Genomic DNA, 70,534 nt, shown 5'->3' with positions numbered 1-70,534 from the left:
TACCTGAACCTACTTCCTTGTCCAAGCCCAGAATCTTGCCTGAAGCTTGCATCTCTCCTTCCACCCTAAGATTAAATTTCCTGCCTTGACCTACTTCCCTATTATGCCCTAAGGTCAGATTCCTGCTTGAAGCCCTTGTCCTTGGCCAATGTCAGGTTCCGGCCAGGCAGCAGGCACCCCAATAAGGCTCTCTACATATCAGTGACACTTGGGTTGAACTTCTGGGACTATCTTAAGTTAATTGATGTGGGAAGGCGGGTAACATCCTTCTCTAGGCAGGGAGTCCTGAGCTGTGTAGGCGTGGGGGACAGACTGAGCACCAGCAGGCAAGAGGCACACATGCCCTCTGCTCATGTCTATGGCTGTATACAGGCAGCTACTTAAAGTTCCTGCCTTGACTTACCCCAGTAGCATTCTGTAACTTGGAAATGCAAGGCAAATAACTCCTTCCTCTGGCAAGATGCTTTTTTATCAGGTCATTTTATCACAGCCATAGGTATGAAACTAGGACCAAGAGTAAAACTGAAAGTCCACCACCCTGAAAGCGTGACTTGTTACACCAATCTCCTCAAACTCCATCTTCTGGCTACTGCCTGCAATTATTATTTTATAAGGCACAGTCAAGGATGTTTCCTTTCTAAGTCTGTTTCCTCTTTTATACAAAATTATCTATTCATACATCCTTATCCTGTGTAAATATATTGTTCTCCTAGATTCAGCTATTGAAGGAGACAGACAGACAGCATTCAGACACTTTTCATTCTTCAGGCAAAAACCCTCAGGGTTAAACTATGCTGCTGTGCAATGTGTGATGAGGACTTCCTGAGGGTCCAATTAGATTTACCTGCGTTCTTACCAGCACACAGCCATGGCAGCACAAACACGGGGGTGCAAGGGTGGGGTGGCACTGCAGCACTGCCCTGGCTGGAGGTTTTTTGATATTTCAATTAAGCCATTAATTAGTTTTTGAGTTTTTTGAGGTAAGGTTTCTCTGTTGTAGTCCCTGCTCTCTTGAATCTCATTCTTTAGAGCAAGCTAGCCTTGAACTCTGAGATCCACCCACCTCTGCTTCCAGACTAAAGGTATGCACCACTGCATGTGACTGAGTGTTTTCACCAGGTAGGGTGTTGAAATGCTTGCAGATAAGCACTAAGATTACCAGGAATTTCGAACTCAGAGGGTTGTGTCTTCAAAGGGAGAGATGTATAACCTGTTTTTTGTTTATTTTGTTTGTTTTGTTTTTTTGTCTAGAATTCGGGGAGTGAAGGTAATTGCTAGCCTTGTGATTTTTGTACAATCTGTATGACTGAGACCACATCAGATCCTCCCTCAGACCCTTATGATGTCTGACATAGTCAATCTATAGAACCCATCTTTGTGGAGGAGGTCATATGGATTTTATAAGGAGTTAATGTAAACATGTCCTGAGCTTTATTGTGCTGAGAGACCAGATCTTGGGTTCAGACTCTATCTTACAGAACCTGACCTAAAGCTGAACTCTCTGGCAACCAGTTTCCAGGTTACCCTTCAACAGACCGGAGTCTAGCGCCAGTTACCATGTCACTCCCCAAAAACTTGAGCCTCTAGGTTAGAGGCCTGCCCCTGGCGCTTCACTTCCTAACAACTACCAATCAGGAGGAGAGGAGAAGTTAAGCTTACGTTTGGTCCCAGCACAAGCCAATTATTTTAAAGGGCAACAAAATTCCATAATAGCCCCAGTCAGAGTGTGCCAGGCTAGACACCCCGTCACTTGCTTGCCATTTCCTATAAAACCTGGTCCCACTGAGGGCTCGGGGCTTCACCCTCCATTCTTCTGTCAGAGGTGGTGGTGTGGCCCAAGCTCGAGCTCAAATAAGGAGCCTAGTGAGAGCCTTGGAGCTGGCCTTGAACCTGTCAGAGGGGGCTAAAGTGGCCGCACTGGGAGGCCGCAACCACAGAGGGGCTAGGAGGGGTTCCAGGCTCTGATCAGGAGACCTCGTGTCTGAATCTGGAGCTGGTCTTGGAGAGCTGCGAGCATGATTATTTCTAGTTATTTTCCATTCCCTCCTGAAAGAGTGGGGAGGACAAATTTTTCTTGTGTTTTTGTGTGTGTCTTTTTTTCTTGTGTGTGTGCATGTGTGCGTGTGTGTGTGCATGTGCGTGTGTATGTGTGTGTGTGTGTGTGTGTGTGTGTGTCTTGAGTTTCTCATTAGAGGGAAACTTTGACTCTGATGGATGCTGGCATGGGACAGGTGCCTTCAACTCTGCTAGAATTGTTCTTTAGTCATTTTAAGGATGTTAACACTAAGGGACTGAAATCTCTCTGTCATTATTAGGGAAGATAAACTAACCACATTATGCAAGTTAGAATGGCCCACTTTCAACACTGCCTGACCCCTGAAGGGATCCTTTGACCTGGGATTAGTCCAAGGAATCGAGAAAGTCATTTTCAAACCAAACTTGGCCTTCTGGACCAAATGTCCTATGTAGTGGTCTGGCATGACCTCCCTGGGGACCTGCCCTCTTGGCTTTAACTTTTTCTCCCCAGACAACAGGCCAAAGTTTTTTTACCTTGGCTAACAAAAAACCCAAGGATATGGGAAAAGAGACAGGGGACCAACGTCTCCTTCTGCACCACCCTTTTACCCAGTCCTCTGAGGAGGAACGGAATGTTATCTTTCCACCCCCATCTTATTCAACCCCTCAGGCAGAATGGCCGCTGCCACAGGCAGCCACACCACAGGCAGGGGAAGGGGACCTGCTGCAGGGACACAAAGTCACTAGGGGCTTCCTCCCAAGCTTGAGTCAGTTGTCTTGCACTTGTGTGCTGTGGGGCTGCTCTATGATCAAGGAAACAAACCTCATTACTGTTACCTCCTTGCCACTGTATAACTGGAGAACTCAGAACTCCCCCATTTCAGACAACTCTTGAGATTTAATTAATCTCTTGGAGACAGTCACCTACCAGCACATTTGGAATGACTGCCAACAGTTTTTGCAGGTTCTCTTCACCACAGAAGAGAGGAAGAGAATCTAGACAGAAGCCAGGAAACTGGTTCCTGACCCCACAGGGGAACCCAGTAGCAGCCAAGCAGCTATCAATGCTGGCTTTCTTTTAACCCACCCAGATCGGGACTTTTACATCATTCCTTCAGTGGTACTTGCAGAGGAGAAGCATTCCTCCCAGGCCTGGGTCGGTTGTCTCAGGTAAGGTAGACTCTTGGTCTACCATCAGGCTCTGCTGGCAGGGCTCGAGGAGGCCACATGACAGCCCACTAATCTGTCCAAAGTATGACATTAGTCAGGGAGATAAGGAGAGCCCCATAGCTTTCTTAGAGAGGGTCAGATAAAGGCAGATAAAGTATTTAATGGAAGAGAAAGCTCAGAGGAGAAGCATGTGAAGACAGAGAAATGAATGGAGGAAAGACAGGAGAGCGAGCAGAGGCAACAGACTCGTGACCTGGCAAGATCTTGTTGGCAGTCACAGCTTTGCCAGAAGACCATAGGCGGCGCCTAAAACAGATGGCTTCCAGGGAACAAGGTAAGGGGGACTCTAAGGATTGAGAAATCCCCCACTTGGGGAAGAGCCGATGTGCTTATTGTAGGGAAGAGGGCCACTGGGCCAGGGAGTGCCCCAAGAAAAAGAAGCCTGTTCAAACCATGGCCTTGGAAGAGGGAGATGGGGATGAAGAGAGGCGTGATGGGGTTCAGACTCCCTCCCTGAACCCAGAGTAACCCTAAAAGTGGACGGAAAACCCACCAGTTTGCTTGTTGACAGCAGAGCTGAACATTCTGTCTTGCTGAAACCTGAGGGTAAAGTTTCTTCAAAATATTCCTGGGTCCAAGGGACATAGGAATCAAGCAATGGTTACAGACTACCCAAAGAACAGTGGACTTGGGAGTGGGCAGGTCAACCCAGGCATTTTTTTATTGTATCCAAATGCCCATACCCCCTCTTGGAGAGATATTTGTTGACAAAAATGAGGTCACAACTACACTTCTCCCCAGAAGGAGGCAAACTACTCGATTCAAATGGGAAGCCTATTCATGTCCTGACTACCACTCTAGCTGAAGAATGCCAAGTGTTTGAGTCCCTCCCCGCCTCAGAGGACAAAATTACTACTTGGCTAGATTGTTTACCCAACACTTGGGAAGAGACAGGAAAAGTCAGGATAGTTAAACATTGGACCACAATATGGATTGAGCTCAAGCCAGGAGCGGAACCTGTATGGGTCTAACAATACCCCATGTCCCTGATTGCCAGGGAAGGCCTAAACCCCCATATCAGGAGGCTAATAAATGTGGGGATCTTGAGACCATCCCTTTTGGCCTGAAATGCCCCCCTCTTGCCAGCCAAGAAGCCCAGAACTAATGATTGTAGACTTACAACTTAAGAGAAGTACACAACGTGTTCTGGATATCCACCCAACAGCTCATTATCCCCATACCTTCCTGAGTGCTACCCCTCCCGAGTGCCAATGGTATACAGTGCTGGACTTAAAGGATGCTTTTTTTTTTAGCTTACTCTAGGCACCCAACAGCCAAGACCTCTTTGCCTTTGAATGGCAGATTTAGCAGACAGCTGACTTGGACTCATCTGCCCCAAGGATTTAAAAACTCACCTATCATCTTTGATGAGGCTATCCATGAAGATCTGAGTACAGAACCCAGCACTCTAGCCTGGATTTCTTGCAGTATGTAGATGACCTCCTGGTGGCAGCAGAGACCAAACAAGATCCCTGCCTGTAGGGAAGCCAGGATCTTTTGCAGGCCCTGGAGAATATGGGCTACTGAGCCTCTGCTAAGGAAAGCACAACTCTGCCAACTACAGGCAACCTATCTAGGGTATCCATTAAAGATAGGTCAGAAATGGCTCTCTGAGGCCAAGAAGGACATTGTTCTGTGCCTTCCAACACCTGAGACTCCCTGCCAGGTAAGGGGGTCTCCCTGGTTCTGCAGAATATGAATACCAGGCTTCGCAGAAGTAGCTAAACCACTATATGAGGCCACCAATGAGCCTACTGAGAGGTTTATGTGGACAGAGAAACATCAGAAAGCCTTTGATGCCTTAAAGAAGACCTTAATTTCTGCACCAGCCTTGGTGTTGCCAGATGTGACTAAGCCCTTTGATCTCTTCATGGACGAGAGATCTGGGATAGCAAAAGGGGTATTGACTCAGACCCCTGGTGTCAACCAGTGACCTACCTATGAAAGAAGTTAGATCTGGCAGCCAGAGGCTGGCCCCCTTGCTTACACATCATCTCTGCAATGGCCTTCCTGGTCAAGGATGCTGACAAACTGTCACTGGGTGCTGCTGCCACAGATCCAGCAGTGACCGAACACCATCTCCTTGGACAATGAAGCTGTCTTCCTCCAGACACCTCATCTGACTGAAGACTCCCAAGACACACATTGAGATCCACCGATGACAGCTAAGACCCACAGAGGACAGACTTGGGAACTTCTAGTTACAGATAAACTCTCTTGCCAAAGTCAAATGGCTACTGAACTTGGGAAAATTTACATGATAGTAAGGAAAACACGATGTCTATATAGATTGATCAAATGTTGTTTAAAACCAATGTTAATACCCTCACAAACTGTACAACTCACAAAATAATTAATTGGTTCAATAATCTCTTGTCTTCCTAGCCCCCATGCCCCTGTTGCCCCTCTCACTTATGTTGTGCTACCATTCTGGCCTGTTTTGTGTTTTATTTTGATGCTTCTACCACACCCAAAATGAAAGTCACTTCAGTGACACCTTTTGTATATAGATAGAAAAAGGAGGAACTGTGAGATGTAAAACAACGCCAGGAAGTTTGGTAAGGTCCAGTAGGTTGAGACCCAGAGACTCAGTGGGCACACACCTGAGGCTTAGGCAGCTCCCAGCTCCCTGCCAGATTCCTGACTTGGAACATCTGTCAAGCTGCTCACAAAAAAGAAACATGTCTTGTGGTCACATAGGCTCGAAACAGAGTTCTTCATGCTAATGAGGCATCTAGAGGCCCCAGGACTTAGCCAATAAGCTTCTCTTCCCATTTCTCCCTGCAAAAGGTATTTAATCTCAGGCCCACAGTGAGAGGTTGGATATGGTTTTACATCCCACATGGCCAAAGCCTGACCATCACCTTGCCTGATGCAACTGAAGGGGTACTTAAACAGCATCTACCCCGCCCCCATCAAGGGCTCAACAGGACCAGAGTCACCAGTCTCTACTCTTAAATCCCCCTAGGATAACCTTTTATGTCCCAAGTGCCCTGATCCCAGCTATCCTGCTGCCTGACACAAACCTTGATGGGCTACTAGATGACTGCTCAGACATTTTGGCCCACATCCATGGGACCAGACAAGATCTTCAGGACACCCCTTTGATGGTTGCAGAGGTAACATGGTTTGCCAATGGTAGCAACTTCATTCAGGATGGATAGAGGTATGCTGGGACAACAGTAGTCTCAAACACTGAGATCATATGGGCAAGAATGTCAGCCCAGAAAGCTGAACTGGTAGCTCTGACCAAGGTGATAGAGCTGAGGAAAGACAAGAAGCACAGAGAGAAGGTGTGCTGCCACCACTCACGTCCATGGGGCGTGGGGCCATCTGACAGCAGAAGGAAAGACTATGAAAAGTAAGGAGGAAATCCTCTCCCTACTAAGAGTTCTATGAGGCCTAAAAGTCTGGCCATCACCCACTGTTCAGGACACTGAGCAGAGGGAAGGACCCAGTCTCAGAGGACGACAACAGAGCAGATGAAACAGCCTGACACGCACGCGGCCCTAGGAATCAGACCTCTCTTGCCCCCGATTTCCCTGGATCTGCGGGAACCTACACTCCCTGACCAACCCAAGTATTCAAAAGATGACATAACCTGGGCCGGGAATTTGACCACATCCCAGTGTTATGGAGGATGGTGGAGAAGAGCAGATTGCAAACTCATTGTGCCTGAAGAACCAAGATTACACATACTTCAGAAGATTCACTGCTCTTCCTGCATGGGTGTGTACAGAATGCAGGATTTGATATGGCATTTGATTTCAGGATTGGGGATGCCAACTCAAAGATAGCTGAGATTGTCAAGAACTGTAAAGCCTGTCAGCTAGCTACTGCAGTGGTTAATGGGAAGAACCCTGGTAATAGATTTAGAAGCACAAACCCTGGAGCCTCCTGGGAGCATACTTCACAGAGGTAAAACTAGAAAAATTTGGATATAGATATTTTCTGGCATTTATAAATACTTTTAGAGGATGAACTGAGGCCTTTCCCATCAAACATGAGACCATTCAAACGGTGACAAGGAAACTCTTGGACAATATTTTCCAAGGTATGCTTCCTTCGACTTATAGGGTCAGACCTACTTTTGTGTGCCGGGTTAAGTCAGGGATTAGCAAATATTCTGGGGATTAATTGGAAACTTCATCGTGCATATAGACCCCAGAGCTCAGGACAGGTAGAAAGGATGAACAGGACTCTAAAAAAGACCTTAACTAAACTGACCATGGAGACTGGCGGTGAGTAGATGACTCTCTTTCCTTTGCCCTTTAGAGGGTACAAATCTCCCATATCAGCTGGGACTTACCCCCTTTGAGATCATGTTCGGTTTTCCCCTCCCCTAATCTTCAGACAGAAGTCATTACTGAGTCGGATGACCTCCGACCACTGGGTGTCCTTGAGGGTGTCTAGTGGGTCCACAGCATATTCGGCCTAACCTCCACACCCAGCTCCGGAGCCTCACCTATCCTGGGCTGGAGACTGGGTCCTAATCAAGAGACACCAACAAGAGATACTAGAGTCTCGTTGGAAAGGCCCCTGTGCCATCATTCTGACCACCCCCACCAGGCTGAAGGTTGATGGGATTGCAATGTGGATCCACTATACTCATGCCCGAATTGCGGACTTGTTTGCAGTTGAAGACCATCCAGACCAGCAGGAGAAAAGGAAGGCTACCTAACAAGCACCCTTCCAATCCTCTCAAGCTCAAGTTAGAGCGATCCTGATGAGCCTCTTTACTGTATGTACTGACAAACCCAACCCCCATCAGCCCCATAATCTTACTTGGGCCATCATCAATACCGCCATGAAGAATATTATCAACTCCACTTCCTGGGTTGCACCCCTGGGTACCTAGTTTCCCCATCTCAATGCTGACATGACCTCTTTGATCTGACAATGGGACTCCCCTCTGCCTCTAAAACATTTTGGGTACAGCCCCTGCTGAATTATGGCTGCATTGCACAAATTGTGTGATGGCAGACTGGGCACGGAGCTTTTTATGTCTGCCTGGGACATTCCTAGAGCTGTGGCCAATGCAATTAATGTGGAGGTCCTGAGACCTTCTTCTGTGTGGCATGGGTATGCCGAATCCCTGGATAGATAAACTGGAAGTAAGGACTTCATCATTGTGACTTGATTCAATACCATGCTGTGGGGAGAAATGCAGTCCTCTTGTTATCAGATTCACAGATGGTGAAGGAAGGCTGACTGGACAGCCAGCTGGTGAGACATGGGGACTGAGACTTTATGCTTTTGGTAAAGACCCTGGAGTCCTGTTCACTATCCAATTCTCTATGTTTAGACATCCCCCCCATTGCTCTTGGCCCTAACATCCTATTGGCTAAACCCCCACCTACACCACCTCTGTGGGCTTGGAACAAGGCCCCAATCTAAGCCACAAGGACAATGAAAAGCCTGAGTATTGATAGCCCTACCCGCTCTGGAACATGATGCTCCAGCCTTTTCAGGTCGCCAGTGCATCCAGGCCTGAGTTAATTGAGTCACGCTGACTATGTTGTGAGGTAAGATCACCCTACTTAGAAGGCATATCCCTGACTGGAAACTTTACGGAAACTGAGAACCTCAATGAGTGCATCCTGCAATAGGTGAGGCTGGGCTGACCTTACAGTACATAGACAGTCAGGGCACCTGTATAGAAGCAGACCCTGAGGACTACAGCCACCCCTGTAAGCAGACCTACAGGATGAATCTAGACAATGATCAATACCTAGTACCACACACCTGGGCACGGACTGCAGGGCTTACTCCATGTGCCCATAGGACTATACTATACCAGAACAAACTCCAAGTGCCCATAGGACTATACTATACCAGAACAAACTCCATGTGCCCATAGGACTATACTATACCAGAACAAACTACTATACCAGAACAAACTCCATGTGCCCATAGGACTATACTATACCAGAACAAACTCCAAGTGCCCATAGGACTATACTATACCAAAACAAGGAACTCTGTGTACTTGTTCAGTTAGGCCCAGGATCACCTATCACACAGACAACTGAATCCTAGATTTCCTAGGTGGAACCTTACGTTTAGTCCCCACAAGAACCAAGCGAGAACCAGTCTTAGTTGTTCTCATAGGATTGGGCATGGCTGGCACCGGAACTGGGGTAGCTTCCTTGATGTTGCAAAACAAACATCATGACAGTCTAAGAGAGGCCATAGACGCAGATACAGAGACATTAGAGAAAGGGGTCTTTCTCCTCTAAGATTCTCTGGGCTCCCTGGAAGAGGTAGCACTCCAAAATAGGAGGGGCTGGATCTCCTGCTTGTGCGACAAGGAGGGCTATGTGCATCCCTTGAAGAATGCTGACCACTCTAGAATAGTCAAAGCGTCGAAGGCCAACGTTAGAGACGGCCTGGCCAAGAGGAAAAGAGAAAGAGAACAGGCACAAAGCTGGCTCGAATCATGGCTCAACAGCGCCCCACGGCTGACCACCTTGATGTCCACCCTACTGGCCCTGCTCATTTTGCTTTTCTGCCCCTCACCTTTGGGCCCTACATGCTAAACATTGGTCCAGTTCACGAAAGAAAGACTGGGACCACTCAGCTTCGGGTCAGGAGGAGTCACTATCACTCCCTCCAAAATCTGAGTTCCAGAAAGCCCCGTGGCAGGGCCTTCTGGTTACCAGAGAATGGGAAGAGTGAGAGACCAGATCTTGGGCTCAGACTCCATCTTAGAGAACCTGATCTAACTCTGTAGCACCAGTTTCCAGGTTACTCCCCAACAAACCTGAGCCTCTGGGTTAGAAGCCTGCCCCTGGCGCTTCACTTCTTCTTCTTTAATTTGATATATTCTTTATTTACATCTCAAATGATTTCCCCTTTCCTGGATCCCCACTCCCTGAAAGTCCCATAAGCCCTCTTCCCTTCCCCTGTTCCCCAATCCACCCCTTCCCGCTTCCCTATCCTGGTATTCCCCTACACTGCTGCACTGAGCCTTTCCAGGACCAGGGGCCTCTCCTTCCTTCTCCTTTGGTCATCATTTGATATGTGAATTGTGTCTTGGATATTCCAAGCTTCTGACTTATCAGTGAGTACATACCATGTGTGTTCTTTTGTGATTGGGTCACCTCACTCAGGATGACATTCTCCAATTCCACCCACTTGCCTAAGAATTTCATGAATTCATTGTTTTTAATAGCCGAATAGTATTCCATTGTGTAGATATACCACATTTTCTGTATCCATTCCTCTGCTGAGGGACATCTGGGTTCTTTCCAGCTTCTGGCTATTATAAATAGGGCTGCTATGAACATAGTGGAGCATGTGTCCTTATTACATGCTGGGGAATCCTCTGGGTATATGCCCAGGAGTGGTATAGCGGGGTTCTCCGGTAGTATCATGCCCAGTTTTCTGAGACTCATTTCCAGAGTGGTTGTACCAGCTTGCAGCCCCACCAGCAGTGGAAGAATGTTCCTCTTTCTCCACATTCTCGCCAGCACCTGTTTTCTCCTGAGTTTTTGATCTTAGCCATTCTGACTGGTGTGAGGTGAAATCTCAGGGTTGTTTTGATTTGTGTTTCCCTGATGACTAAGGATGTTGAACATTTCTTTAGGTGCTTCTCAGTCATTTGATATTCCTCAGGTGAAAATTCTTTGTTTAGCTCTGTTCCCCAGTTTTTAATAGGGTTATTTGGCTCTCTGGAGTCTACCTTCTTGAGTTCTTTGTATATTTTTGGATATTAGCACGTTGTCGGATGTAGGGTTGGTAAAGATCTTTTCCCAATTTGTTGGTTGCGTTTTGCCCCTTTGACAGTGTCCTTTGCCTTACAGAAACGTTGTGATTTTATGAGGTCTTATTTTTCAATTCTTGATCTTAGAGCATAAGCTGGCGCTTCACTTCCTAACAGCTACCAATCAGGAGGAGAGGAGAAGTTATGTTTACATTTTGGCTCCTAGCACAAGCCAATTATTTTAAAGGACCATAAAATTCCATAATAGCCCCCAGTCAGATGTGTGCCAGGCTAGACACCCCCTCACTTGTTTGACATTTCCTATAAAACATGGTCCCACTGAGAGCTGGGGGCTTCACTCTCCATTCTGCTGCATCTCAAGTTTGAATAAAAAGACCCTAGTGCAATTGCACCTGAGTCAGCTCCTTGGTGGTCTTTTGGGGCACGAGGCACAACAGTACACACAGGATTGTTAACTATCACTGGAAAACTATTTTTCCAAATTGTTCTGTGCTTAAATATGCCAAGGACCAGCTTGGCTTGGAGTGGCTCTGGGAGAAGGCATGTCTGGGAGCTGTGGAACAAATGACTTGAAATCAAATCATGGGTCCAAGCAGGTGGCTTATGCTCTGCTCTAGTCTGTTTCTAGACTGTTCTATGCTCTGCTTTTTCTAGATATCTCCAGACAGCTCTCTATTTCCTCGTCAAAACAGTTCTCCAAGCAGTTCTCCTTTGCTATTCTAAACATACTCTGGATAGCTCATATCTTGCAGATCGTGAGTCCAGTCTTTTATTTTATACATTAATCCAGTCATTTACTCCAGATTTCCTTTTGTTTGTTTGTTTGGTTTTGTTTGTTTGTTTGTTTTTTTGAGACAGGGTTTCTCTGTGTAGCCCTGGCTGTTCTGGAACTCACTCTGTAGACCAGGCTGGCCTCAAACTCAGAAATACTGCCTCCCAAATGCTGGGATTAAAGGTATGTGCCACCACTGCCCAGCTGTTTTTAGAATTCTTTAGTCCCAGAATTTACCATTTTACTGAGACATTAGCCATATCTCCCCCCAGATTCTTGCTGTATCTGATTATCATAGAGTCATTAATGTTAGCAGGGAGGACATTCCTTGAAGGAGGAAGATGAAATATGTACATTATTATACAAGCTTTATGCCCACAGCAGCCACCAACATTCGTGGAGGCTGATGCCTGTTGGCCCTGTCCTAAGGGCAGGAACCATGTCATTGTGTCCCCACCAAGGCCATGCTGGACTCTGTATAAATATGCCTAAAATAAATTGCCTGGTGTCGGATTCTCTAAGTTTGAACTAATACCAGCTAAATCAACACTCTGCTGTCTGTGATGTTTGCAGAGATACCCACACACACCCACACCCCCCCCACACACACACAGTATGGTGAGAAGGAGATACAAACAGTCCACACATACCCCGGTCTCACATCCAAATATGAGCAAGAGGGCTAGGCACTGGGCTGTGGTCCTTTGCAAGAGCAGCACACACTCTGAACTACTGGGCCATCTCTCCATCCTTTTAGTCAGATTAGTATTCTATGAGCAGCAGCATCTTCCCATATCAGCCCAGATAAAAGGATGCCAAAAGATTTTTTAAAAGGAAAGAGAAAAGAAAAAGGAGCAGAAAAAGTAGTTGTCATCATTGTCGTCATATTGCTTTTGCCTGCTTACTTTCACTCTTGCTGGCAAATTCTTCTACCTTATCAGCTCCTCTGCTTCTGTGGCATTTCTTCATTGACATCAGAACCTAGTTTATTTGGCTTCCAGCATGGGCTGAAAAACAGCAGTTTCCTAGGGAACCTCTAAGCCCTCAATGCCATGTTGAGACTGCTGAGGTACCTGACCTATGGACTGAGCAGTAATTGGATTTTCATCCTCCCCAGTGTGAGAAGTCTGCGATTAGACTACCCAGACAATATCATGGGAGACTATCTGAACCTTTCAGTAGATCTTCTTTGTGTTTAGAGTACCTCGAAAACACTCTGTAAATAGGGAAAGGATCTAAACAGACATTTCTTTGAAGACAACAATGAGAAAGACACCAACAAAAAGATGTCAATGTCTGTAGCCAGTAAGGAAAAGCACCCCAAAACTCAGTGTAGTGCCACTGCCTGCTCATGAGGGTGATTGAAATAAGAAAGGAAAAAAAAAATGGGGGCTGGAGAGATGGCTCAGTGGTTAAGAGCACTGGCTGCTCTTCCAAAGGTCCTGAGTTCAATTCCCAGCAACCACATGGTGTCTCACAACCATCTGTAACAGGATCTGATGTCCTCTTCTGGTGTGTCTGAAGACAGCTACAGCATACTCATAGACACGAAATAAATTTTTTAAAAAAGGAAACATATTAGTGAAAATGTGGACAAGCAGGACGCATCCTTCTTACTCATCTGAATAAAACGGGAAGTTGCCGTGGACATTGGTTGGCAGTTCAAGAGATTAATGTGGGGCTGGGGAGATGGATCAGTTGGTAAGTTGTGAAGTCAAGAGGACCTGAGTTCAAATCCCCAGCATCCATACAAAAGCCCGGCAAGGCCATGCTTGCCTGTAACCTAAGCATGTGGATGGAGGTGAAGACTGGTGGATGCCAGGAGTTGAATAACTAGATAGCTAAGTCTAAATGGAGGCCTCACATCCTGTCAGATTCTGTGTAATGGTTCGTGTTACTTTCCAGTGTCACAGAACCTGGAATCACCTGGAGGTAGGCTTCGTGTAAGACTACTCTGCTTGTGTTAGCTGAGGTGGCACCATTGTGGCTGGGATCCTGGGGGACATAAATGGGGAGGAGCTTAGCATTCATTGTTCTCTTTTCCATGCACACACTGTGTCCAGTTCCTTCATGCTCCTGGTGCCTTGTTTTTGCTACTGTGGAAGTCTAAACACTGAAATCCAGAATAAACCCTTTCCTGCTTATCTCAGATTTTTTTTTGGTGTGTTTTGGTTTTGGTTTATCATAATAGGACAAGTAACTAAGGCTCTCCTGTAGGCACAATGTTATTGTAGGCTGTGTAAAAATTATCCTTGTATTATTTAAATGCTGGTTTCTATGCCCCCATATCTGGTTACAAAAAATTTCTCCCCAGTTATTCCCTGATTGGTCAATAAAGAAGTTGATCAGCCAATGACTGAGAAGGGGAGAAAATAGGGGTAGACTTCCTCCCAGTCAGGGAAAGGTGGGAAGGAAAGAGAAGAAGTGGGGATTCTTCGCAGGGTGAGAGTCCAAGAGACACCATGAAAAAACTCCTGGAGCTCAGGGAGCCAGGTCAGTGCTAAAATGTAAGCACCATTGGGATTCTGACTGGAGGCAGCCGGGTTAGCTTTGAGGATTAAAATATAGCAATACTGCTTAGTTGTGCCCTTAACACTTGTTAAATAAATATCACAGTTTAGTCTCAATTATTTGGGAGCTAGCTAGGTTGAGAGGAAAACTGAAACCAGCACTTACTAAAAAGCCCCTAACACTCTCCATCTCAGAAAATAAGATGGAGACTATAGAGAGACATACCTAATACCCTCCTTGGCTTCTACATGTGTGTACACGGGCACACACATGCACACTTGCAACTCCCCATGACGAAGTGTAGAACCGCCAATCCCATTCCCAGACACCAGAGAGAATGGAAGGCCTGTTGTCAAAGGAAAACTTGGAAATTAGTGTTTACAGGAGCACTGCCCAACAAAGGAAGCTATCCTAGAGTTTCTGGACTGTTAAATAGATAAATAAAATTTATCAGGCTAGGACAGTGGAAGTCATTTGGAAAAAAAGGAACAAAGTACCAATATGTACCACAATGTTGATTAACTCTGAAAATGTTCAAGTCAGGGAAAGAAGTCAGTTGTAGAAGACTGTTAGGCTGGAACCCCTGCTCACACCTGCACAAATTGGGACATTTCATCTGCCCCCCAGCCCTACTCAAACTGAGAGGCAACCCACCTGTACTGGCTAGTTTTGTGTGTCAACTTGACACAGGCTGGAGTTATCATAGAGAAAAGAGCTATAGTTGGGGAAGTGCCTCCATGAGATCCAGCTGTGGGGCATTTTCTCAATTAGTGATCAAGTGGTGAGGGCCCCTTGTGGGTGGTTCCAGCTTTGGGCTGGTGCTCTTGGGTTCTATAAGAGAGCAGGCTGAGCAAGCCAGGGGAAGCAAGCCAGTAAGAAACATCCCTCCATGGCCTCTGCATCAGCTCCTGCTTCCTGACCTGCTTGAGTTCCAGTCCTGACTTCCTTTAGTGATGAACTGCAACGTAGAAGTATAAGCTCAATAAACCCTTTCCTCCCCAACTTGCTTCTTGGTCATGATGTTTGTGCAGGAATGGAAACTCTAAGACACTGTTGGTTTCTGCGCTTGCTCGAATGTCCTGTCTGCTCTCTGCATTGAGGCTGCTCGCTGTGCCCACTGCATGCCCGTTGCACCGCGCCGCGGAACGCGGTGGAACCGTGAGCTGCAATGAGACACACTAGGCCAGATAGTTCCACGTGGGGCTTTATTTAAGATAGGGAAGGGGTAGCAGGCGGGAAGGAAGGGGAGAAGAGAAAAGAGGGAGGGGTAAGAGCGCTGCCCGGTTATATATCTGTGGTGACATAATTACAGGTAAAGGTGGGCTATGGAATTCTGGGTAAACGGCAGCTGTTGCCTTGGCAACAGACCTATACATTGCTTGTATGGCGTCACAAGCTTTGCAGGCCTCGGGTACCTATAGACACCACCCAAAAGTGCCTGCCTAGGGGCTCAGCCTTTGACCACATATAGATATAATCCCAGCTCCTAGCTGACACATCATCTCTCTATGTGCAACTCCATTGCGATCAATGAACACACCCCGATCTGCCTCCTAATAAACATGCCTTTATCTACTTTTAATCTGGTCTGATCTGACCTCTATCTGCATCACCAAAGGAGAAAAAAGCATATTATTATTTATTGTATGATACTCTTTGTTTGTTCTTTTGAGACAGAGTCTCTCCACCTGGATCAGGCTGGCCTCAGACTGCAAGCACGAATATGGTTCTGTATGACATCACTTTTAGGAAATGTCCAAACTAAGCAACTTTATAAAAGCAAAGAGTAGTTTAGTGGCCTCAGGTTCTGGGCAAAGGCAGAGATAAGGGAGTAAGCAGGGTCTGATTTGGTGAAATAAAACATTATGCAATGTGTTCAGATTTCTATAGTTGTTAAGACTTTCTATAGTTGTCAAACTGCCCTTGAATTAGAAATCTTCCTGCCTCTCTCCACATTCTGAGATTATAGACAAGGGTCACCATGCTTGTGGGTTCTGGATTCATTTTGAAAGTGATGGAACGGGTGGAAAGATGGCTCAGAGGACAAGAACTCTGGCTACTCTTCCAGAGGCCCTGAATTCAATTCCCAGAAAGTGCATGGTGGCTCACAACCATCTATACTGAGATCCAGTGCTTCTTCTGGTCTGCAGGCATACATACAAGCAGACTGTATACATAATAAATTCATCTTTTTAAAAAGTGATGAAATGCTTTAAAATTATTTATGGTTATATATAAACAACTATTCAAATATACTGAAAAGCACTGAAACATATAACTCCAATTTGAATATTATAAGGCATATGCATTATATTGAAAGAATAGAAAATACAGCCTAACTCCAGCCTTCTAAGGAGCCCCAAACACTTCATATTCCAGAGCCCGCTCTTTGTGCTCTGTTAGAAACTAGGTAAAAGGTCACATTCCAGAGCCCGCCCTTTGTTCAGAGCTAGGCAAAAAAGGCCTTGAATAGGTGATCCTGGCCCCACAAGGTAACTGGAAATGAGCTAAGCTTATTTTGCTTCTGCAAACTGCTTACGCCATTACCCCCATTCAGGAGTTCACGCAGCTATAGACATCCAAGAAAATAGGAAACTAATTGGTCCACTGAGCATGGGCTCCAATAATTTAAACTGATTGGCTTAAAAACTATGGAGTGGTATAAATCGATTGGCTCACATTTCACAGGTTCTCCATGCTAAGAAATGACTGGCTTGTGATTCGAGGGCTTTGTTGTAAACTTATAAAAGCTGTCACAATTCTGCACTTGGGGTCCACAGTCCTCTAGCCCTGTGCGGTGTACGACTGTGAAACCCAGAATTCTGGAATAAAGAGATCCTCATGTTATTGCATCGAGACCATTTTTCACGAGTGATTTGGGTGTCACCTTCCCAGGTGTGGGGTGCTGGGGCGCCCTTGGTTTTTGGTCTTACATTTTCTTGGTACATTGGCTGGGAAGTGCGACTTTCCTTCACACGCGAGAAATAACTTGGAGGTAAAGAGATCCCCTCTGGAATATGTGTGTGCAGGCTGGTGTCTGTGTCCTGAGTGTCTGTCCTGCTCTGTTTTCTGAATCTGAATCATAGGAGATGCACATTTTTGGTGGGCAGCTGTTCTCTGGCTCGTGGTGAATAGACATTCTCTGTAGACCACAGGCTGCGACCTTGGGAGACATCCCCGGGTATTTTGGGGGAACTCCAGGGACCCTGGAAGATTCCTGTCTGAGTGTCGGGGAGGACATGGTAGTTCTACTGCATTGGAGAACTTATATGCCCTCCTGGCCATCTGTTTTTTCTGATCTGGTTCTCTCTGTCTCAGTGGAAGCGAATACTTGTGAGTTTTGTTGTCTTTGTCTACAGTATGACCACTAGGTGGTGCCACGGTTTGTTTTCTGTCTGTCTCACTGTGTGTCAAGGTCTGAGTTTATGAGCCTTTCTGAAAATTTCAGTTTTGCTTGCAAGTTTCTGGGGCTCCGAGAGCCTGTCTGGTGCAGTGTGTTCGACTGGCAGCTGCTAGAGTTGAGACCGTGGGGGTCTAGAGGACGCTTTAGACTCTGGAGAGAGTTAAGTAAGGCTCTCTTCCATCTGTAAACAGCAAGTCAGTAATGGTGGAAGCCATGTTTTCCTGATATCTGGTTCATTTGGTTCATGCAGCATGTGCAGGGACACCTGGTGTCTGAAACTGTGCCCCTGTAGGGGCAAATTGTGTGATTTTCATTGTTCTGTGTTCTTGAATCTAGAGGCCTGGCGGTGGCAGGGTCAGGCTGTCTATGTGGTGTTGTTTTGTATCGTGTTTTGTGTTCCTGGACTTAGACAGAAGATATTATTTGGACTTTAGACTGACTGAAAAGCAACTCTCTCTGTGGCGCCAAAATCAGGTCATATGACACAAGCACACCAAAATCAGGTCACGTGACACAAGCCTGCCAACTTAGAACAAAAGGAGAGACAAAATACTTGCACTCTGACACCCCCTGGTGGGGAAAATAAGTCTTGACAAGAAGCTCAATGTGGCAGATGTGAGTATTCTGGTACATTAAGTTGGTTCATTTTAAATTGTTTAAATCATTATGATCTATGTGATGTTAAATTTTGTGGTTATATTGTTCCTCTGGGAGAGAGGTCAAAAAAAAAAGGGGGGGGGGGAGACCTCCAGAAGACTAGATTCTAAAATATTAAGTGAAAAAATCTGTCTTTGTGATACTAAAATCTTTATAATTGTTATTAAGTTCAAGGCATAAATTCTTATTTGATACAGGTTTTATTTTGATACAAAATCAAGGTTTCCGTTGGTATAAATACTAAAAATTTGAAAGTACAGGTTTACACCCAGTTCTTTGTTGTTATTATTACCAATCTGAGATGTTTAAGCCTGTGAGTTTAGGGCCAAATAGAAATCTAAGGCTTGAGTTTATTGTTAGGGTGTTTTCTAGGTTTTAATCAGAAATAGCTGAAGATAGTTTAACAGACAACAGTCCACATTACTTTACATAAATAGTTGGTTTTCAAAAATGTCAAAAATCCATGGAATATGATATTTACGTCTTAAAAGCTGTGTTAAGCTTTCTATATAATTTCAGTTAATATTGGTCACTCTAAGATTGCTGATGGTATTGAAGACTGTTAGTCTCATAGACAGCCCAAGCTGTTTAATCCTGAGAAAGCTGATATAGATTTCATGATTTTCAGGTGACATAAAATTTAAAGCCAGGACATGAGTCAATTCTTACAATGTTAATTCTTAAGTTGTACAGAGCAATATTGGGGAGTCCTGCCTCTTGGTAGGAACTTGACATTGGCCAAGGACAATACCTGGCTTCGGGCAGGCATAATAGGGAAGTAGGTTACAGCAGGAATTTTTATCCTAGGGTGGAGGGCTAAGGGTGTACTCCACATTGGTCAAGGTGAACTTCTCCAAGCCTTTGTTGATTCCCTAGTCAGGATGCTGCTCCACCTAGGGTGGAGAAGCTCAGAGTGAAGGTTAAGCTCATTGTTCCTCCTGGTCTACGAATTCTTGAATTAAGCAGGTTACCCACCCAGCTGCCTGAGCAGTAGAGCCAAGGACCACCAGGTGACTTTGCCGAAACTCAGCCTGGGGTCTGGGGGGAAGGGCTAGCCCAAACTGTTAAAAGGTCTGACTGACATTAAAGTTGGGGCCTCAATCAGTAAAGAATCGTCCTGGCCTCCTCCTTTTTGCCCCTTCCCCATCTAGCCTCTCAGCTTCTGTTCCAGAAACCCAGTTTGTAGTAGTGGCAGGCAGCTATGAAATGCAACATTAAGTGTTAATTCTGACAGTCTTTTAAGATAATACAGATGAAAAGGGTTCTGTTCAATTGACAGGGATGATAAATTAGGTGTTATGTCTATCTTATAGTTTATAATTTACAAAATTGTAATAATGCTCAATTGATATTTAGAGAGGACCACAGAATGGAGCAGGAGAGGACCTGAGACCACCTATCCTGATACCATGGTAGCTCTCTCACTAAGGGTATATTTCTCAAGAGACTAATTAATCTCTTTGAGACTGTTTTATTTGTAATACAGGAAGCCAAAAAGATTACCCTCAGACAAAAGGTAAGAGGTACCTGAAAGACCAACACCAGACTCCATTGGCAGGTCTCGAGGGCATGGCAGCCCACAAATTTGACCAAGGTTAAGGTTAAGCAGGGACCAGATGAGTCACCTGCAGCTTTTCTAGAGCAGCTCATTGAGGCATTCTGCCAATATACACGCTATGACTCCAGGGACAAGGAATATAAAGCTACAGTGACAATGGCAGGGCTAGTAGAGAGATCAGTAAAAAGCTTCAGAGGCTAGAGGGATTTGGTGCAGGTTGCTGAGAAGGTCTATAGAAGGATTTAATGTAGGTTGTTGAGAAAGTCTGTAGAAAGATTTAGTGCAGTTTGCTGAGACAGAAAGACAGAGAAGGAGAAGAAATGGAGAAAAAGAAAGAAAAAATGACAGAGAAGGAAGCTACAGAGAATCCTGGCTATAACAGTTAGAAAAAGCAGAAAAGGGAGACAGAAAAGGACCAGTGTGCATACTGTAAGGAGAGAGGCCACTGAGCCAGAGTGTGCCCTAAGAAATAGAAGCCGGGAGCAGGAATTCCCAGGTCTTGGGAAAAGTGCCCCCAAATGGCAAACCCAGGTGTTAGCCCTGGGTGAAGACAGTGACTAGGGGAGATGGGTTTTCTGACCACCTCCCCCAACCCAGGATAACTGTGGGAGTGAAAGAGAAACCCACTCAGTTCTTGGTGGACACAGGGGCTCAACACTCGGTCTTCCAAGCCAATGGCACCAAAATGTATTAATGGGCTACCCGAAGAACAGTGGACCTAGGGATGGGATGGGTAGCCCATTCATTTAGGGTCACCCCAGACTGTTCCTACTCACTGTTGGAGTAAGATATACTCTGCAGAATGGGGAGAGGGGCAGATATGCTTCCTGCCCAACAGGCTGCAGCTAACTGGCCCAAAAAGAGAGACTGACCCCTGCTGAAAGTCGCTACAGACAGGAACAGTTTTCTCCATGATGGACAGAGATAAGCAGGTGCTGCTATGGTGGACGACACAAATGTCATCTGGGTAGAAGAATCTTTATCCCCTGGCATGTCAACGCAGAAAGTGGAGCTTGCTACCCTCACCAAGACCTTGGAACTTGGAACCAGCAAGAAAATCAACATCCACACGGTTAGCAGGTATGCCTTTACCACAGCCCACGTCCACAGGGATATATGCCAAGAGGACTGCTCACATCAGAGGAAACCAACAGGAAATCTTGGACCTCTTAGATGTCCTAATGAAGTCAGCCACTGTGAGTATTATTTACTGCCCAGGACGTCAAGAGGGAAAAGAGTCAATGGGCAATAACCAGGCAGAGCAAATGGCTCCAGGAAAGGATATACAGGAGCCTATACTGATTGTGGGCCTGCAAGAGACACCCACTGGTAAATGGGACAAAATTAAGAAACAGCCTCACTTAAAAAAGGACTGAGATTGCTAACCACCCTACCAACTATTACCAAGAGAAGGTGCACACAAGAAGAGAAGAGAGAACTATACTCCCCAGAAAGTAAGCCAAAGACTCACTAGGGCAAATGCACAGATGGACTCATTTAGGGGATTAAAAACCTTGTCCTGGCAGTTAAGGGACCAAACGTATATATTTATGACTCGGGTTTTAGGCTAGAAAGATAATAGAACAGTGTGAGATATGCCAGCAAGTAAATGCTTATGCAGTAAAGAGTAAACAGGGCAAAAGACCTAGGAGAGAACAGAGCCTAGAGTACATTAAGAGATTTTATAAAAGCTAAGGCAGGAGAATATGGTTATAAAATATCTTCTAGCATTTATAGATGCTTTTCTCTAGATGGATTGAAGCAGGAAACAGCTGCCAAGGTTAGAAGAAAATTTCCTGAGTTTCAGAGTGCCCAAGGTAATTGGATCAGACAATGGCTCTGTTTTTGTTTCTAAGGTAAGTCAGAAATTGACAGAGATATTGGGAACTAATTGGAAACATTATTGGATGTACTGTTCCCAGGGCTCAAGGCAGGTAGAGAGAATAAACAAAACGCTATGAGAGACCTTAACTAAACTGACCTTGGAGACTGGCTCAGGCTGGGTAGTGCCTCTCCCCTTGTTTCTAAAGAGCCCCTACCATTTTAACCTGACCCCCCACCCCAGAGATTCTCTTTGATACCCCAACTCCTTTGGTATCCACTGGGCCCTCCCAGGAGGTGTCTCACAATATGAGATTTGCCTTAAATGCCCCAGGCATGCCAGAAACTCCTCACTGCTTCCAGATAGGCACTGGATCTGTATAAGAAGGCTTCAGGAACAGTTGCTGAAACCCTGATGAAAGTAATCCTTACCAAACTGACCACAGAGACTGGTGTTAATGATTAGATAGCTCTCCTACCCTTTGTGCTCTTCGGGCCTTTGTTCTCTAGGCTCATGGTGCTCCAGTGGGTGAGGCAGGGAGTGTGGAAGCAGTTCCAGGAGGCCTACTCAGGAGGAAGAGACTTGCAAGTCCCACATCGCTTCCAATTTGGAGATTTGGTCTATGTTAGATGCCACTGCACAGAAAACCTTGAGATTCGGTGGAAAGGCCCTTATCTTGTACTCTTGACCACCCTGCTTTCTGTTTTGATGAGACCCTTAGTAATCTTGCTCCTGTTGCCTACAGCTGGGCCTTGCATAATTAATAGGTTTATTGCTTTTGTTAGAGAACTAGTGAGTGCGGTCCAGATCATAACACTTAGATAACTGTAAGAGAGTCTTCTGAGCCAAGAGGAGGCTAACCTTTAATTCTCCTAGTTCTAAGATTAGAACTCCTAACAAGAGAAGAAGTGGGGAATGAAAGAATAGACAACACAGCCTAACTCCAGCCTTCTAAGGAGCCCCAAACACTTCATATTCCAGAGCCTGCTCTTTGTGCTCTTTGTTAGAAACTAGGTAAAAGGTCACGTTCCAGAGCCCGCCCTTTGTTCAGAGTTAGGCAAAAAGGCCTTGAATAGGTGATCCTGGTCCCACAAGGTAACTGGAAATGAGCTAAGCTTATCTTGCTTCTGTAAACTGCTTACACCATTACCCCTATACAGGAGTTCACGCAGCTGTAGACTCCAAGAAAATAGGAAACTAATTGGTCCACTGAGCATGGGCTCTGATAATTTAAACTGATTGGCCTAAAAACTATGGAGTGGTACAAATCGATTGGCTCACATTTCACAGGCTCTCCATGCTAAGAAATGATTGGTTTGTGATTCAAGGGCTTTGTTGTAAACTTATAAAAGCTGTTCCAATTCGGCACTTGGGGTCCACAGTCCTCTAGCCCTGCGTGGTGTACGGCTGTGGAACCCAGAATTCTGGAATAAAGAAATCCTCATGTTATTGCATCGAGACCGTTTCTCGCAAGTGATTTGGGTGTCGCCTTCCGAGGCATGGGGTGCTGGGGCGCCTTCGGTTTTGGGGGGTCTTACAATATCACAATAATTTTGTTTTTAAAATGAAAATACAAGCTATCTTAACCCCATGAAAAAACTTTAAATCCTGTACAGAAAGACTAATCTACAGAAACAAAGAATGGCAGAGGGATCTTTGGGAGGTAAGAATCAAGTTTCATTTTGCGTAGTCTCTTACTTAGTTGCAAAGAAGGAAAGGTAATGCCTTATCAACTTCTTTGGAGTGGAAACAGTTACCTACAGATACCATTTTCTTGGGTTAACTCTCACCTTCTTTGTTTGGTTCTGAAGTTGTGTCAGTTTGAAGGGCACAACAAACAACTTGCAAATCTGAACCTTATAATAATAACAAATTGTTTAGCTCCTGATTCACAGAGAGGCCAGGCAGTTTTGGACTGACTCAGCGGTCTGTGCTGGGCTCTCCCGACTGTGCGTGGGAAGCGGGCGTTGAATGATGGATATAGCTCCACTGGCAGGCTGGCAGTTGGCTAGCTCCTGGTTGGGATTCCTAGCTACCCATGCTCCTGCCGGCTAGTTCAGGCCTCCTCCCACAGTCTGCAGCAAGACAGGCTCAACACCAGAGCTTTGCTCCCTTTCTCATATTTTTTTAAAAAAAGGGGGTGGGGAGGTTCATTTTTTATGTCTGTTTGGATTGTTTCCTTACCTAGACATAAGGGCACATGCCAGTTCATAGCCACTGGTATTTTTCACAGTGCTGAACAAAGCACATGTCCCTATCGACTGTACTCATGGTGGTAGTGGGCAGTAGTACCGCTGGAGGCATGGGTATTCTACCTAACTTCACCAGGAGGGGGGATCCTGGTGGGACTGTGGACGGTAGTGTGAGGATCCTTCAGTTTAGCGGGACCCCCTAGGCCTAGTAGAGGGAAGATGAGAAAAGGATCAGGAAACAGGTCTTGCTCTGTCAAGGCTTTTGGGGAATAAAGCCAGATTTTTTTTTTTTTTTTTTTTTTTTTTTTTTTTTTTTTTTTTTTGCGAGATAGGGTTTCTCTGTGTAGCCCTGGCTACACACCACCGCCCGGCTCAGATTCATTTTCTGATGACCTCAGAAAAACTGGGTCTGGGAGTGGTCCGAAGACCTGGTGCCTGAAGACTTGCATTGCCTCACCTCTGTGCCACAGCTTGTCTCCTCCCCCTCCACTGCAGTACCCCCAACCTCCTAGTTTTAGCTCTGCCTTTCCACCTAACAGCTTCAGCTACAGCACGCTCAGTCTCCATCTTCTTCTTCGCCCCTTCCCACATCAGCTCCACCCGCACACTACCAGCCCCGCCCACAGATCGCCTGACCCTCATCACAGCCCTCGCTCCACCCACTTCCCCTCCCCAAGTCCCCATCAGCCCCGCCACGCCCACACTCCCTATCTCCATCCACGCCGTTGGCCCGCCCACTAAGTACTAGCCCTGCCACTGCCGCGGTTTCCCGGTTTCCGCAGTCTTCAGCTCGGCTCGCCCTACAAGCCCCTCGGCCCCACCCTTCCATGCAGCTCCCGCCCACGACCCTCCTTCCGGACGGGCGCGAGGGGGCGGAGCCGGGGCGGGGCCGGCCTCACCCGGAATGAAAACAAACGGCGGCCTCTGCTGCATCCGGGCACTCGTCAGGTCTCGGCTGGCCCGGCGGTGGCGCAGGTGAGACTGCTGCGGCGAGCGCCGACCCAGACTTGGGCCTCGGCCTGGCAGCGAGGCCGGGGCGGCCGTCGGCACGGTGGGCGGGAGCGGTCGGGCGGACACGGCGGGGCCGGCTGGGGCGGAAGCGGGAGGAGGTCGCGGCAGGGCTGGGGGGAAGGGATGGACGCCGTCCGTCCGCTGGACCAGCGATGGATGAGCTGGCTGCCGGGGCTGACGTGCGCCCAGCGGAGGTTGAGAACAAGAGCTTTCTGCACCCACACTGTCGCCGCATCCTTCCCTTGCTCTTAATCTTAAATAGGAGGCCCTAATTGCTTGTCATTTCCCCGAAAGGGAACGTGTTGAATGTGCGTAAGGTTGCAGGCAATCTCGATTGATCTATTCCACAAGTGAAAGTGATATTTTCAACATTGATGCCTAACGTTTCACTTTCGGTTCAGGGCGCTGATAGTCATGATGTAAGGGTTTTCTGCGTTATGGCGTGAAACGCCCAGCGACAGACATGAAACACAGCTCTCCAATTAAAATTGAAAACTGGGCTATTAGATTTTCTTCCTTTAGACCTAACACACGTCATTCTGTTGCCTGTAACTGATGTTTAATACGTTTGAATACAGTGAGTTAATTATTTTATTTTGTTTATTTTTGATATAGAGTCTTACTATGTAGTTCTGACTGCCCTGGAATTCGCTAAGGGCGAGCAAAATTATGATCGGCTTCGGTGGTTTACATTTTGTTAAACATTAAATTTTATGTTAGTCTGGGCATGGCACACCTTTAGCTCCAGCACTTGGGAAGCAGAGACAGGTGACCTCTGTGATTTTTAAGTCCAGCCAGGTCTACATAGTGAGTTCCAGGACAGAGCTGAGTAGTGAGACACTGCCATGGTTTAAAAAAAAAAAAAGAACAAAGGAAAAATTTTTTCTGTAATGCAAACCTGGCAACAGTGTGGAGCACAGATGAAGGGTTGGGATAACCTTGGCTCCTTTTATCAGATAGTGGACTGGGTACAGTCTGAAAGGCTGTTTCCAACCTTCTGAATAGCTGCATACTAGAAAATTATCCCTGCCACCCTCTGTAGGAGGTGGCAGTGATCCTTTTCTCAGAATTTCTATAGATTAGAATCCTGCGTCTGGTGGTTTAATAGATTTGTATTTGTGAAGCTCCTAAGTGCCTTGTTGTGCTGAGCTTGTGAGTGAGTAAAAACACAGCGTATTCATTCTCTCCCTCCCTCCCTTCCTCCCTCCCTCTCCCTGTCCTCTCCCTGTCTCCCTATATGACGTACATACAATGTTCACTCCGTGTGCTATCCTGATGACCTGTTTCTCGCTCTCAGATCTGAGCATCCTTTGTGGTTGTGGAATAATACTTAAGTCACCACACTTGGCTTGAAGAGTAGGCAGATTATGTTTAGAAGGTGGAAATTTAAGTTATATTAATCCACATATTTTCCACTCTTGGAATTCATGTTCACCAGTGAGGATTGAGTAGCTTCCTACTTTGTTTGATTTGGCGAGCCTTGAGACACCTCGCTACCTGCTTCAGCTGCCACAGGCTCTCAGCAGCCTCACCCACCCTGTGGAACAGCTGTGCTCATGTGCAATGCCGTCACACCTCCTGTGGAAAAAAGGGGAACTTACTTGCTGAGGACATGCAACTCGAGATTGTGAGACAAACTATTGGAAGCAGTTGTCCCATGCCAGTTCTGGCCCAGGCTCATTTTGTGGTTTTATAAACCTGGGACCTGGGGTTTCCCAGCAGTAAAGTGATTTAGCCTTAACATTAAGTCTAGTTTGATTCAACAACAGATGTGCATGTTATTGTGCTCTCAGAAGTACCAGTGAAAACACAACCAAGAAACAAATCATAAAGACAAACAAATCTCAAACTAAACAACACAACAAAAAGTGAAATGGTTCAGTGCTGTAAGTTCTTTTATTGATTGATTGGTTGGTTGGTTGGTTGGTTGGTTGGTTGGTTAGTTGATTTTAACAGGCTGGCCTGGAACTCAGAGATCTACCTGTATTACCCTCCAAATTAAAGGTGTACATCACCACACCTAGCTAACTATTATTCATAGTTCAGACTAGTTTTTCTTTGTGCTTAATCTTAGGTTTTGAATTAAAGTGGCCAAGTGTGAGAGAATTTACAAAGTGTAGATTGGGTTACTAAAGGGTTTGTCTTGTCTTTTAAAAAAAAATGTACCTGTTTTTTTGTGTATGGGTATTCCGGCTATATGTATGTTTGTATGTATGTATACCAGAAGAGGGCCCTGGATTGCCCTGGAACTGAGGTTACAGATGATTATGAACTACCATGGGGGTAATTGGAACCAGACTGACTTCTGGCAGTACTCTGACCCCTGAGCAGTCCAGCCAGCCCCTTTCCTTTCTTTCTGAGAATAACAGAAGTGAGGAGGGAGCTGGGCGGTGGTGGCGCACGCCTTTGATCCCAGCACTTGGGAGGCAGAGGCAGGAGGATTTCTGAGTTCCAGGACAGCCAGGGCTACACAGAGAAACCCTGTCTCAAAAAAGCAAAAGAAGTGGAGAGGGAGGGCTGGGCTACCACCAAGTAGAGCAGTAGAGTGGGCCCAGCACTCATAATGCAGAATGCTCTGGTGTGCTCACTCTTCCTCAGGAAACAGCAGAGCATGCTACTCTTTGCTACATACTAGCAAGTTGGAAGCAGACATTGCACACTGGGCTGGTTCTAAATACTTTTAATCCTAATACTCAGAAGGGGAGGGAAGGCAGATCTCTGTTCTAGACCAGCTTGGTCTATAGAACAAGTTCCAACACAACCAGGGTTACACACAGAAACCCTTCCTTAAAAAACACAAACAAACACAAAAGAACAAAAAAAATATCTATTGCCTTGCATATAATTGAATACAGTAGCTTAGGTTAAGCTGACTGAGGCATGGAGGGGAACTCCACTTACTCAGTGGATTAAGTAAGGTGTGAAGCATTTTAAAATGTGATATGGGTTTTATTGATTTACAGTTTTACTTTCAAGGATGGCGCAGAAGAAATATCTTCAAGCAAAACTGACCCAGTTTCTAAGGGAAGATAGAATTCAACTTTGGAAACCTCCATATACTGAAGAAAATAAGGAAGTTGGTTCGGCTGTAAAGGTATTTTTTTTTAACATGTAAATAGTTTGCAGTGTCAAAACCTACTTAGTAAATACTATTCTGAAGTCACCAGAAATTACTAGGCACAGCTATGGAAATTTTGAGAAGCACCAAAACCATTAGTAATGAATAAATTCCTGCTTCATTTTTTTCTGCCCCAGAGGCAGAGCCCAGGGTTTCACACAGGCTGTGGATGAAGCTCTCTGCCCCACAAGCTGGCAGTTCATTTTTATGTGACCCGATTCCCCGGGCATTACATTAGTAGCTGGGGAAATTACCTTATAAAGAGAGAAAGGTTATTTTGGTTTGCGTTGCCAAAAGTTCCCCAAGCTTGAGTGGTCCTGAAGCCTTGGGACTTTCTCTGGAGTGGCACATTGTGACAGTCCCGTTAACTTGTGCTCCTCTGACTCTGAAATAGTTTACTGCGAAGTGTGTGGCTTGTGTGGCGGCAGCAGCAACCCCAGGGCTCTGTACATCACCTGACCAGGTGTGACTCAAACTCCTGCCTCGGGCAATACCATCACCCGACCACAGGGCTCAGGGCGGCCCCAGTGGTGAAGGAAGTCTCTCAGTTTCCTAAACCAGGAAACTGAAAGGGGTGCTGTGTGCTGTGGGTCCTATAACCCTCGAGGACCTTCTTCCACCACGCAGAGGTTCTCCCGCCTACCAATAGTAGCACTCTACACATTAAGCCTTTAACACAGCTTTGGAAGACATTCAGACCTGGACGCGGATATACTGTTTTTAATGCCGTTTGAACTTGCTTGCTGTGGTGCCTTGGCTTGATAACTAATGAGACATTATAAATAAGACTCCAGTCTTATCTCCAGTTCCTGGCAGAGCTAACAGTCTTGAGAATGGCGAGGAGCACCTTACATCCTAATGAGGTTTGGGGAAAGGGTGGCTGCCAGAAGGAGGAAACCTTGATTAGAAGCTGCACGCTCTCCTTCCCATCCTCCAGGGGCTAATGGTGGCTCTCCTCTTTGGTGGCCTAGGATTTGATCAGTCATGCCTGATAGCATACCTCCATTAAAGATATGTAAAAGGTGAGCTCCCAAGAGACCTACATTAAACACCCAGGAGCTGTGAGAGGAGCACACCAGCTAGGGCAAGGGACTCCTCCCAGGCTCTGCAGACCACACCCTGTCCCTCCGCTCTCTGTCCAGTTGTAGCCTTTGTGGGAAGTTAGCATCCCAGACCTTGTTCTGACTTCTGAGTCCCTGTATGTAGGAAACTGTCAAACACGGGAACTGTGCTTTGTAGTCAGTTAATGAGGGTTACCTGGAGACTGGTGCTTGGTACCTGGTATCTGACATGGGGTGTTCTGTAGGATTGCACCAAGACCTGTTGAACTCTTAGTTCCCAAGTTAATGCTATCAGGAGAAGAAAATACCTTTTTAGGTAATTAAGATGTGAGTTGGTTGGTTGGTTATTAGGTTGGTTTGGTGTGTTCTGTTTTAGATTTTTGGAACAGGTCTCATGCAGCCGAGATTGGCCTCAAGCTCCCTAGAACCTTGAACTCCTGCTCTTCCTCTTCTGCCTCCTGAGTGCTTAGATTGCAGGTGTGCGCCACCATGCCCTGGAGTCATTACAAGTTTTAGAAAGTGATGTTTTTGTGCATTTGTTTACTTGTGTGTGTGGGTGTGGGTGTACATAGGGAATCAGGATAGCTTGCAGGAGTTGGTTCTCGCCTTCTACCTTGTGGTTCTGGAAGTAGAAGGGTAATCAGCCTTGCTGGCAGGGACCTTACCTGTTGAGCCATCCTGCTGGCCCTGAAATTGATTGTTAAGGTATTTTATTTTTAAAAATGTCATGTTTTATAGTGAAAAATATCACTGGATTAAAAATGAACTGAGCCTAGTCATGCTCACCAGAAATCCTAGCACTCTGGAAGCTGAGGCAAGAGAATCACCAGTTGAAGGGCAGTCAGCTTGCATACATAGTCAGCCTTCACCCCTGGGGACACCCGGAGAGATGTGATTCAGTGGTGTGCCTGAGGCAGGAGTTTGGTTCACACCTGTTAGGTGATTTGCAGAGGTCTGCAGCTGCTGCTGCCTCTACACTGCTTCTGTGTACACAGCTGTCTATAGGAAAGTGATGGCAGGTGAGATACGGTTAGAGCCTGTGATTGGGCAGTGGGAAAAGAAGGTGGGCCAAGAGTTTTAGAGATGGAGACAGGATCCAACCTATAGGAAAGGAAGACGAACTGGATCCACATGGCTTGAAATAGCCACAGGTAGCTCTAGATACAGAAGAACAATAGAGTAATATAGGGCAATTTGTCCAATCTAGGTGTGTAGCTTGTGTCAATATCAATTGAGTTTTGAGTTCTTTGTGTGGGCATTTTTGAGAATTTACTGTTTTAAATCTGACTGATAAATTATAAGCCTCTGGGGTTTCCTTTATATGGGGCTCAGGGTTTAGAGCAAGTCGTGACAGACAGACTAGCTGCGGGGGACAGATGACTGGGAATGCAGGCACAGAACGGCTGGCAAACAGCTGGGAAACTGGGCGGACCACGGCTTCGGGATAGCCATGGGGCGTGGAGACAGAGGCCGGAAAGTAGCTGCAGAGACCCTAGATTGTTTTTTAATAATTATACACTACACTTAAGAGTAAACTGTTTCAGAGAGTCAGAGGAGCCCAGGCTGGTTGGCAGCCATTGTCCTCATGAAGCAGTATGTATGTGCTATGTGGACACCATGTCCTGTGCTTGACAGGACTGGCTTCACAGTAGACGTTCACACTGGCGTCTCCGAGACATGCAACATGGACATTACAATGGTCTCTTCTAGGTCTGGAGAGATGGCTCAGCAGTTAAAAGGCTTGCTGAGAATCCCAGTTCACCTCCCAGCACCCATGTCAGGGACTCACAATTGCCTGTAACTCCAGCTCCAAGGGATCTATTGCCTTCTGGAAGGTTCCACAGGAACCTCACACACATGTGCACATAAACTTATACTGATACATATAAATTGAACACAATCTCCCCCCCCTTTTTTTTATGTTTACTTAATTTCTGTGAGGACACTGTCACTATTTTCAGACACTCCAGAAGAGGGCATTGGACCCTTTTACAGGTGGTTGTGAGCCACCATGTGGGTGCTAGGAGTTGAACTCAGGACCTCTGGAAGAGCAGTCAGTGCTCTTAACCACTGAGCCATCTCTCCAGCTGCCAAAAACAAGCTTTTTAAAAAGTGGTTCTTGTGTACTTATATTATGAGATCACTGGTTTATATTTGGTCTGTCACTGATCAGAGCATAGTTATGTAACACATGAGTATTCTTAAATACAGAAATATATAAAGAAGGCAATTTTATAAAGCATGGTAGACATACCTGTAATTTTAATACTCAGGAAGTTAATGCAGGAGGATCAGAAGTTCAGGGTCGTCCTTGACCAGCCTAGATGAGATCCTATCTCTATCTCAGAGAATATATGTTTAAAACTATAATAAACATCAGTGAAACTGGTATTCTTCCAGTCTTGGTGTCTATTAAAATGTATTATGACTAGTACTCCGTCACCGAAAGAAAAAACAACAGGGCTAGGGAGTTGACTTGGTGGTTAAGAGCACTTGTTCTTACAAAGGATCCAGGTTCAAGTCTTCATACCCACAGGTAAGCTTACTACCTCCTTGGGTATTGGGCACACATGTGGTGCACAGATGTATACACAAACAAAACACTCATACACAAAATAATAAAATAATACTAAAAAAATTAAAAAAAAACAAAGATGGTGATGTGGTGATGGCTCAGACCTTTAATCCTAATACTTGGGAGGCAGGGGCAGGTAAATCTCTGAGTTCAAGACCAGCTGGGTCTACTGAGTGAGTTCTAAGACAGCCAGAGCTACATAGTGAGACCCTATCTCAAAAAACGAAACACCCCCCCTCCAAGTTCCCATCCAATGACAATGAATAGTTCACTTTTTTGTTTGTTTGGTTTTTGTTTGTTTGGTTTTACACAGGATTTCTCTGTGTAGCCCTGGCTGTCCTGGAACTCATTCTGTAGACCAGGCTGGCCTCGAACTCAGAAATCCACCTGCCTCTGCAATAGTTCACTATTTTAAGAAGTTTTTTTACAGTTATTTATGTATGAGTGCCTGTGTGTATGTTTATGTGCCACATACATGATTGGTGCCCTTGGAAGTCAGGGGAAGAACATTGGAGCCCCTGGAATAGGAGTCATGGATGGGGTAAAATACGGTGTGAGTGCTGGGAACCAAACGCAGGGCCTCAGTAAGAATGAAAGATGCTCGTAGCCACTGAGCCATCTCTCCAGCTTCCACAACTTTGAAAAAAGAAAAGCTGTGTGTGTGTGTGTGTGTGTGTGTGAGAGAGAGAGAGAGAGAGAGAGAGAGAGTGAGTATTGTGCAGGTTAGAATTCAATTATAGGACATGGTTCTCCCTCACCACCACCTTGTAGGGCCCAAAGATTGACCTCAGTGTGTCAGGCTGGTCACAGTGCCTTTACTTGCTGAGCTGCTGTCTTCAGAGCCCTAGTTCACTGCTTCCTAAAGTAGTTTCTTCGTCTGTTAAGGTCATAGGAGCCTCGGCCTTCCCTCCATATCTCTGAAAGAGTCCCAGTTACTCTCTCTCTGACTAGCAAGCCTATTTTTACTGTTTATAAGTGTTTTAATTCTCCCTGCATCCTCCCTGAGAGCCCAGATTATATTGCAGTACAGTGTAGGCATCTGCTTGTAAGAATTACGTTGCTTTGGGAACTATATATGTGTGTGTGTGTGTGTGTGTGTGTGTACACATATATATACACACACATAAATATATATGTATTTAAATAAACACGTATGCATACATAAATATGTATGTACATACATATTTACATGTTTATACACTATACACACACACACACAGTTTTTTGTGTGTGTGCTGGCCTTCCCCTGAGCTCTATTTCTGGTTTCTCCTCATAGGACCTTGCTAAGAAGTACTCTGAGCGGCTTGAGTGCTGTGAAAATGAAATAGAAAACATAATCGAGGAAATCCGATGCAAAGCCATCGAGCGCGGCACTGGGAATGAGCACTACCGCGCGACGGGGATCGCCACCATTGAGGTGTTCCTGCCTCCACGGCTCCGGAAGGTGAGTGCCCTGACTGCAGAGCTGTGCTCACGTGAGCTGCGGTTGCGTTGTTGGTTTGCTTGGTTTGATTTTTTTGAGACAGGATCTTTTTGTGTGGTCCTGTTTGTCCTAGAACTCCGTGTGTAGACCAGGTTGCTGCCTCTGCCTCCATAGTGCTGGGATTAAAGGCACATGCCTCTGTGCCCAGCAAGCTGTTGTTCTTGTAAATCTAAAAGCAGAGTGCTTAAGGAATGGTTGATGATGCAGGCTTATCTTCACATATTGAAGGTAGACTTGTTCTTGTCTGACCTTTAAAGCATGGGTCACAGGAGTGAGGCAGAGTGTATGTTATAATTTCAGCCCTCGGGAAGCAGAGGCCTCCCTGTACTTTAAGGTTGTCTTCAGCCTATATGGTGAGTTCAAGGTCAGCCCATGAGAACCTCTTTTGAAAAGCAAACCAAAAACAATGTGCAGTGGGCCAGGGGATGACTCAGCAGATGAAGGCTCTTCTCAGCAAGCCCAGTGACCAGGGTTTACCTCACAAAACCCAGGTGCTTGGAGGGAGACTTGACTGGAGAAATGACTCAAGTCAGTAGAAGTGCCTGCCGTTCAAACATGAGGACCCTGGAATCCGTGTGAAAGGCCAGGGGTTTACATAAGGGTTCCTGTAACCCTGGCGCTGGCTGCTACAGCCTCACAGAGACGTGCATGGAGCTCCAGAGCTCATGGGCCAGCAGAATCAGTGAGAGCCTATCCCAACAAGAAAACATGGAAAATAAGACACCTGTTGTCAACCTGTGGGTTCCACACATGCTTGCTTACACACCCACACCCACACTAGCAAGTGCAACCACCACACACCAGATGTTGTAAGAATAAACTGACAGGTGAGCCTTCACAGCAGGCTAAGCAAGACACAGCCCAACTTCCATCAGTGAATGTGTGGATGAGCAGATACACCCACGCCCCAGAAGACTGCTGGTGCGACAGATACACCATACTAACTGTCTATAATTGGAGACAATCTCAAAAGCATGCAGAAGAGACGATGCTATATGGTCCTGCTTATGTCCAAAACAGCTCCAGAGACAGGAAGTAATGGTTGCAAGGCTGGAGGAAAGAAGGATGGACTGCTGGACCTGTGCCGTGGGGGGGATGAGATGGGGGAGTGATGAGATGGGGGGTGATGAGATGGGGGAGTGATGAGATGGGGGGTGATGAGATGGGGGGTGATGAGATGGGGGGTGATGAGATGGGGGGCGATGAGATGGGGGAGTGATGAGATGGGGGAGTGATGAGATGGGGAGTGATGAGATGGGGGCGATGAGATGGGGGAGTGATGAGATGGGGGAGTGATGAGATGGGGGAGTGATGAGATGGGGGGTGATGAGATGGGGGGTGATGAGATGGGGGGTGATGAGATGGGGGGCGATGAGATGGGGGAGTGATGAGATGGGGGAGTGATGAGATGGGGAGTGATGAGATGGGGGCGATGAGATGGGGGAGTGATGAGATGGGGGAGTGATGAGATGGGGGAGTGATGAGATGGGGGAGTGATGAGATGGGGGGTGATGAGATGGGGAGTAATGAGATGGGGAGTGATGAGATGGGGAGTGATGAGATGGGGGAGTGATGAGATGGGGAGTGATGAGATGGGGAGTGATGAGATGGGGGAGTGATGAGATGGGGGAGTGATGAGATGGGGGGTGATGAGATGGGGGGTGATGAGATGGGGGGGTGATGAGATGGGGGGGTGATGAGTTGGGGGGGTGATGAGATGGGGGGTGATGAGATGGGGAGTGATGAGATGGGGAGTGATGAGATGGGGGGATGAGATGGGGGAGTGATGAGATGGGGGGTGATGAGATGGGGGAGTGATGAGATGGGGGAGTGATGAGATGCGGGAGTGATGAGATGGGGGGTGATGAGATGGGGAGTGAGATGGGGGAGTGATGAGATGGGGAGTGAAATGGGGGAGTGATGAGATGGGGGGGTGATGAGATGGGGAGTGATGAGATGGGGAGTGATGAGATGGGGAGTGATGAGATGGGGAGTGATGAGATGGGGAGTGATGAGATGGGGTGATGAGATGGGGAGTGATGAGATGGGGGAGTGATGAGATGGGGAGTGATGAGATGGGGAGTGATGAGATGGGGAGTGATGAGATGGGGGGATGAGATGGGGGAGTGATGAGATGGGGGAGTGATGAGATGGGGGAGTGATGAGATGGGGGAGGGATGAGATGGGGGAGTGATGAGATGGGGGAGTGATGAGATGGGGGAGTGATGAGATGGGGGAGTGATGAGATGCGGGAGTGATGAGATGGGGGAGTGATGAGATGGGGAGTGATGAGATGGGGAGTGAGATGGGGGAGTGATGAGATGGGGAGTGAAATGGGGGAGTGATGAGATGGGGGGGTGATGAGATGGGGAGTGATGAGATGGGGAGTGAGATGGGGGAGTGATGAGATGGGGAGTGATGAGATGGGGAGTGATGAGATGGGGGAGTGATGAGATGGGGAGTGATGAGATGGGGGGGTGATGAGATGGGGAGTGATGAGATGGGGAGTGATGAGATGGGGAGTGATGAGATGGGGGAGTGATGAGATGGGGGGGTGATGAGATGGGGGGTGATGAGATGGGGAGTGATGAGATGGGGAGTGAGATGGGGGAGTGATGAGATGGGGAGTGAGATGGGGGGAGTGATGAGATGGGGAGTGATGAGATGGGGGAGTGATGAGATGGGGAGTGATGAGATGGGGAGTGATGAGATGGGGTGATGAGATGGGGGGTGATGAGATGGGGAGTGATGAGATGGGGGGGTGATGAGATGGGGAGTGATGAGATGGGGGAGTGATGAGATGGGGAGTGATGAGATGGGGAGTGAGATGGGGGAGTGATGAGATGGGGGAGTGATGAGATGGGGGGGTGATGAGATGGGGGGGTGATGAGATGGGGAGTGATGAGATGGGGAGTGATGAGATGGGGGAGTGATGAGATGGGGAGTGATGAGATGGGGGAGTGATGAGATGGGGAGTGATGAGATGGGGAGTGATGAGATGGGGGGTGATGAGATGGGGGATGGGGAGTGATGAGATGGGGAGTGATGAGATGGGGGAGTGATGAGATGGGGGAGTGATGAGATGGGGAGTGATGAGATGGGGGAGTGATGAGATGGGGGGTGATGAGATGGGGAGTGATGAGATGGGGGGGTGATGAGATGGGGAGTGATGAGATGGGGGAGTGATGAGATGGGGAGTGATGAGATGGGGAGTGATGAGATGGGGGAGTGATGAGATGGGGAGTGATGAGATGGGGGAGTGATGAGATGGGGAGTGATGAGATGGGAGTGATGAGATGGGGGAGTGATGAGATGGGGGAGTGATGAGATGGGGAGTGATGAGATGGGGGTGATGAGATGGGGAGTGATGAGATGGGGGAGTGATGAGATGGGGGAGTGATGAGATGGGGAGTGATGAGATGGGGGAGTGATGAGATGGGGGGGTGATGAGATGGGGGGGTGATGAGATGGGGGTGATGAGATGGGGGAGTGATGAGATGGGGGAGTGATGAGATGGGGGGTGATGAGATGGGGTGATGAGATGGGGGGTGATGAGATGGGGGAGTGATGAGATGGGGGGATGAGATGGGGGAGTGATGAGATGGGGGAGTGATGAGATGGGGGGATGAGATGGGGGGCGATGAGATGGAGTGATGAGATGGGGAGTGATGAGATGGGATGAGATGGGGAGTGATGAGATGGGGGGGTGATGAGATGGGGGGTGATGAGATGGGGGTTTAGAAATACCATCAGACTGTTTTGCTCGGTGGTGGTGGCACAGGAGGCTGAAGCAGGAAGATCTCCGAGGTTGACAGAATGGCACTGGTAAGAAAGCTCAGGTCCCCTGTAAGAGGAGAGTGTAGGTATATCCACTGAGCTGTGTCTCTCCATTTGGTTATAATGGTGGGTAGCATGTGACGAATCCCACTGAGCAGCCCTACCTATCTCACCCATAGGACAGTCAGGTCACCCAGTTGGTCTGTGCTGGCCTGTGTCTGGTATGATTCTCTGTCCAGGCAGTGTTTGGTCCTTAAGTAAGAACCCTGTGCTCGCATCCCCACAGCACTGTACAATGTCATGCAGGGCAGCGGTTCAAAGGAGCGTCACACTCAAGTACACTTTGTTTTCTCTTTTTGCAGCAGGATAAGAAAAGCTTGTTGGAGACGCGCTTGCATGTCACTGGTAGAGACCTGAGGCGTAAGTGAGTATCTGAGCTGCGTCTCTGCAGGTCTGCCTCTCTTCCCTGCTTCTGGATGCTTCAAGCCACCCTGTAAGCTGGGCAGCCGGCCTGCCCTCCCCTTACAGCAGAGACAAGGAAGCCTGGGGAGGGGTGACCCTTTCAGAGGGTCGCAGCTTGGCGTCCACAGAGGACATGCCAAACATGTACTGGGGGGCCTGGCTGGGGATGAAGCAGGAGCCAGCCTTGTACCACAAGGACACATGTTTTATAATTCCATTCCTTTGGGCACTGGTCACTTGCTGTGACCGTCAGTGAAGGCCAGCTACCCCAAGTGTCCCTTTAGCTTATTTGTCTCACTTCAACTTCCATCAGGGTTAAGGAGAACCAGGAAGTACCACTCATTCAGTGCCCACAAGTAGACATGGTACAGGATAACCCTGGTTTCAGGGTCCTCAGAGGATGCTGGGGAGTACTGCGAGCATCTTTTTGACTCTTGCTCAAATGGACAGCCCTGTAGTCCTTGACTCAGAAGCAGGTTTAAAAGGGGCGTGTCTCACGTAGCTCCCTGCAGCCACCTGGTTACAGCTTTATTGTAAAGTGAAGCTCGCTGGTCAGTGGGTGGAGGGCCGGGCTGTGTGTGAGTAGAAAGGATAAACCAGCAAAGTAGACCTCAGTCCAGGCTCCGGGAGGTGACAAGTGACAGGCTTGCTCTTCCAGAGCTCACTCTGCGTTTATTTTATAGAATAGCTGAAACTTTCGGATTTCAAGAAAATTACATCAAGATCGTAATAAATAAGAAACAGCTTCAACTAGGTATGTCATAGCAAAGTGTGCATCTGACGCAAACGTATAGTGACTTTTCTATGTTCTATGTTTTGTTTTGCTTTTCCTCTATTGAAACCTTCCTGGCCTTGTTGCATCTGGTCTCCAGAGTTGATTCCGTTAGAAGTTTACCATAAATGTTAGGCAGAAAAGAACATTCCAGAAAATAGTCACTGGCCTGCTCTGGGAAAGGGAGACGTTCATTATAGTCTCATAGAATGTTCCAGAATGGAAGTTTGTGCTGAGGGGAGGATCAGAGTTACTCAGTTCTCCCCGTGGGAAGAGAGACAGATGAACAAGGCCAGGTTGAAGCGCTCCGCTAACAGCCAAGGGAACTGAGTGTGGTCTAGTGTGAGGTGGAAACCTTTCCGATTGTGGAGGGCTGACGGGAGCCATGCAAGTCTTCCAGCAGTGACTTTCAGCCAGGGGAAACTTCCTTGTGCAGAGGACAGTTGACTTTGTGAGGAGACAATTTTGGTAATAGCTGTGTTTTGGGGGGTTTGTCATTTCTTGAGTCAAGGTCAGAGTTACTGCTAAATACAAGACAGTCACCCAAAATGCCTGCGGCACAGTGCAGAAAGGACAGACCTCCAAAAACAGCAGTGCCCACTGGCTGTTAGCAGCCCACACTGGAGGACCACCAGGTCAAACCTTCGGGGACAAAGGCGGTGCTGGTGTCTGTCTGTGCTGCCGTGTGTCTTTTGTTCCTGGGCATTTCAGCTTGCTTCTTTCTAGGTTTGTCTGTTGCGTTTGACTGACCTTTCTCTGGGCTGGCTACACTTCCCTTTGTTTTCTTTCGTGGGCTTCTGTTCTTGTCTTTATTTCTACCTGTTACCAGAGGAAACAGTCCGAGAAGAGCAGCTGAGTTAGGTCTGTAGGGTGGAAAACAGTCAGGTGCCTGTGGCCTCTGCTTATCGCCAGTTATCCTTACGGCACTACGGCTTCTTGGGTTAGTTTTTTTTCTCAGCTAGATGATAGGAAAGTCTGTGTATTGATTACACTTTCTCGGTTTCCTTTTATCCTGCCTGGTGGTGTAGTGCACTCAAATATTCATTGCTTCAGTCTGGTCTTAGGGTGAAGAGAAAGAAAACAGGAGCGTGAATGTGGCCGCTGTCTCCAAGTGTGAATGAATGCAGGATTTTGAATCCTGTTTTCCAGGATGGTCGAGTGCTTCCGTGAGGAAACAGCACTGACTGCCAAGTCTGCTGACTTGAGTTTGGTCCTGGGATGAAGCAAAATAGTGCTTCGTGCATGTTCACGAATGCGTGTGCACATGTGTACACGCACGCACACACACACACACACACTCATTCCAAAATAAATTATTTAATTAAAAAACGGACTCCATTTACCACAGGAAATGGACTGTTGCCCAGGAAGTTTGTGTGACAGGCAATTCTGCTGTTCCCAGGGAAAAGCCTTGAAGAACAAGGAGTCACTCACAACGTGAAGGCGATGGTGCTGGAGCTGAAACAGTCTGAAGAGGATGTGAGGAAAAACTTACAGCTAGAGGAAGAGGAACAGAACGAGGCTGAGCTGAAGGAGAAACGCATTCAGAGGACCAAAAGGGGGCTGGAGATCCTGGCGGAGAGAGGTACACCATTTTGGCTCGTCACCTCCCTAGATGCGCCCAGGCAGCACGGATGAGTAGTGTCCCTGCCTGCTGTGGAGTCCTCTCCATAGTCTGGCATCTCAAGTTAGTCACTGCTGGGTGGCCCTGAATTAATGAGGCTCCTGTGACTCTGTTGCAGCTGAGATGGTGATAGATCCGGAAACGACGCCTTACTTAGACATTGCAAACCAGACAGGCAGGTCCATCAGAATTCCCCCCGCAGAAAGAAAAGTAAGTTGGTTTGGGAGGTGGGCGCACTGGGGGGCGGGGCAGGGGTTGTGCTCTTTCCTAGGAGCCAGAAGCTTCTTAGAATGCAGAGCTCGGGCTCACTCTGGATCAAGTTCATTTTAGGGTTTTCATTTCAGTTTGTATCTACTTGGTATTTAAGTGACAGTTTGGGGTAAGCCTTACTACTTGAATTATTCTGTTTAAAATGAAGAGTTGGAGGACTGGAGGGACAGCAGCAAGTAAGGTTCTTGTGCTCAACCTGCTGACCTGGTTTCATCCTTAGAACCTACAGGTGGGAGCAGAGCTGGCTCCCTCTACATTCACATGCACTCTGTGACAGGCTTGCCCATATACACAGGCACATGCATATACACAGTAATCAGAATATATGAGGTCGTAAGCTGGACATGGTGGTACAAGCCTGTAATCCCTACACCTGGGAAGGCTGGGGACCAAGCCCTCATTTAGTACACAGCCTAAGCCATTACAGCCTTTCACAAGTGCCTTTGGAGGGCCAGCAAGATAGATGGCTGAGTAGGTCAGGGTGCTTGCATAGCATAGCAACCCAACTTCTATATCAAGAACCTACATGGTAGAAAAAGAATCCTGAAAGTTGTCCTCTACATATGTGCTATGGTATAAATGCACACGTATACCCACATACACACAAATACGTGTTTTAAAAAGTTATCTAGGAAATACTGGCATTGTCAAATAATTAGGAAGTGTGTAGTGATGCTGCTTGTAAAAGTGGAGGGCGGGAGACTGATGTAGTCTGAATAAATAAGGAACCCTAGATTAAAAGCAAAACCACTGCCACAGCTGACGGACTTATGCCCTGACTCAGACAGTCCTGCTGCCTAGGGCGGGCTGGCCTCCTCCCTCCCTCCCTCTCTGCTTCCTTTCTCCCTCCCTCCCTCCCTCCCTCCCTCCCTCCCTCCCTCCCTCCCTGCTTCCTTTCTCCCTCCCTCCCTCCCTCTCTCCCTCCCTCCCTAGCATCCATCTGGGATGCGATCCAGCACACAGGACTACACCTTCCACTCCCCTTAGCCATGAGGATGGCTGGCTGCTCATTCTCTAGTCTGAAGACTGAAGGCAATGTGGCCTGAGCCCGCAGGGCTCCCGCCAGCTAAAGCTCTCACGGAGCTCAGCTGATTCGGGTTAGCTGAGATGTGTTCGGTTTTTGCCTTGCTTTTCAGTAGAGTTAATACACTTTTTAATTTGTTTTATTATGCTGTACTAACTTGTGTGGCAGTACTATTTAAACTGTCCCTTCTTTCCTAGGCCCTTACGTTAGCTATGGGGTACCATGAGAAGGGCAGAGCTTTCCTGAAAAGGAAAGAGTATGGAATAGCCCTGCCGTGCCTCCTGGATGCTGACAGATACTTCTGGTAGGTGCTTGTGCATTCAGCAGATAGCAGTGGAAGGGGAGGCTCCCCAGCAGCCCCTGCCTGTAACTTGAGACTGATTTCCACTGCATGGTGGTTTCTGGGCACACACCAGAATGTTGTGGTCCCTTGCCTGTACAAAACAGCCACTCATTCCCAGCCTAGTCTGCAGGCTCGGCACCCGCAGGGCGCTGCCCCTCCCCCCACAGCTGTCATTGCTCCCCACCTTACAAGTGGTGTCAGTGCAGACAGTGCCAGCCCGAAGCCCAGCACTCTTCTGCAGTTGCTGCTGGACTTCTAGAAAAAGAATCTTTTGCCTCATGAGCTGTTTGGTGTTGCTGAGGCACAGTGTTTACAGGAAGAGAGGGCAATGCCTGCCTTCTTTCACCATATTTCCTAGTTTTCAGATTTAGTTGGGTCCTCAGAGGTGGTCAAACTCAGGTTTGCTTTTTTTCCCCCATCAATATTAACTGGTGAAGCCAAGAGAGAATTCTGATATCTCAGCACAGGTTATAGGCCAGCCTGGGCTACCCTGCAAGACCTTCTGTCCTAGGGGTGGGTGGAGATGTACACACACACACACACACACACACATACATGTGCACACGTGTACACACATTTTAATATGAGCTTTTACAGATCTGATGTGCTCTATACATCTGTCCTTAGTCTCTCTGCCCATGGCTGGCCCCGTGTCCTTTTGCCCTGATGCTGATAGTTTCTGAAGATTCTCAGGGTTCCTAGTTCCTGTCCGTGGAAATGGTAGAGAATGTGATCTGGGCATGTTGGATGCTGAGATAGACTTGATTCTGGAAAATGGTTTCCAGTCAACAGCCTCAGTGTTTGGTGAAGTCCCATGACAATCTACTATATGTCAAAAAAAGCCCTAATACAAACGTTTTCCAGCTGCAGAGGCCCGTTCTCTTGGGTCTTAAATGTATAAATCTCAGCTAACTTACACAAAGAAGACATTGATTGTCTCACATTGTTTGGAGGAGATGGCAGGCGAGGCTGGGAGGAGCGAGAAGGCGCCTGCGTTCAAGGCCCGGGCCTGGCCCTCAGTCCCTGCTGCTTTATTCTCTTGTCCACACAAATGTTGGAGACTTGAGTCCTTGGAGGTGAGGCAAAGGTCTTCGCAGAGTTGCTCCCACGTCCTTGGTAGAGAAGATTCAGATCTGCGGGGAAGCAGCTGCTGTGGGGAATTAGGAAGCGCGCAGTGCCTGGACTGGGTGTTCTCTGTGGAGGCCTTCCCAGCCTCTTCTCCTGGACTAATCATGTAATGGTTTTCAGATCTCAGAAGACCTCAGTGAAAATGCCCATGTCATCATGATACATGAAGGCACTCATTAAGTAGCAGGTGTAATAATCGAATACTTATTTAACTGTCAGTGCCTTTAAAGTGTGTGTAGCCATCTTTGCTCTGTGGTGATTAGCTTAGAAAGAACAGCTCTAGAGGCTTTGGCTCATAACCAGTTGGCTTATTGCTTCCCTGCCCCTGTTTCCACTGCTTTGTGGTGCACATGCACAGCTGAGGCGCTGTGCTGTGCACATCAGGGTGGCTGCAGTGACATCACACCTTCTGCTGGGTACAGCTTCCTGAAGATTCACTAGCATCCAGTGTGACCTTGTTTAGGCCTGAGCTGTCATTTTGCCCTTGGGGAGCATTCCAGATATAACGGTAGAGAGTGCCCTCTTTCCTGTGGGAATCTGTTGATTCTGGCCAATCTGTCTGTATGCTTGTATGATTCTGTCCATGAAGGAAGTCAGCTGTAACAGGAGTCCCTGTGCTGATGGAAGAAACCACGGCATTCCATTTTCTTTCCTTATGAAAATAAGGAAACCCCTTCCCCCGAGTAAGCGCATGACTTTTTACTCATGTACAGTGGCTGCTATGCCAAGAACAATTTCCTTTTCCCATTGTGTGTGTGTGTTTCTGTCTGTCTGTCTGTCTGTGAATCAACCTGGTCTTGTGCTTTACTATGGTTTGAGCCACACCCACGGCCCTCTTTGCCTGATGGAGCAGCAGAACTGAGTTCAGTCTATCCTGTGAAAGACCTAGAGAGCCTGGCACAATAAAGCAGTCAGCAGCTCCCAGCAGTTCTGGGTGGGCAAGGACAGGCAGCCAAGGAAGCTAGGGAGGGCCCAAGGTTCCCCTGGAGTGTCCAGTGAGATGAGCAGCCTCACAAGGGGAGAAACCACCCACTGCTGGACAGGGACCACTTGGTGCCCACAGAGGATCAGGAGCAGTTGTGTCTGCACCAACAGGAACAGACAACCTGGACACAGGGCAGCAAATGGAGCTCTTGGAAAGGATTATCTCAGCCCAGCCTCAAAGCTTTCTGTGAACAGGAGGCCTCAGTTACTGTTTTCATGTAGCTCAATATTTAGTTACCAAAAATAGACTGTTCCCAATGACAAATCTGTAGCCCACACGACGTGAAGAAGGAAATCAGTGAACACAAGCCGCTCCAGACGCTGCCGAGGCTGCAGTTAGCTGTCAGGCAGAAGCAGGAGCTATGCTTCTTGGGTTCGAGAAGGCTTGAGCAGGCGACGGGGCGGTGAGCAGGCAACAGGGCAGTGTGGGAGCTGTGCCGAAGCTCCCAGTGAGACCTCGGGTGAAGAGAGAGTTCTGCAGGGGAAGTGCACAGGCTGCAGAGTCAGCGTGGCAGAAGAGTGAAGTGTGAAGGAAGAGCAATAGAAGCCTTCCAGCACAAAGTACAGAGTGCTGAGGTGAAGAGCGGAAGTCCCACCTTTCCCTCTCCTGCCCCTATTGACAATGAGGTGAGGGAGAACAGTGTTCGACAAAAAGGCTGAGTCAGGAGATGCTCCATCAGAACAGCAAAAGCAAAGTCTGGGCTGCAACCTCATCTCCAGGTACAGAAGTAACATTCAAATATGAGGTGCACAAAAACACCCCCCCAACAAACGCCCTCTTCTGGTCTTCATAGGTACTGCATGGACACACACACAAATAAATGAAAAATTCTGATAAGCAGTCTTGTTTTGTTTGTTTTCAAGACAGGGTTTCTCTGTGTAGCCCTGGTTGTCCTGGAACTCACTCTGTAGACCAGGCTGGCCTTGAACTCAGAAATCTGCCTGCCCCTGCCTCCCAAATGCTGGGATTAAGGGTGTGCACCACCACTGCCCAGCTTGGTAAGCAATCTTAAGTCAAATTAATTTTAGTGCTTTTATTTTAAAACTGTTTCAACATGAAAATTTGTTGAATAGCAAAGCTTTTAAAATTGCAAACCAGGTTACTATTAATAGAGCTACACTTTTTTTTTCTTTTGGGTTTTTTGAAACCGGTTTCTCTGTCTAGCCCTGGCTGCCCTTTAAAACAGTTTTATGCTGGTTTTTTTGTTTTGTTTTTTGTTTTGTTTTGAACTTCCCCTTCCCAATTGGCATGATCAGGTTTAAATTTAAGCCTATCAGTTTCAAAACTACAGTGTGCAGGTGTTGGTTTCTCTCCTCCCTCCCTCCCCCTCCCTCCCCCTTCCCTCTCTCTTTTTTGAGACAGAGTCCTGGCTGGTAGCCCTAGTTAATCTGGAGCTCTAGGCAGACCAGGCTGGCCTCAAACTCAGATCCTCCTGAGTCCTGGGATCAAGCAGCTTGAGGGTTGTTTTGTTTGTTTGTTTGTTTTGTTTTGTTTTTTGCTTTTTTAGTAATATACTAAAACATACCCCTTTAATAGGAGATCTGGGTGTTGACATACTTTTGGCTTTGTGTTCTGGCCACACATAATTCAGTTGTGGGTTATTTCTGTCCTTGTTGTTGCTCGTCCAGCAGGTATTGAAAGAGCCTTTCATGGTTAATGCATGGCGGAATGCCCATTGCATTCCATGAATGGCTCAGCCTTTCTGTCTCAGAAAGGTGAACCTGTCCGGGTGCAGATCAGGGCGTCTCCCTTGATGTGAGAGCAAATTCCCACCTGTAGCCTTTCTGCCTCTTCTCAAGTCAAGTTTTCAGGCTGTGTTGAAGACACTCTTTCCTGGGCCTACCCCACCCCACCCACTGTGTGTGTGTGTGTGTGTGTGTGTGTGTGTGTGTGTGTGTGTGGCAGCATGGCATATATGTTGTCAGGCACTCATGACTAATAGGAATGCTAGAAGAGGCAGAGAAGAAAGCCTACAAAATGTCCTCTGTGTCCTTGCCCCACTGGGCTGTGTGCGGCCTCACAGGTGATGACAGAATGTATTTCATTAGGCTTTTGGACGTTTTGGTAGGCAAGGCAAAAACAGTCAAACAAACAAAAAGCTACTTAACAGCATCCCATTGGAAGTAGATGGACAAGGCTTTGGAGACGCAGTCCTGTGTGGACTGTGGTTGCAGATGTGTGTCTGTCTTGAGGGCTGGGTCTGCACTATGCACTGAGCATTATCATAGCTTAAAGTACAAATAAGTATTGATGAATAGTGTCGTCCTTCCTTCCCTGTGTCTGGCTCGGCCTGTTCATGGGCCCTCAGGTGTCAGCTAGGCATTTAGCCTGCTATTTTCCAGACTGTTCCCCCCATCAGAAAGTCCCTAAGCATGACTGTCTTGTCAGAACTGCCATCAGCTGGGGCATTTTTAGGAAGTTGCAGGTTTCAGCAATGTGTCAACCTTTTACACATGTTAGAATCTCCTGGGGAGATTTTAGCAATGGGACATCCAGCTCCTGTCATGAGAGCTTAGTAGCTGTCACCTTAATTAGGGCTCAGCATCAGTGTCCCCAAAGAAAGACTCCTGTGTTTTGGTGGCTAGAAGCCACTTTGTCCTGGGCCATACGCCACCATGGTGCTGTGAAGAACCTTAATCCCTCCTTATCCATTCAGAAGATCCATATTGTAAATAAAGGCCCCATTAGTTAGTCCTAGAAACACCAAGAGCTAAAAGGCTTTCTGGGGACCCCTAAGGGCCGAAGGTCTCTGCTGTGACAGCTTCCTTCTCTTGTAGTGAGTGCAAAGAACTGCTGGACACTGTGGACAACTACGCGGTCCTCCAGTTGGACATTGTGTGGTGTTACTTCCGCCTGGAACAACTCGAATGCCTTGATGATGCAGAGAAAAAGCTGAACTTGGCCCAGAAGTGCTTTAAAAACTGTTACGGAGAGAATCACCAGAGACTGGTCCACATAAAAGTACGTCACTGACCAGTTGTCTCAGCCCACTTCTGGGGCACATCTGCCCAGATGTGGGAGCTGCTGCCAGAGGTGATTCATCTGGGCAGCAGCACATGATGCCCTCTTTGTAAACCAGAGCTTTGGCGGGTATTAAGAGTTTAATGAGTCAGGCTGCATTTTTGTTGTGTTTTGTTTGCTTGCTTGCTTGTGTTTTGGGGTTTTTTGTTTGTTTGATTTTTGGTTTTGTTTGAGACAGTCTCATGTAGCCCAGGCTGTCCCTGATTTCTTAATTCTCTTGCTTCAGCCTCTGGAGGGCTGGGGTTACAGTATGCACCACCGTGCTAATTTAGTCTTGCTGCTTCTGTGGGGGTTTATAAAGACGGAGTAGATCGCTACTCTCAATCAGTCTGACCAGGAGAGGACCAGTGACTTAGCCATGGCCTGGGTGTCTTGACGGATCCCTTCCATGTGGAAGGGATACTGCTCAGGATTCATCTCAGTGACGGCAGTGATGCCCAGGGCTGTCTGCCATCTTGCTACTGTGGAGACATGACATAGTCACAGTAGTGACCCTTTAATTAGAAATAAGATTGATTATTCTTTTTCTCCCAATAACTTCAGGGAAATTGTGGGAAAGAGAAGGTGTTGTTTTTAAGACTCTACTTGCTTCAGGGAATCCGAAACTATCACAGTGGAAATGGAGAGGAGGCTCGGGAGCACCTCAACAAGGTAAGGAGGGAGGCTGGACCTGCGTGCTAGCCTCTCAGTGGAGTGCTCTTTGAGTTGTGCTCTTGATCTGTCAGAGTCCCGCCTGCCCCTCCCTCTGCTCCCTCCCGCTCTCTCACTCAGTGCAGCTGCACTGTGTCTGTGAGAACTCAGGCAAAGGGCTGTAATGAAGACTCCATGGCGGTAGCTTTAAGTGGGTAGTTTCTGCCCGCCACCAGCATGAGCAGGCCAGGGTAGCGCTCTGCAGGCCTCATCGTTGTTCTGCTGGGGTCCGCGTTGGTCCACGTGCCAGAAGCAGAGAGGCTAGAGTCAGCGCAGACCTGGACCTCAGAGAGACTGCCAGGGCTGGAGAGATGGCTCAGCAGTTAACAGTTCTGACTGCTCTTCTAGAGGTCCTGAGTTCAGTTCCCAGCTACCACACAGTGGCTCACGACCATCTGGGATCTGATGCCCTCTTGTGTTGTGTTTGAGGATAGCTGCAGTACTCATATAAAAATAAATACATATATATATCTTTAAAAACAGAGAGAGAGAGAGAGAGAGAGAGAGAGGGAGACTACCTGCAATTGACCTAGCAACCACGCAGCCAGCCCAGCTACCAGGGAGAGAGAAATGCCATTTGCAGCCTGTTCTGAGACAGAGTCTTGCTGTGCAGCCCATATGCCCCTTGCCTCCTGGTTGCTGGGATTACAGGCCTGCACCACCCCCAGCAGCTAAACTCAGAATGGATGAAAGAAAGAAACAGTCACTCTGGCCCTCCTATAGCGTTCAGCCTGCCTATGTGTGCTAAAGTATGGGTATGTTCTGCAGGCAGCGCCAGTGTTTGTGTCGTTGCGATGGAGGTCGGTTAGGTGGCTCAGCGACTGCCTGACTCACAGGGAGCCCATTTGTAGCCTGACCCCTGGGCTGTAGCTGTGCTAGGCTCTGTTGTCGCTCCTGTCATCAGGAAGTCTTCTGCTTCTTCCTGTTGTAGGCACGCCAGCTCTTTAAAGAGCTTTACATTGATCCGTCAAAAGTTCACAACTTGTTACAGTTGGGGTTCACTGCCCAGGAGGCTCGGCTGGGCCTGCGGGCCTGTGACGGGAACGTGGACCACGCAGCCACTCACATTTCCAACCGCAGAGAGGTGAGTCTTCCTTTCTCTCCGCAGCACCCAGGGGGCTCCCACCCTTTGAGAAGGTTAAGAAACAGACATTGTGACTTTATTTCTGACCTGGTTAGGAAAGGACCAGACAGGAGGATGGAAGACATGAAGCTCAGGGTCAGGAGGGCTGGAGTAGTGCACTGAGACGGGCTCATGTAGTCCAGGTTAGCCTCAAACCTGCTCTAAAGCCATTGGGAACCTTGCTCTGCTGATCCTCCTTGCTGTTCCCTATGAGAGTAGGATTACTGGCATTCATTATACCTAGTTTTCTGTAGTACCAGGAAGGAAAGAAACCTGGGGCATCGGCAATGCTAGGCAAGTGTCCCCAGCAGGGCTGCACCCCCACGGGAATGTCTTAACCATGCCCGGCGGCTTCCTGTCAAGGGGCTGTGTGTGCCTCCAGTCTCCTCAGGGGCCTACTCAGCACAACATTGTTTCTGGAAGTTATCTCAAAGGCAGCTGTGAGGCCACCATGATAAGTTAGGGTTTTAGAAACAGATCAGATCATAAAAAACAAGGTCTTAAAAGCTGCAGTCTTTTTTTTTTTTTTTTGGGGGGGGGGGGGTTCGAGATAGGGTTTCTCTGTGTAGCCCTGGCTGTCCTAGAACTCACTCTGTAGACCAGGCTGGCCTCGAACTCAGAAATCCGCCTGCCTCTGCCTCCCAAGTGCTGGGATTAAAGCATGTGCCCAGCCAGCTGCAGTCTTTATAACAAGTACACATGCAAAAAAAAAAAAAAAGTAGAATTTTCAAGTCGAAAGAAAGTGACCTTGTCGTAGCCAGTGTACATGAAGAACCTGAGGTCCAGAGTTGATGTAGTCAGTCTTCTCTCAAAGCCGGAGACTCTGACTCTGTGCATCCCGGTTCCCTGACTAGAGCAGTCCGTGGGCCACCGTGGGCCAGGAGTGGAGCTGTGGGTTGCGGCCTGCCAGAAGGGCTGTGTCAGTCATGACAGCCTCAGCTGTCCCAGGTGTGGTTCCTGGTCCTGCAAGCAGAAGTCAGGGACAGGTCAGGCGGAAGGGGCTCTGCGAGGTGTCGATGAGTGCCGCCGGGACGAGCATCCCAGACAGCATTCCCCGTGCTGCTCCACCTCCAACTCACAGGGCCTCGTTTTCCTAAAGGAACTGGCCCAAATACGGAAAGAAGAGAAGGAGAAGAGGAGACGCCGCCTGGAAAATATCAACACTTTGAGAGGAATGGGCTATTCCTCACAAGCTGCCAAACAAGCCCTTCACCAGGCCAGAGGCAACCTGGACGACGCCCTGAAGGTAACGCTGCCTGGCTTCAGTGAGCAGCTGCGCGTGCGCGTGTGCCACCAGCCTGGCTCCCAGGACTGCTGCTCAGCCTTCCTGTACATAGCCCTCCTAGGTCTCCACAGTCGGGATGGGTGGGTGCTGCCAGGTCTGCTGTCCTCCAGGAGCCAGGGTGATGGCCCTAGACACCTGGCCCGGGGTTTCGGTGACTGGCCTTTCCAACTTGTAGAGGTTGATTACATCTCGGGGCTAAGTGTTGGAATAAAATGCTTGTGTGCATGCCTGGTTTCACTCTCTTGACAAGAGCAAAGTAACAGAGCAGCAGCAGCCTTTCCTGGCCGGACTTGGTCAGGAGGAAGCTCTGTGCTACAGCTGGGACGCTGCCCTCAAGTGCCACAAACCCGTGGGAGTCAGAGATGGGTGCACAGGCCGCACGGACAGTATGTTGGCCTGGAACTCTTGGGATGGGGACTACCACTGGTGATGGGGCTGGTCAGGCCAGGCGGGGACCGAGGTCACCATATGCTTCAGGTAACAGAGCCCATTTGCACATCCGCTGCCTTGGGAAGCCCCACATTTTCATTTTTTTTTACTCGCGCCGCGCGCGCGCGTGTGTGCGTGTGCGTGTGCGTGTGCGTGTGTGTGTGTGTGTGTTTGTGTTTTATTTTTTGAGACAGGGTCTCATGTAGCTCAGGCTGTCCTGGAACTCAATATGTAGACCAGGATAGTACCCAACTCAGAAATCTACCTGCCTCTGCCTCCCTAGTGTGGGGTTCAGGGTGTGCACCACCATGCCCAGCTCATATTACATTTTAAGTTATAATGTTGTTTGAATATGATTTTTGAGATTTTGTGTTGGACAAATGTAAAAAACAGGGAAGTCTAACCATCTGAAGAAACGAGTGAGATTCAAACTGTTGATTTAAGAAGGGCACGAAGCTGGAGAGAGACCAGTTATAAAGTATTTACCTTGCAAGCATGAGGGCCTGACTTTGATCCCCAGAACCCAAATAAAAATGCCAGGTGTGGTGAGCCGTGGCCTCGCACTAGGAAGGTGAAGCAGGAGGGTCCCTGGTCTCCCTGGCCAGCCGAGAGCCCCCTCTCCTGCTACTGTGACATTCTGTACTCCTTTATCCCACAAGTGGATGGTCCGCCTGTGCGCCTGCGTGTGAGGTGGTTACGGTGACTAGAGGCTGTCCCTGTCTGTGTGTGCAGGTTCTCCTCAGTAACCCCCACATGTGGTGGCTGCAGGATGCAGACCCTGAAAACAACAGCCGTCAAGCAAGCCCTTCCCAGGAAAGCATCGACCAGGTGAGTGACTGTGGTGCTCTCTAACCTTGGGCGGGGCTGGCTGGAGTGTGTGGGATGGTGGGGGATGGGCTGTGCCTGCCTCTGGCTTTAAGGAGCACCTGCCATCTCAGGGAGGGCCTCAGGCCTTAGCAGGAGGTGGGTGTGGTGGGGTGTGGAATGAGAGGTGCTTCTGTAGAAGGGAAGGGGGACAGGCGTGGCAGTGCACACCTTTAATCCTGCCTAGCACTACAGCAGGTGGGTGGGGCTCTTCGCTCAGGCCAGGACTACATAGTGAGACCTGATCCCTCAGAACTGTGAGAAGCCCTGCAGCGCGAGGCACCCTTTGCCTTCACTGCTCTCTTGCCCCTTTCCCATGTCCCACTGTCATGTCCGCCCTGCTTCTCTGCCTGGGACCTAAGAGGATGTCACTGAGTCCTGTGAAATTCAGCTCACCGTGTTAGCATGGCCCATGTATTGTGCCCACTTAACTTGTGGTTAGGTCTTCTTTTTTCTTTTAAAGATTTATTTGTTTGTTTATTTAATGTATATGAGAACACTGTAGCTGTACAGATGGTTGTGAGTCTTCATGTGGTTGCTGGGACTTGAACCCAGGACCTCTGCTCGCTCCGGCCATGGGCCCTGCTCATGCTTAGATTTTCATACACTAGCTTTCAGCCCCAAGGCAGCCAGCCCTGAAGTGAGTGCACAGGTCTTCAGAGGCCCTTTCTTCATGGCCTAGTGTCTGTGGGAGCAAAGGGGGACTTGTCAGAAAGAAAGGCCAGAGGATGCATGCTGCGTTCTTTAATTACATACAGATACCTAGGAAGCAAAGTTGTCCTTGCTGTGCCAAGCTGTGTGGCGGTGCTCATGGTGGCCCTAACCCTGCGCTCTCTCCTAGCTGGTGTACATGGGCTTTGACGCAGCGGTGGCTGAAGCCGCACTGAGGGTATTCGGAGGCAATGTCCAGCTGGCAGCTCAGACCCTCGCACACCATGGAGGAAGCCTCCCTCCCGACCTGCAGTTCTCAGGAGAGGACTCCTCCCCCACGCCGTCCACGTCCCCGTCTGACTCTGCAGGTAGGCCTAAGGTCTGGGTGCCTCGCTCATGGCTGCTGGGGTATCCCTAGGGTTCTGCCAGGACGAGGCGGCTACCAAAGGCACCAGCAGGGGCACCTCTCCTCCAGTGACCTGTGGTGTTTCACTGCAGGGACTTCTAGTGCCTCGACAGATGAAGACATGGAGACAGAGGCTGTCAACGAAATCCTGGAGGACATTCCGGAGCACGAGGAGGACTACCTGGACTCCACGCTGGAGGATGAAGAAGTCATTATTGCCGAATACTTGTCCTACGTAGAAAATATAAGTTCTACTGCAAAGAACAACTGATGAGAAATCAGTGCTGCGTCTCCACTATAACCTCTGCCGTTGTGACGGCTGAGGCTCTTTGCGCTGCTGTTGCTTTTCAGTGATTTTGCTCTAGGTAGATTTCCTCCTCAGCACAGGGACCCAGTGTAGTGATTTTGCTCTAGGTAGACTTCCTCCTCAGCACAGGGACCCAGTGCGGTGAGGAGACTTTGTCAGACAGGGCAGGAAAGGGATTCCCCAGCCAGCTCTGCTGGGCCCTTCCTCCTCTCATCTGCACCCCTGCCTGCCTTTGTTGGTTTTCCCATCCAGAACAGGGAAGCAGGTCCCCTGGAGGCAGGCTAGCCCCTGGGGAAGGGCTGCAGAGGGCCTGGGACTCTGTCTCCTGTCTTCTTTCTTCTCAGCTAGCCGTCCGTCTGTCCTGTGCACTTCTCCCGCTGTCCTGCTGCTGAACTGCCCTCCTCCTCCCCCGCCACCCTCTGCTGTGCGAGCTTACCTCAGCCCTGGCTGCCCTGCCTCACCCCTTGAATCTTCATTCCAAGTGCTGTGGAGCCCAGCAGTGAGCTACAGGCGGCCATAGTAGATGTGCAGATATCTTGATCTAAAAATGTAAGTGTTTGTGCTCTCAGATCAGTAAAATCTGTACTTAAAATTCATGGTTGCAAAGTCAGAGTTTCTATGGATTCTAAATTCCTCATACAAAATGAAAATCTTTATTAAATGGAAAGTTTTAAAAGCTAACCACAGCAAGTTCTTTTTAATTAACATCTGTAGACTGAAAGCTGACTGACAGCCCAGCCCCTGAGATTACAGTCTGCTTTCTCAAGTGTCCTGGGTTTCCTATAGCTGGGTCACAGAAGACTATTGCTAAAGAAGGGGCTGTCAGCCTTGGCTGCCTTAGTCCTGGGGGTGACCAATGCCACCGTGTTCCCAAGAGCTTTTACCTGAAGCCTTGGCTGCAGCCTCAGCTGGACAAGTCTGATTGTCTCCAGCTAAATGTTTTAGTGACACATTTATTTGTGTGGGGGATGGGGCAGGCATACCACAGCACAGGTCTGGAGGTTCAGAAGACAATGTGTGGGAATCGGTTCCCTCTCTCCACCATGCGGATACCAGGCACTGAACTCACGTTGTCAGGCTTGGTAGCAAGTCCGCTCCCTGATGACCTTGCTGGCCCCCTTGCTGTTCTTTGGAATGAATGATACTGATGGAAATAAACGTGGGGAATGCACTTGGGTGTCCTTGGTCTGTGCAGTGAGTTGCTTCAGTTGATCGTGAGGCCACGCCAGGCTCAGTGGAGACTGAGGGCAGTGAGTGCAGCCCTCAAGACTTTTGGAGACTGGAGTGTGGCTCCGCAGCAGGCCTGTGGTGGGCCTTTGTGGGCTACATCTGCATCAGCAGGAAAATCAGGGTTCAGGGGTGACCAGGAATGAGCAAGTCTCAGCCAAGGGCTGTGAAGGAGGCTGCCAGAGTCTGTCTTCACAAGTGCAAGGTGAGGGAGTGGCCAGCCAGGTGCTGTCCTGGGCATGGTGCCAGCTGTACTTGCCCGCTTCCCGACTGTTAATGCTGATGGAGAACAGAAGGCCAGCAGGCTCTGCCTACATGTGTCTACCCACAGAGGTGCACAGTGTTGGGGACGGCCATGGGCAAACAGCGAGATGCCCTGGCCTGCAGAGTTTAGTCGCCATACGGGAGAGCTGAAGCTGGAGAGTTAGCCGCCCCTCGGGTGGGGGTGGGGTTAGCGAGAATTGGTACAAACCCTGTGACTTATGAGTGCGCCAGGAGGGTGTGTTGTGGGGAGATAAATGAAGGTAAAAGGCTACCAAGACCTTTCACAGAACCTCACAAAACGGGCAGGAACTAGACTGGACACGGCAGAACACCCAGAGGCTGGGGGCCGGGGGCAGGCACGAAGAATGCTTGTGGGGATGAAGTCAGCCTAATGCTGTGCTGGGTTTGGTGTCATTGATGCTGATCATGTCACATGTTAAATTGTTTCGTCCTGGTCACACTACTATCCCAGTCAGTTCTCGTGGCCAGGCATCTGCTAGAAAGTTCCTGTTCGTTCCTATGGCCAACTAAACACGTGTCACCTGCTTCCTTCCTCTCAAAGGCTGAGCAGGCACTCTACCGCTGAACTACACTCCTTTCTGGTGTGTCCACAGTGGGCCTGTGGCTCAGCACTTAATGGTTCCATGCATACGCAGCCCACAGTTAGCGGGAACCTGAAGACCACAGGCCACCCTCACGCCCTCAGCGTGAAACCGAGGTCTGTGCTAGAGAAGTAGAAAGCCAGTGGTTGTGCTGGACCAATGCAAAATATTCCAGTACTTTCCCCAAAACACAGAGCAACCAATCTCAGGCTCCACACTGAGGAAGGCTCCATCTGGCTCCCAGACAGTCCATCCTTCCTGCCAGCACTCCTTCTAGCTAGGGAAGAAAACAGTTAAAAAAAAAAAAAAAAACTGTGGTGTGTACCTTTTATCCTAACACTAAGGAGGCACAGGCAGGTGGATCTGAGTTTGAGGCCAGCCTGGTCTACAGAGTATGTTTCTGGACAGCCAGGGCTACACAGAGAAATCCTGTCTCAATCAATAAATCAATAGGAAAAATATATTTTTGCTTTTTTTAAAGATTTATTTATTATATGTACACAACATAACTGTCTTCAGACACTCCAGAAGAGGGCATCAGATCTCATTACGGGTGGTTTTGAGCTACTGTGTGGTTTCTGGGATTTGAACTCAGGACCTTTGGAAGAGCAGCCATTGCTCTTAACCACTGAGCCATCTCTCCGGCCCCATATATTTGCTTTTAAATTGTGTGTCTGTGACCTGGGCGGTGGTGGCGCACGTCTGTAATCCCAGCACCCTGGGAGGCAGAGGCAGGCGGATTTCTGACTTTGAGGCCAGCCTGGTTTACAGAGTGAGTTCCAGGACAGCCAGGGCTATACAGAGAAACCCTGTCTCCAAAAATCCACATCCAAAAAAAAAAAAAAAATGTGTGTCTGTGTATTGTAGGTGCAAGTGTCTGTGGAGGCCAGGAGAGGGTGCTTGATCTGCTGGAACCAGAGTTACTGATGGTTGTGACCAATTAACTCGGGTGCTAGGAATCAAACTCTGTCCCTTTGTAGGAACAGTGCACACATGTTCTTAACCACGGAGCCATCTCTGCAGCCCCTGTGGCTCCTACATGGGTCTAATGACTTCCACGTCTGGCATATTGCTAGCATTTCTGCACGAGACCAGATGGCACTGCCCAGCTTTTCAAGTTCAAACCTTGACAGAAGACAACTCTTAGATTAATCTCCGATAACGGGTAGGTGCTCCCAGACAGAAGGACCTCCCACCAAGCAGGCTGGCTGGACAGCTGGTCCCTGGCTGCCTGTCCTCTCCTCAGACCACTGCTGTGGAGATGACCTTGCCTCACAAGCCCTTTGCTCAGCCAGGGGGGAGATGACCGGGCCAGGTACTGGAGGGCACAGCTGTGGTGGGAGGCCTCCAAAACAAAACCAGAGACAACTCAGAGCACGTAGAGTGTGTATTGAGTTCTTCTGGAGGACCCTTGTGGCACATAATTTGCCAGTATGACAACCTAGCTCCGTGGCTTTTGTAAGAAGTTGCCATTTTCTCACAGCCAAGAGCCTGACAGCACGGAATTCAGCTATCAGAGCTGGAGGCCCTGCCTTGACTAGAAGTATCCAGGGAGCAAGGCCTTGGTTCAGAGCATGGACAAGACGCACCGTCACTTTTCCACAGCGGGAAAGGTCACGAGGGCAGGTACATGCCGTGCCACAGGCCGTCCGGCTCCTCTCCAGGCCCTCAGGCTGGCTGTAGGGGCACTGGGGCTGCACAGGCCACCTTGTTGCTAAAGAGGCGTGACAGGCTGCGCTTGGCTGCTGGCCTGCGTGGCAAAGGGGGCACCGACTGGAGACCACGTACATCCCAGAGGCGCAGAGCACCATCATGAGATGCTGTGTAGAGCACCTGGCCGTGCACCTGTGGGTGGGCAGGACAGCTGTCACCAATGAGCAGACCACTGGGTTTCCTCCCTTGCTTCCCTGGGGCCGTAGGGAGCTGGGCAGGGAGAGTCCTACCTGGAGACAGTTGATGATGAATGTGTGGCCGCGGAACACCCTCTGCAGCACTCCTGACTGGGCATCAAAGGCCCGGGCGCAGGCATCCCCACTGCCTGTGAACACTGTGGACACACAGCGGTACACTGGGCCCTTCTCAGATGCCACTCTGCCACCTCCCCAGGATTAGGACAGGGTGAGAAAGTAGCGTGACCTCCTAAGGGTCAGATGGGAAACATCTGGAAGCCTTTGGAAGGGAAACTCGGCTCTCAGTCCAATGAAGTTAGGGAGGTCACTGAGGGCCCCAAGAGTGTGACCTTGACTTCAGGTCAACCTGTGCCGTCCTGAGAGTGGCCCTGTCTCAGGGACCTCTCAGGACAGGTACCCATCTAACCCTATTGGGTCAGGCAGGTTATGCTGCCTCCTGGTTCTGGGCTAGTTACCACATCCTGCAGGCTTTCCACCCTGCCCACCCATTCATCCCCTGTACCCTCTGGACCAGCCAGAGCCCATCCACCCTCCTCAGGGATGTGGTCTTGAAGCAGAGCCCGAGCCCTCTGGCACTCTCCTGCACCCACAGCCTGCCTGACTCCTTCCTTAGGATCTTCCTCTGTTACTACTCTGCCTGGTGGTGGCCTGGCATCAAGGGCACCAGAGTCCCTGGAACACTTCTAGGACAGATCTAGCACAGGCTGAGTGCCACTCCATGGTTTCTGGTGCAATGAGAGGACTGTGACTCCATTTTAATCGTACTAGTAAGGCCAGTGCTGAGGCTAGAGAATTGAGTGGTTCATAGCCTTCCTACGCTGACTTCCCCAGAAGCTGCCCTGACCCTGAGCAGGAGGCCAGCAGTTCACGTGGGAGGTAATGCAGGAAGCACGGACAGAACAGGGAAGACAGGAAGAAAACCACACGGGACCTCTTAGCACAGAACTACTGTGGGAGGCTGCAGTGGGGGTGGGGGAAACTGTTAGGTCCAGCTAAGAGGTAAGGATGCAGGGCTATTTATGTACCCTTCAACATCCCTGGTGAGGGAGCACTCCTGCAGATCAGTTCCCAATCCCCTGGTGAGGGAGCACTCCTGCAGATCAGTTCCCAATCTGCTGGTGAGGGAGCACTCCTGCTGATCAGTTCCCGACCCCCTGGTGAGGGAGCACTCCTGTGGATCAGTTCCCAGCAGTCCTATTTGCTCAGGTTTAGCTGTCAACTCGACACAACCTAGAATCTCCTGGGAAGAGAATCTCAGGTCGGGGTCGCCGGAGGCATTTCCTGGTTGTTAATAGAGATTGAAGACTTAAGGTGTGGGGAGCACCATTGCCTGGGCCTGGGCTGGGGGCATCGTTTTCTGAGCTTGGCCCTGAACTGCAGGAGTGGGGAAAGTGAGCGGAGCAGAAGCCAGCAGCGGGCAGTGCGGGCACGTGGGCACGCTCCTGACTCAGTGGTGCTGTACCCAGCAGACTGAAGCTCCTGCTGCAACCTCCCTGCAACCTGGACTTGTAAGACAAGCCCTTTCTTTGCTCTGGAGTTGCCTTTTGTCAGGGTATTCAGCAACACGAGAAACCCCAAGGCCGCCTTGTGCTTGCCACTGTGGACTGGTTAAAGCCAGCACCGCTAGGCAGCCTTTGTGGTCGAGTTTCCCTGTTGGCTTTCCTCAGTTCCTTCCTTGCCTCTCCCTAAACTCAGGCCCAACAAGCCATTTTATCCAGAGAAACCAGGATTCATCTCTACGGGTGTGTCCCACCTCTCCAGCACAGAGCAGTCAGAACTGCACGTGCAACCCGAGGGTGGGGTTTCCCGATCTCAAAGAGACCTACTCAGCTAACAGAAGAAAAAATGCCCTTAGCTCTTCCCTCTGCCTGCCTGCCTCAAAGACCACACAACTGCTGCTTCCAAGAACTACCCTGAACCACGTTGTCCCACTTAAGATAAAGGACGCATGCTATCCAGAAGCCATAGATTCCAGCCTAAGCTATCAGCCGCCCTAAAGTGCTTTATCAGAACAAAAACCTCATTTCATCCACTATCACCTAATGCTAAGTGACATTAAACCCATGGGCCCTCTAGCCCGGCTGCGTTAAGGAGATGCTTCTGCCTCACCTGGAGATTAGAATGGGACCAGCTAGCTCGGTCAGCAGAGCATAAGATGCTTACAGTGTGTCCTTGAGACACACTTTTAACTCTAGGACCCTGAGTGCTCAGGTCACCTATTCTCATAAAAGACACCAATGAAGTTGAAAGGTAGTGGGGCTCAGTGATAGCAAACCACTCAGGCATGGGAGACACAGAGACAAACCAGGAAAGGAAGGTAGGGTGGGCAGCCTGGGATGGCAGGGGCAGATCACTTACAGGTGCCCTCGTGGTACTTGAGGGCGCTCACGCTGTGTCTATGTGCCGGGAAGGTGCGCACCCTCTCCCCAGTATCAGCCAGCCAGCACTTGACAGTCCTGTCTGCGCTGCCCGAGTATAGGAGCCGATCTGTGAGCTGTGGGAAAAGCAAGAGGGTCAGGCCATTGGCCCTGAGAGCTGAGCAAACCTCAAACTGTTCTCTACAAGGTAGGAAACATTAGAAGGTCTCAATGGGAAAAATCAGGGTGACCCCAGAAAGTACTCTCCACCATCCACTACAGCACTGAACAGTGCTGGCTCCCCTCCCCTGGTGCACATGGACCCCAAAGGCAGAGTACCCTCATCCCTAGAAACCCCTGTAGTCCCAAGCAGAAACTACTAGACCTTATTAAATAGCCCTATAGACTCCAGAGCCTGCAGACCCAGACAGAGCCTGCGGACCCAGACAGAGCCTGCAGACCCAGGCAGAGCCTGCAGACCCAGACAGAGCCTGCAGACCCAGACAGAGTTCTACAGACTCAGACAGAGCCTGCAGACCCAGACAGAGTTCTACAGACTCAGACAGAGCCTGTGGACCCAGACAGAGTTCTACAGACTCAGACAGAGCCTGCGGACCCAGACAGAGCCTGCAGACCCAGACAGAGCCTGCGGACCCAGACAGAACCTGCGGACCCAGACAGAGCCTGCGGACCCAGACAGAACCTGCGGACCCAGGCAGAGCCTGCGGACCCAGACAGAGTTCTACAGACTCAGACAGAGCCTGCGGACCCAGACAGAGCCTGCAGACCCAGACAGAACCTGCGGACCCAGACAGAGCCTGCGAACCCAGGCAGAGCCTGTGGCTCCCAGACAGAACCTGTGGATCCAGACAGAACCTGTGGATCCAGACAGAACCTGTGGAACCAGACAGAACCTGTAGATCCAGACAGAACCTGTGGATCCAGACAGAACCTGCGGACCCAGACAGAGCCTGCAGACCCAGGCAGAGCCTCCTGTCCCCAGACAGCCCCGCAGACCTGAGAGCTGCCACACACTCAGAGCTTCTCTCTGCTATCTGGCTGTTCCTCCTCCACAGGCTCGCTAGTGAAGCCTTGGTTCCCAACTGATGACACTGGAGAGACAGCAGAGCTTCGGGAAGATACTAGGAAGCCTTCTCCCTAATTGGCAAGTTCAATGCCCAGACATAAACAGAAGCCCTCTGCCAATACACTGTCCTCACCCACAGCAGAGCCCCTGGAACCCCTGGCAAGCGGGGACACACAGAGTCATGCTCCAGGTGAAGGTCAGGTTACCTTCACACTTAAAGACCCCAAGAGACTAGAAAGAAGGCTCTTGTCACCACTATCATATGTTAAGTGAGAAAATCGGTGCCCAAGGCACCAATATGAAGGCTGATCGTATACTATCCCGACTACAACAGCAGAGGCGGTGTGTTCAGACTCTCCTTGCATGCTTAAAACCTGAGAAAATCCTGTTTCTGAGGGAAGAAAAAGATTCTCATCACCAAAGACAGAAGCTCAGGCCCAGCAAATAAAGACATAGGATAGGTCTTCAGGGGCTTTGTTGATGTGGTTTTTGTGTATGTTTCTAGCATGTGTGCATGTGCATGTGTATGTGCACGTATGTGTGTGTATGTATGTGTCCACATATATGGGGAGCTCATGTTCCTAGTGTGTACAAGTGTATATGTGTACAAGTATGTGTGTGTGTGCATGCGTGTGCATGTCTGTATGTGTGTGCATGTATGTCCATGTGTGTGTGGAAAGTTCATGTTCCTAGCATGTGCATGCATGTGCAAGTGTGTACATATGTATGTGTGTATGTGCAAGCACACAGGCATGTGGAGAGGCCGTTGTCCTTCCTTTGATGGTGTTCTGAGCTCACTAGATTAGGCCCTCTAGGCAGCAAGTCATAGGGACCCGCCTAGCCCTGTCTCCAGAGCTGGGATTACACACCCAGCTTTTCTGCTTGGTGCTGGGATAGAACTTGGGTCCTTAGCTTGCACAGCCAGCCTCTGCGTCACCTCACTGGCCCTGTTTTTCCAGACAGGGCTTTGAAGCTGCTTCAGATTCCCTCCCGGCCTCCATGCACTAGGGCTCCAGGGATTCTCAATCACACGGCTCACACCAGCCCTTCAAAGTCCCTTTCTCTGTCAGGTCACTTCTGAGGCACTATCTCCTCTTTGTCTGGACATTTTCACGAATCTTCCTCTTAAGTCAACCTAGGCTCCATTTTTTTTTCAGGTCTGCACGTCTGGGATCTGAACATATCTCCCCAAAAGCACTTTCCCCAGAGCAAGAGGGTGTGGGTGGTCTGGGACCAGGGGAAGGGAACACCTTTAATCCCAGCACTCAAGAGGCAGAGGCAGATCTCTCTCCCGAGGCCAGCCTGTCTACATACGGAGAGAGTCCCAGGACATCCAGGGCTGTTACACAGAGAGACACTGTCTTAAAAAAAAAAAAAGAAAGAAAAAAGAAAAAAATCAGAACAAACAAACCAAAAACCAAGAAAGAAAGGTGTTTAGGCCATGAGAAGGCCACGTGCAGAGCCACATTTGAAAGGCTGGCCGGCCCGCGGCTCTGCACGGGCTGGCGCTATGGACCGGGCCTGCCAGAGGCCTGATACTATGAATGGTCTTGAGCCCCCTCCGTTCCCACCCTCCAGCAGTGAGGCAGGGCAGCAGTTGGACAAGTCTCACCTCCAGACAGATGACAGAGCCCTGGTGCTCCCGGAAAATCCGCAGCTGCTCCCCACTCAGGATGTCCCAAGCGCGAACGGTGGCATCAGTGCTGCCTGTGAAGACTGTGTGGCTGGAGACATCCAGCACCAGGCACAGCACTGCTCCGGTGTGGCCCCGAAGGGTCTGGTGGCAGCAGCCACTGGCCACCTGCCACACTTTGGCTGTGTCATCTGAGCTGCCCGTCACTAGGAGGCCGCCACCCATGGCCGCCTCCAAGCAGGGCTCTCTGGGCAGGTCCTTGGGAGCAGAGTAGGCTAGCGTCAGGACACAGTTCCGGTGGCCCCGGAACTCTCGGGACACTTGCCCTTTGTCCACAGTCCACACGCGAGCTGTCCGGTCATAGGAACTGCTGAAGAGCTGGTCATTGGCGACTAGGATCCTGAGGGTAAACGGGATGGGGCATCAGGCTGAGATAGTCAGGGTTGAGGGAATCCACCCATCCTTCATGGGCTAGCCTTGTCTCTTCAGCTGACACAGCTTCTAGTCTCTGCCCTGCTCCACACTCAGTTTCAAACATCACACTTCTGCCTGTCTCTCCCTTAGCCACCCAATAATCTTCCAGTCTTTCCCTCAGTGACAAACCTGCTGGCCTGACCTTTGTTCCAGCAGGGAACGTGTCTCGAGTGCATGAATCCATAGCACTAGCCAAGCCAGATGCATAAAAGGAAGAGTGGAGAGAGGAGGGAGAGGACATAGGTTTTCTGTTTAAAATGGATGGGGGGACACTCAGGAAGTTGAGGCAGGAGGATTGCTCTGAGTTCAAAGCCAGTCTGAGTTACATAGTGAGTTTAAGGCAGGTCCAGGCTAAAGAACAAGAGCTTCAAAAAGCAAAGCAAAGCAAAACAAAAGTAAGGAAGACCATCTGGGGCTATGTGAGACCCCCTGGCCTCCTTGGGAACCGTCTGCAAAGGCTATCTGGAGGGCTATAAGGATTCTGGGAGCCTTTCTGCCACTCTGGTGCCAGCGTGTACTCAGGGGTGACCGAGGGAGACACAGGGGCAAGCTGCTGTGTGGAGTGAGCCTCTGTTGCCAACAGGAGAGACCCTGACACTCCAGGCCTCAGGCTAGACTTCACACAGGACCGGCAGTGTCCAGGCAAGTGGCCGCAGGGAGCTCTGGGTACGAAGATCAGAAGGGCAATCATGCAGCAGGCTGGCCCACCACAGCAGGGAACTTACGTCAGGGCAGCCTGCTCCCACACTGACAAATGCTACAACCTCCCCAGAAGAGCACATTTGTCTTTGGAGAACTTTGCACAAAACTTCCAAGGGTGCATTTACACATCTTTGTTAAGAACTCGTGATTCACTTCAGGTACCAGGTATGACCCATCCTGGGGTCCCAGCACTCAGGAGTCAGAGGCAGGTGATGGCAGAGTCTGAGGCCAGCCTGATCTAATTCCTGATCTGCTGAGAGTCAGAACCCCCATGACAAGCACCTGTGATGTTCTGGGGGAGCAGGCTGTTCTATGCTCACCCCATAGGGGGCGCTCTTGGAGGCACTGGGGTCTGCAGTGGTTAATCTTGATTGTCAACTTGATAGCCACCATGGAAACAAGCCTCTGGCACATCTGTGGGCATTTCTAGGTGAGGTTAGCTGAAGTGGGAGGCCTGTCCTAGGTGGTGACTAGTTCTATGGTCTGCAGCCCTGGGATGAATGTAAAGGAGGAAGTGAGGAGAGCCCAGACACGACGCTCTGCTCCGTATGTGGACGCCTCACAAGCGGCCGCGTCGTGGTCCTGCCGCCATGCCTTCCCCACCGTGATAGACGGTCCAAGTGGGTTGGCGTGGTGCAAGCTAAATGCTGTACCCTAATTTTCTGGTTGGTCCAAGAGGAGTAGATCCTTATGTACACCAGCTTTTGTTGTGTAAACCTTACCCCAAGTTATCCTTGATTGGTCAGTAAAAATGCCTACAGCCTGTGGCTGGGCAGAAGAGATGTAGGCGGGGCTTGAGAGCCTGGGCCTGGGTTTTAGGGGGAGGGGGCTGGAAGGGGGGGGCGGAGGGGGCAGGGGGGGATGAGGAGGAGGAGAAAAAAGAGGAAGAAGAAAGAAGCTCCTGCGGGGCAGCAGTGGTGGCGCACACCTTTAATCCCAGCACTTGGGAGGTAGAGGCAGGCGGATCTCTGAGTTCGAGGCCAGCCTGGTCTACAGAGTAAGTTCTAGGACAGCCAAGACTAGACCCTGTCTTGAAAAAAGCCAATAAATAAATAAATAAATAAATAAATAAATAAATAATAAAAGGCTTCTGTGTCTTTTATTTGGGAACTACTGATCTAAAGTGAGATAGAAACCCCCAAATAGTATTTACTACAACAGACTGTGCCCACTTAACCGGCTCCCTATGTTGCTTTGGGGGAGGAATCAAAGCAATAAGAAAAGAAAGTATCCAGGGGTTAAGTGGGACACACACACACACACACACACTCAGCCTGGATCTGAAGACAGAAGTGAGCTCCAGGCTCTCACGCATGTGAGAACATCCTCGGTTGTGGGTTTAGAACAGCTACCGATGGAAATGGACTTGTGTGTTTGTATATATTCTATCTGTGCATGTGGATCAGATACATATTGCACATATATGTGGGCGTTTCTCTGTACATGTGCTTGAATGCATCTCAGTTATGTATGTGTTGTGTACATGCATGTTTATAGGAATGCTCTTATCCACACATGTTATATGTATTTGTATGTACATGTATGTCCATGTGCTGAGTTTGTTTGTGTGGAGAGGGGAGGGCTATTCTGAGACAGGGTCTAACTCTAAACCAAGCTAATCTGGAACTCAGGCTGGCTTTAAAGTCACAGAGATCAGCCTACCGCAGCTTCCCAAGTGCTGGGACAACATCGAAAGCTACCACGGCTGCTCAGTGACAGACAACTTCCCGGGAGGAGGCCAATTTGAAAGCTGAGTCCTTGTAGTTCTCCAGCTCCTGCAGACGCCTCCAGGCTGACGGCCACCATCTGTGGTGGAACTGGAGCCGCAGCTGGATTGAGCAGCTAATCTGCCTGTCTGGAGGCCCATGCAGTACCTACGCCTCCTCCATGCCCACACAGAAAGACCCTTGGGCCCAGGTAGGGTTCTTCCAATCAACATAACTTCAAGGGTCCCTATGCTAGCCTTCTACTTGGGACTTGGAAGCCAAGGTAACCACCATGTGCTGTAAAAATAACAACAAGCGCTGGGCGGTGGTGGTGCACGCCTGTAGTCCCAGCACTCTGGGAGGCAGAGGCAGGAGGATTTCTGAGTTCAAGGCCAGCCTGGTCTACAGAGTGAGTTCCAGGACAGCCAGGGCTACACAGAGAAACCCTGCCTTGAAAAAAACAAATCCAAAAAACCAATAATAATAATAATGATAATGATAATACCAACTGTGTCTTCCTCCTTCTGAGCCCTCTTTTACCATCAGGGTCATGGAAGCAGTCTCCTCTGGAACTTGCTCCCACCAGTGGGTGCTACGGCTCCAACACTACTCCCCACACACAGAACAGCAGTTATGCCCTGCGGGTCCCCGGAGAGCACAGACGTTAACAATGCCTCTTTCCTGGGGCTCCAGGGTCCAACAGCCTGCTCCTGCAAGCAGCTAGCCTGCTCCATCCAGTCCTACACGGTTGTCTTCCTGACCCGCGTCACCAGCTTTGCTGACCTGTTCACGATGGATGTGTGTCCTCGGTACACCTGCAGACACTGCCCGGTCCTTACGTCCCACCTCCGGATGGTGCAGTCAGCACTGCAGGTGAAGGCGGCCTCATCCTCCAGCTGACAGAAGGTCACATAGCTCTCATGTCCTAAGAGGAGAGGGAGCGTGAGCTGACCAGGTACAGACTCTTGTCTTCCTGTGTGTGCAAGCAGATAAAGAAGAGGAAGCGGCAGAGAACGAGCATATGGGGCCAGCCCCCGAGAGACTAGCCCTCCCGCTATTAAACGGACGGAGGGCTGCATTTGTAGCCCAGCCTGGCCTTGAACTCACAACCCTGCCTCAGCCTCCAGGATGCTCAGATCCTAGGACAAAACCACCATGTCCAGTGAGGCTGTCCCTCTGTCCCTTTTGTGACTGTGCATGTGCGTGTGCACGAGCAAGCAAGAGTGTGTGTGTGTGTGTGTGTGTGTGTGTGTGAGAGAGAGAGAGAGAGAGAGAGAGAGAGAGAGAGAGGAAAGAGAGGAGAGAGAGATGCGAGTGTGCATGTGGGTATGAAGATGTCATGTTCTACCACTCTCTGTGTCCCCTCTGTGTCTCTTACTGAACCTGGGGCTAGGCTGAGGATGAGCAGATCCCAGTGATCCCTGTCTCTTCCGCGGTGCTGGAGTTATAGTAGTTTGCATAACAATAAACCGCTCTCCATTCTTCCCTAGGGTTCTGGGAATTGGAACTCAGGTCCTCCACATCTAAGCACCAAGCACTCTCACCACGGAGCCAAGTCCCCAGGGACCCTCTCCTCCTCTGGTTTGAGATGTTTCCACGTAGCCCAGGCTAGCCTTGGACTCCTGAGTCTCCTGCATCTCCGACCACCATTGGGATTAAAAGCATGTGCCACCCCACCCAGGTCTTTACTCTCATCTGAGAATTTCCATTTCGTGGCTGGAGTCAGGCAAACAGGAATGTTAGCGATCCCCACGGCAGGATCGAGCTGATTAACTTTTATTTTAGGTCTTGGGTTAAGCTTAGCTTGGAAGAACATGACTTCCTGGGTTCTAAGAAACCAGAATTTTAATAAAGAAAATCGTTCCCTCTTCCCGGAGAGCACGTGCCAGGCAGCTCTGGAAACAATGCAAGATTAAGTAAACTTAAGAAGCAGCAGATTGTGTTTCCCCGAATACACAAGTTGATGAAAAAGTTGAGGGCAAATCTATTTGGCAAAACACAGTCAGGGTTTTGCCAGAGTTTATAAATATTTCTTAAAGTTGTCAACAAACTTTCTCTGAGACCAAGCTGCCTCCCCCCTCCCCAATGCCTCTTAGGGCCTGAGATACCCTGAGATACCCCAAGAGAGGCAGCCAAAGTGAACCGCGCCTGCCAGGTTCTGGCGTGCCCAGGATCCAGGGCCCCCGAATGACTTTGTACAGAAGTTACCTCCCGTGGCGCCCTAAGGACCCTGGGCCAAGGCTGGCTGAGGCCCAGAGCAGACTGCCCAGCAGCTGACACCCCATCTACACAATGGGTCAAGTGCGGGAGTGAATCATAAGTTGAACCACCAAGAGGCACTTGAGAGCCACCGACAGCTCTTGAGAAACGGCACCCTGATTCTGTGGCACCACAGACACAGCCTGGCTGCTGAAGACCTGAGGTGCAGTGGCTCTGTGGCATCTGAGGGAGAGAGGGCCTGAACACAGACACCACATAGGAAAGAGGCGGGAAAACCAAAGCACCGGCTTTCAATGTAAAACACCCTCACGACTGCAAGCCGGGCTGACCGGCAGCCTCTGCCCCCTGCGGCCAGGCACTGAGCCAAGTGGGGCTCCACAGCACGCAGGACCGAGAAAGGCAGGACTTCCACCCTTCCAGAGTTCACTCCCCAACCTCAAACGCGTCTGCTTGGGTCATGGGTCAGAGCCAGCCAGCAGGGGGCCTGGACAGGCTGTGCCTGTTCCTTTAGCCACTCCCCACAACCCCCACCCCACCCCACCCCACCCCACCCCACCCCAGCATACTACCAAAAGACAGATGGGCCAGCCCCGGGGTGGTGGGGTCACCACAGAGGGTGGGAGGAGCTGTCTGCCAGCCCTGGGCCTGTCACCTCCAGGGACCTTGTCTGGCTCTCGGCTGTTGGAATTGTGCAGAATAAGCAAAAGCCCCAAGCTGAAAGGAAATATTTTCGAAGGGATAAAGAATGCAGATAACATGCAGTTATTGCACTCAGAAAAGCAGCTCCGGGTGCTCCTGCTGAGGCAGCAGTCCTCCTCGCCTTCCTGGGCACCGCCAAAGGCTTGCCTAGGTCTTTTGTTCCTCTGCATGAAAGAAAAGTGATCCAGGGCCCAGGGCTGCAGGGGACCCAACTGTGACACAATTCGGATACAGCCTGAAACAAGGCTCCCCTCCCACTTCCCTGCCCCACCCTGGGACACCAGCAGGGGCTGCACTTTGTGGAGAGAAGCACAGCTGCGGTGTGGCCCTGGTCTGGGTTCACACAGTGGGGACTCTAGGCCAGAATGTCACCCTGGGCTCTGACCCTGGGCTGCCTCAGGCTGGCCAGGACCTGCAGTAAAGGGCCCCTCCCTCATCCCAGAGGAAGCTTCTCCACTGTCTCTCTCTTCCCTGGGAGATGACTGGTTGTTCCACTCTGTCCACTCCAGTGTGGCTGTCTTAGAGGCTCAGGAATTACCCTGTGGAAAGGGAGCCAGGACTCTGGAATACAGCCCTTCAGCAGGTGACATCTAGCACCAGATGTGCCAGAGTGGTCATTATCAAAGGCACCACGACCTTGTATCTGCAGGCCGTCACTCAGAACCAAGAGTCACGCATGGCTTCTGTGAGGAAATCAGGCCCATCAGTTCCCAGCTACCCACCACCAGCCCAGCCGTGGTCCCTCCCACAGCCTCACCCCCGTTCTGCCACCTTCCCCTCAGCCTTCCGAACAGGCACTGGGACCCTACCACTCACGCAACAGCAGTCCCCAAAATGCTAAGATGGAGTCCCTACTGCTGTGACTAAAACAGGACGTTTTTGTGGGGTCCTTTCTTGGGCAGACATTGATTTGCCTGTGTGTGTGGCAGCCCTCCCAGCGTGTAAGAGCACAGGCAGCCCAGTGGTTAAGAGCACGGGCTGCTCTTCCAGAGGACCTGAGTTCAATTCCCAGCAACCACATGGTGGCTCACAGCCATCTGTAACTTCAGTCCCACGGGATCTGACTTCCTCTCTGGCATTAGGCCATGCTGTCAAAGACAAAACACTCATACCCATACACCTAAAAAATTCAAATAAAATTGTAATGCATGTGAGTTGTTAGCTCACAAGAAAAAGCCAGGTGCGCCATCTCCCCCTTCAGCCCCTGCCCACATGACTCTCTTCAGTCAGCACTTTGCGTGGGCCCCACTCTGAGGTTGCACCCAGGGCTCACAGAGCCTGCTGAGGCCAAAGGACATGGACCATCCACAGTGGGCTGGAACCATTGGTCCAAGACTCTTACTCGAGCCCTGTGGGGGCTTCACAGGGCAGCACTAACTTCCTGGAAGGTTTTCGCAGGTTAGGATCCAGTGAAGTGTCGTCAAGAACACAGCACGCGAAGCAGAGGCAGGCAGATCTCTGAGTTTGAGGCCAGCCTGGTCCACAGAGTGAGTTCCAGGACAGCCAGGACTGCACCAGCACCAGGACCTGAGTTTGATCCCCAGACATGGTGATATACGCTCGTAATCCTAGAGGGGGGAGACAGGACAGGCAGGTTGCCTAGTTACCCAGCCTACGTGGCACCTCCCAGAATGATAAGACTCCCCCTCCCCATACTAAAAAAGAAGACAGTTCCTGAGTAACAACACCAAGGCCTAACCTCTGGCCTCTGTACACTTGCACTCATGTGACAAAACAAAAGGTGTTGGGGGGACGGTTAAGGGGGAGTCAGTCCTACAAATATCTCAGGGGGGTAGGAAGGCTGGGCAGACCTTGGTTTTTTCTTTGTTTTTGTTTTTAGGGGGGAAGTGATTACAGCCAAACAAACATGTTAACTCATGCAATTCAGTCATAATCAGGATCTTACAATAGAAAAGAGAGACTATCTCTGTCCGTTTATCTGTGCAGGTTTTTGCTTTTGCTGGGTTAGTTGCTTTTTGTTTTTTGTTTTTTGAGATAGGGTTTCTCTGTACAACCCTGGCTGTCCTGGAACTTGCTCTGTAGACCAGGCTGACCCTCTGCCTGGGATTAGAGGGCTGGGATTATAGGCATATGCCACCAGGGCTGGGCCCCTTGCAGTTTTGAAACCAGGCTTCAAGACAAGAAAAAGCCAGCAGGGACTCTCCAACGTTTCCCCTTCAGTGGGGCTGCTCTCCACCAGGCCAGGTCAGCCATTCCTCACTGGAATGTCGCCTTAGATTTAGGGACACACGGCTGCGAGGGAAGCTAGGTGCCAGCGAGCGGAGCTGGGTGCAAGGTGATCCTGGAAACTTGGCAGGACTCCAGAGCTGCACTGGGACGAGCCCCTGGGCCACAGGCAGCCTGGAAAGCCTAGACTTTTCCTGGGGAGAAGCCTCCTTGACAAACAGGGGTTACATGGGAGTCACAGGCATAAAAAACGTCCACAGGCTGGTTGTGCACTAACTACAGAAGACCTGGTGAACATCAACTGGAAACACTGACCAAGCCTACAGGGTGTAGCACATCTAATCTCAGGTATTTGGGAGGTGGAGTCGGGAGGGTCGGGAGTTCACAGGCACAAGGTGAGTGTGCTGGGTGGCCAAAGCTCGGAGGACATGTTCTTAGTTGGCAATTGATGGGGAAGGGCCCAGACTATTTTGGGAGGGGCCATCCTGGGCTGGAGGTCCTGGGTTCTTTAAGAAAGCAGACTGAACAAGCCATGAGGAGCAAGCCGGTAAGCAGCACCCCTCCATGGCCTTTGCATCAACTCCTGCCTCAGGGTCCTGCCCTGTGTGAGTTCCTGTCCTGACTTCCTTCGGTGATAAAGTTTCCTCTCAGCCGGGCGTGGTGGCGCAGGCCTGTATGTAATCCCAGCACTCTGGGAGGCAGAGGCAGGCGGATTTCTGAGTTCAAGGCCAGCCTGGTCTACAGAGTGAGTTCCTGGACAGCCAGGGCTATACAGAGAAACCCTGTCTCGAAAAAAACCAAATCCAAAAAACCAAACAAAAAAAGAAAGAAAGAAAGAAAGAAAGAAAGAAACAAACAAACAAACAAACAAACAAAGAAACAACGAAAGAAAGAAACAAAGAAACCAAAATCAAACAAACAGCCAATTCTAAAGTTCTCCTTGGAGCCAGTCCTAAGAACCTGAACTCCTGAAAACCCCAGGCAGTCTTTCCTTGGGAAGCAACACATTTTACTTATGCCAACAGTTCTCCTCCTACATGGGGCCTGTCGGTGAGCACTGGTGGTGTGTGAGTTAGAATGTGGACCGCTTTGTAGCCAGTTCCCCATCTTCACACCAGCTCCCAAGTACCTGTCAACTCAATTTTCCCCCTTTGGGGCCGCGCACTACCT

General features: G+C 49.2%; 2 protein-coding genes across 3 annotated transcripts in view; one reads left to right on the top strand and one right to left on the bottom strand.

Annotated features, from left to right (window-relative positions):
* The first annotated feature begins 24,672 nt into the window (after positions 1-24,672).
* Nub1 (negative regulator of ubiquitin like proteins 1) lies at positions 24,673-52,345 on the top strand. Of its 2 annotated transcripts, none has more exons than XM_052173001.1 (15): positions 24,673-24,862; positions 27,875-27,992; positions 32,929-33,096; positions 37,278-37,336; positions 38,058-38,128; positions 39,549-39,731; positions 39,889-39,980; positions 41,262-41,368; positions 46,298-46,481; positions 47,085-47,192; positions 48,163-48,315; positions 49,454-49,600; positions 50,801-50,896; positions 51,774-51,951; positions 52,082-52,345. In XM_052173001.1, the coding sequence occupies exons 1-15, from the start codon at positions 24,792-24,794 to the stop codon at positions 52,258-52,260; spliced, it is 1,914 nt and encodes a 637-aa protein (XP_052028961.1). In that variant the 5' UTR covers positions 24,673-24,791; the 3' UTR covers positions 52,261-52,345. The 2 variants fall into 2 exon arrangements, with proteins under 2 accessions (XP_052028961.1, XP_052028960.1); XM_052173000.1 differs by having other exon boundaries at positions 24,675-24,862; positions 37,275-37,336.
* A 2,879-nt stretch (positions 52,346-55,224) lies between these two features.
* Positions 55,225-70,534, bottom strand: part of Wdr86 (WD repeat domain 86) — a 16,633-nt gene continuing 1,323 nt past the window's right edge. Inside the window, exons 2-6 of the mRNA XM_052173002.1 lie at positions 65,042-65,183; positions 61,356-61,776; positions 58,658-58,793; positions 56,333-56,436; positions 55,225-56,234 (exon numbers count right to left, since the gene is read on the bottom strand). Of these exons, the coding sequence (XP_052028962.1) occupies positions 56,058-56,234; positions 56,333-56,436; positions 58,658-58,793; positions 61,356-61,776; positions 65,042-65,183 (980 nt within the window). The 3' untranslated portion in view covers positions 55,225-56,057. The remainder of the gene's footprint in view (positions 56,235-56,332; positions 56,437-58,657; positions 58,794-61,355; positions 61,777-65,041; positions 65,184-70,534) is intronic.

This window comes from Apodemus sylvaticus, chromosome 2, assembly GCF_947179515.1.
Source record: "Apodemus sylvaticus chromosome 2, mApoSyl1.1, whole genome shotgun sequence".
Classification (NCBI taxonomy): Eukaryota; Metazoa; Chordata; class Mammalia; order Rodentia; family Muridae; genus Apodemus; species Apodemus sylvaticus.
Note: the sequence above shows the minus strand (reverse complement) of the source record. Positions and strands in the feature narration are given on the sequence as shown.

Excerpts from the sequence above, each read along its gene's own strand:
- Nub1 (XM_052173000.1), top strand. The coding sequence starts at position 24,792 with ATGAAAACAAACGGCGGCCTCTGCTGCATCCGGGCACTCGTCAGGTCT. Across the intron at positions 24,863-27,874 it reads CTGGCCCGGCGGTGGCGCAG|GATGGCGCAGAAGAAATATC; the intron begins GTGAGACTGCTG and ends TTTACTTTCAAG. Across the intron at positions 50,897-51,773 it reads CCCAGGAAAGCATCGACCAG|CTGGTGTACATGGGCTTTGA; the intron begins GTGAGTGACTGT and ends GCTCTCTCCTAG.